The sequence below is a fragment of the Macadamia integrifolia genome, chromosome 10 (genome assembly GCF_013358625.1).
Source record: "Macadamia integrifolia cultivar HAES 741 chromosome 10, SCU_Mint_v3, whole genome shotgun sequence".
Classification (NCBI taxonomy): domain Eukaryota; kingdom Viridiplantae; phylum Streptophyta; class Magnoliopsida; order Proteales; family Proteaceae; genus Macadamia; species Macadamia integrifolia.
In genome coordinates, this window is record NC_056566.1 from 29,121,385 (window position 1) to 29,193,260 (window position 71,876).

A 71,876-nucleotide genomic window follows, 5' to 3' on the forward strand; every position below is an offset into this window, starting at 1 on the left:
GGGTTATGCCGCCCTGCCTTTCGATCGATACACAGTTGAGGAGGCCGATCACAAACCTTGGGATTTTCAATCTCTTCCTTAAAGATTGGGATGAGTCGATATCGGTAGATGGTGTGAAGACACTTCCTGATTCGAATTCCAAAAACCAGTGAGAGGTTTGAGTGTGCATTGTGCACTCTCAACTTAGGACCAGCCCATCTATGTCCATTAATTTTGTAGACCCTTTCCCTGGGAGCTAACTTTGGAGGATGAATTCTACCAAGTCCCTAACAAAAGCCAATTAGTTGTTAAGGAAATAGTGTCTAAGTACTTATAAGTTTTCACATCGATTTACTCACTTTCAATGTAAAATTATTAATTCTACCTTCCACGTGGAACCTCAACAATTAGCTGGTTCGTGAGTCTCTAGTAGGGCAATCCTTGATTCATGAATGTTTATATTCACATGTTTGTACATTACGCACGTATTCTTCTTCCTCTTATTATTGTACAGTGGATTCGGGGTGGGGAAGGGGTTGTTGTATTTATAACCTGAGCATAATTAGGAAATTCTGGCCTGAATTCAGATCACACTGGACAGGGCCTCGGCCTTGGAAAATTCAGTAGTAGACAAAAGCTAGGCCCAGCCCATCTATATCCATTAATTCTGTAGACCCTATACATCATTGACGGGATAATGGTTCTTATAGTCCAGTGTGGATTATACAGTTATTTGTATCACAATTGATGTGACGTGCTTATTTCTCCCCATACTGCTGTTATGGTAAACCCTCTCTCATATGATTATGTGCACTCTTCAAAAAAATTATCCATATTTTCCTTTACTTCCCAAGTAACGTTACTAGACCTGATATCGTTGAAAGAGTTGACCTTGGGGAAGCCATGCAAGAATTCAAGCTTTTTATGGGTGTAAACTATAAGCGTCATATAATGGCACATGAGTAAGAAAATGACTGACGATAATAAGGACAATGACAACCCCAACTGGTCTTCTTGATGGTTTATGGGATGTTGATGACGCTAATGTCATGATAGTGTGAGAAGCATTTACCAGGATGGGCATATCGTCTTTCGACAAAAATGAAAGGGAGTGAGAAGATGAATTCACTTTGTTTTTCATCTATGCTTATTCCAAATCATTCTGTGACTACTAGTTCAAATTAAATTTGTCATTCTTTATTATAAAATGCTACACCTGGTAAGAAATTCTTTATATTGTATTTCTCCATAACTCTATGAATATCATATTTTTTATGATAGTTCAAGTAATTGATAAAATATATGGTGATAAATCTCGATTCCAATTAAAAATGAAGCTAAACTTATTTCTTTTATTTTGAAATTCTAAATAGAACTGATTTTACATCACTCGATGTACCATGATCATCACTTGTGAACAATGATCCAAATAGGTGCTCTAGATCAACCCCCCAAAACAAATTATAACTCTTTATGGAGTAATTGTTTAAAAAAAATAAAAAAATAATTAACTCTTCCAATATGGACTAATTTTAATGAAAAAAAATGAAAAGCAATAAACTCTTCTAACGTCACCACGCAAGGTGTTGGACCAACTTTATAAAAGATGCATAATGCAACTTCAAGAAAAAGACGGAAAAGTGTTAGGAAGTTAAAAACTTTTAAATATATATCAAAAAGTTGATAAATCTAGGGTTTGGGGATTGATGTCTAGTCATGTGGTCACTCTATCAGTGTGAAAATCTATTAGAGGAGGCACACAAGTATCCAACTAGGAAGGTTGGTTGGTTTTTTTGGCACCCGATGTCTGGTAGTAGGGGCATGATAAGGTAGGGAACTTTTTCACAATTGGTAGAAGAGAAGGTTCTCTAAAATGCAACGTGACCCTTGCACCAACACTGAAGGCAATGGGAGCCCACGTGAAAGTATCAATTGGGAAGGAATTTTAATATTTCTTGAGGGGTGGGGTGGTTATTTTGCTCCCTTATGTTTAGGTTTACGGTTCATGTTGTCTTTCAGACTTCTTTTTCATTAATTGTAAAATGAAAAAAAGATTCCCTATGACACTAGTGTGGAAAATAATTTACATCACACAAATTGTTAATATAGATAAAGTTATCATCCATTTCAGATTCATACTAGTTATATGCTTCTTTTTCCCTTGTAAAATTATATCAAATATCCACAACATGAAAGAACAGTGATTGCTGGATTGGAATCAAAATTTACAAAATAAAGATGTTTATGATATAAAATAGACATTATTGTACATACTTCTGGAAATTCAAGTGGGGTTGCAATTTCTTACAACTCAATGGATTGGAATCTTATATATCAATAGAGTTTATTTATTAAATAAATCGATCCTATATAAACAAATTCGATATCTCTTCCAGAAACAAAGAAGATCCTTGTGGTCTAAGGTCGGTTCTTTATATGTTACTTACAAAAAAAAATATTTATATGGTACCATTCCACCGATTTTCAACCGTTGGATGTGAGGTGGGGATAGAAGTGTAATAACACATCCCCTTCCCCTCTCACTCCACATCCAACAGTTGAATTCTCGACACGTACAAGGGAAAAAGAAAATAAAAGAGCCATAAGAAAGAAGAAAGAATATCGCACATATAAAGCAAGGAAACGATCCCAGTCCTCTCCTCCACTCAATTGTGACTTGTGAGTTGTCCCTCGGTCCCTCCACCGCCCCTAAATATCCTAATCCGCTTAAACCTTCCTTAAAACTTCCGGAAAATCTCTATAAACCTTAGCATCGTTTGTTTCTTGAGGGTTTTTATTTTTATTTAATCCCTTATTTTACATCTCCGATCAATATAAATTCAGTTCCAATGCATTAATTACCAATCGATAATCCTCACTGTTCAGCAGTCATGGCTGAAATCGCCAAACTCGTGGAGTTTCTCTTCGAAGAGAAGGCACCGAAGGATTTCTTTCAGAGATTTCGCTCTGATTCAATCAAAGTTGGTTTGGAGAACTTCTATTTGATCCTTAAACAAGGAAATGCGGAGATCGGTGATGAAAGAGTAGGTCTGGAAAGTTGGAATCACTCGCAGATTAAATCAGTGGTGTCGATTGCAAAGTCAATTGTTACAGCGATTCGATCTCTTTCACGTACTGGATTCCTTTCTCTTCTTTTTTATCAGTTTTTTTTTTTTTTTTTTTTTTTTTTTTTTTTTTTCCAAATTACGCTTAATCTGATTGTTTTCTTTGTGGTTTGAGGAGCAGTTGAACATGCGGAGCCGATAATTGTGGCTATCGTTCAGGAGTCTTTGGAGTTCTGTTCTTGTTGTCTGGAGAAGCTGACTTCTAGCAGTAATGATTTATCCCTTCAGGTTCGTTACTTTCTTTGTGAGTTTAAAGTAAAGATGAGCTTTGTTGGTTTTCTTCGTCTTGAGGAAGTTGTTAGACTTCGATCACTTGTTAAGGTTTAATTTGCATTTACACTGTAGTTGTGCTGCATAAATACGTAACTGTATGTACATGCTGAAAGGGATTTAGTGGTTTTTAGACATTATTTTTACCGAATATCCGAACTGCAGTGAATTTTTTCCTATGAAGATCTGGATTTCTTGATGTTTTCTACTTGTTAGCTGCCCTGCTACTGCTTAGGTTCAGGGATTACCCTTCTTATGGCTGGTAATAGTCCCTGATTCAGATGAAGTTGGGAAGGTGTGGGTTACGATGTTTGCCTGAACATGTGTGTGTTTATGGTGGTTTGGAGGTGTTAAAGTAATAATTGTAATTTCAAGCTTTATTACTTGATTAAGGAAAATGGTTGTCATCCAACATTTGATTATTTTAATGTCAAACTAGAACTGTTCTGATTAATTACTGCTTCGACCATTCCATGGATCACTTTGTTACGTTTGGAAATTGGGTTTCTAGTATATATTTTTGAAACAAATGTGGTTTTGTCATCCTTCGGGTTATATTGATTGGAGTGAAAGTGTCCCACATTTATCAGACGCGAATACTAAACAGAAGAAAATGAAGGGAAAAGGAAAAGAACGAGAGGAATGGATAGGCTGCAGCTTAACTAGGTTTATTCTAACATATAACCAACACTAGAACTCAAGGGAATCTGCCACAAAAACACATAGTCGAGCAACAACTCAACTTTAACCCCCCCCCAAAAAAAGAAAAAAAGAAAAAGAAGAAGCCATTTCTAGTGCAAATAACAATTCAGCTGCTTAAGTTTTGCCAGCCCTCTGACCTTAAGAGGTTACAATGCTTTGAAAAATAGAAACCTTTGAATTAGTAACTCCTTCACAATATGTTGAATTGTGGCCCTCAAAACTATATAGTTTGATCCATATTGCAAAATTACCCATAGGAGTTTCCTAATAAAGAAAATAGGAACTCCAAAGTGAAAACTAACCTAAAACTCTCTATTGACCTAAACTTCTAAACATTGGATTCCTGTCACAGAATAAAACCTTCTTAGTAAATTTAGCATATTTTCCCAAAGCACACAGCAATTTCAAGATCTTGTCTCACCTGGAACACCTAGGAATCACATGATCTTGGTCTCCTTGGAAAGCGACTTGAATCAGCTCTCCTTGGGTGGGGGGAGGTGTTTTCATCCAATGGTTTTTCCTGTTCCTGGCTACCCATTTATGTATGAATCGTTTCTATATATGTCGGAAAAAGTTTGGTTGGCTGACGAATGAGAGAAAATACCCAATCCTTGCCTAAGCATCCCCTAGGGAACCAAAGAAGAACGTCTCATAAGTGTTTTAACTGAAATAACTCCGAGGTTATTGAATGATATGAGAAGCCTACTCCTTTTCTTTTCGTTATCCTTTGAATTGTAGGCATAGTTGTCATGGCATCTCGGTGACCCATGGTCTTGGAAGGGGTCTACATGCAAGGTGACACCAACAAGGTGCCTGGCTAGGCATCCAAGGCCTTAGGCACCGCCTTGACAACTTTGATTGGAGGTTACTGCATAGATGCTAGAATTCTAGAAACTTTAGTTATTGACTGACAACTGATCAATATATTGTCCTGAAATTTTCACTTCATATCTACACCCAAGGTTCAAAATATCGGGTTTTGACCCTTGGGGAGACCGAAAATTTGGTCGAAATATGGGAAATTTCGAGGAAACCAGGGAAATTTTCTTGGTTTGGTGGAAACTTTGGTTTCGACCCCCAAAATGTGCTTTTTTGTCTATTTTTTGTGTACTTCCTATTTTAAACATTTTTAACCCATTCACATAATTAGTTTCATGGAAAAAACACCTAAGTCATGCTTGTGGTGTTGGCCGAAGTTTGCTAATGTAAATTTAGTCGTTGATTGAAACTATATTACATAAGTGCATATATAAATTACTAACTAAAAATGTGAAATACATTATTAAAAGTAAAAAAAAAAAAAAAAACGTAAAGGATCCAAAATAAATAATAATATTACATAATTGTGACTCAAGTCACTCAACACTCAACACTCAACTCCAAGTAGAGTGTCTAGGCGGTTCTAGTCCACGAGCTGCATACCATTGCAGATGTCGTCGGTGCTCCTCTAAATGCATCACATATGAGTCCCATGACATGTTTTGGGCCCAATTGTTTGGGTAGTCCATCACTACCCATCTATAAAATGCATCAAATTAGTTAGGTATCCTAGCCTAGGGAATGGCTCAAGTCACAGTGATAGGATGTGTATGTGGCACACAAGGTTGGAATGGATACTCAAAGATACCGTCAACAAAAGATGAGCCACCACCTGAACTATCCTTCTGTCCAAATGAAGTAGAAGATCCACCATACTGTCCATACCTACCATATAACCAAATGAATTGGTGCTTTTGAAGGATGCCACACAAGGTTTGGGGAAGAGGGGCTTTACCTTTTTAGTCCAAGCTCCCTCCCTTGGGTAGATTTTCTGTGAATGTCCAAGATTCAGGCATAAAATGAAGATTTGATGGCACAAGGTTAAAATCTTGAGTGTTTTTTCAAGTATCCCACTTCGTAGAGAGGAAATAGTGGGAGAGGATTGAAATTTTGTAATATGAAGGCTTGGTTTTCCATTTAAAAAGGTTTTATACAGGGTGACACATTGGTCCACTCAAAAGCTCCCACATTTCGGTCGATACCAGTGGAAACCAGTCTTTTAAAACTCACATGGTATTTGGTATCGGAGTTATGGGATATTGTCGAAATGTGGAAAATTTCGATGGTATCGGTGGAAACCTTGAACCATGTCTACACCCTAACTTCTCTATATCATTTTACTGGCATTACATTTGTTTTTTTTTTTTTAAGGTCTTTCCTGATCGAAATCATGCAAAAACTTTTTTTGCCTTTTTCTTTATGCTTGAAATGGGAGTGTTTGGTTAATATGGCACACAATTTGAAAATGATCGAAATTCTTGGTCCTGCAGAAAATGATAGACATCATCAGAGATGGTATGTTTCTGGGTCTTGAGATTATATAAAATCTCGTAGATTTTCTATGGCGTATTTTCCTAGAACTTCACTCCACTACTGCTAACTCCAATGAATTGGATTGGGAAAGATTGAAAAGAAAACAGAGGAGGGAATAACAAAGAAGGGAAGAATAGGATTAAAGGTCTCAATTATAAATTTGAAGGACAAGAAAGGTTTGAAGGTTCCCATCCCTCTGACTATTGTGAAGTCTTATCTACCATGAATACTGTTCATCTTCATTTCTAAAGAATTGTTCCCCCTTCTTCCCCCACCGAAAAAAAAGAGAAAATTTTCTTTGCTTGTTGTGCTGATGCAGATAAGTCACTGAATGAGCTTCTTTTATTGCAAATAAGTCTTGGGTTGGGTTATATATGTGTTGAGCCTTTGATCCCATGAGTTTTCTTTGTAATGAGCCACTTTAATGAGCCTAAAATATGGGTAAAAAGTAGGAAAACGGGATTTAATTCATTAGTCTAGTTAGAGTCCTGTTTTGAGTCTATTTTCTTTGTTATTTCAATTTGAGTAAGTTTAGGTTTCCCTATTAGTGAATGACTAGTTAGTTACTTACTCCATGTTGGAGTTATAGTCCTAGTCCTAGTCCTAGTATGAGTCCAAGTCCTGCTAGGAGCGTCTAGTCCTATTTGAAAACTAGTTCCTACAATTTCAGATTTGAATAAAGATAATTTGCAGTTTATTGCTTAGAGCAGCTGAGATGGTTGTGGGTGAGAAGCCCAGGCTGAGATAGCCACTTTCTCTCCCACATTCCCTTGTTTCTTCTTGTTTTCAGCATTCAATTAATTTCCTTTGTTCACTGTTATTGTCAAGAAGCCTTCAGGAAGAGCCAATTCTGTCCAGCATTACAAGAGCCATAATCGATCAGCAAAGAGTTCCTGTTCTTGAACTCTTCTCAATTTTCACTCTCCTAGGTCTGAAAATCAAGAAGGTAATGATCTCAACATCTGGCCATCAGAAGTCTATACTTTTTTTAGGTTTTTGTACCCTCCCTAGGGACTACCTATGCCCAAGAGTGCAGCTCAATTGCAGCCCTACAAACCTGGCCGCACTTCTCTCTCTCCAGCTCTATAGCAGGTCTTTCTCTCTCCTATCGGGTTGGGTTTTGTGCTGGTTTTGCTCCTGTATGGGTATTGTATCTTTGGGGGTTTATTTGATGATTTTATTTCTTTGTTTCCTGGTCCTATTTCTGGTTATTATCAAGTTAGTTGGTGTGTCCTATTTGTCTTGTTTGGGGTTATAAACTACTGGGGTTGTTTACTTGTAATCTATTCCTGCATTATGCACCCTTATTTCACTTTGGCCGACACCTTGACTACTGTCAGAGAGAGTACGAGGAAGCTCCATACAGTTACTTTGACAAAGGCAAGGCATCCTTGAAAAACTGATAACTTATCTTCCAGGTTCCTATTAGTCACTTAAAATTTCTTCGTACAGGTCCCAGAATTACAATTCTGGTATAATGCGTCATAGCAAGGTGGTAGAAGGCCATGTCTTCTGCATGTGCTGAAAAATGATTGACATTCTCCCCCTCATTATCTTTTTCTCTTGTTGATAGGTTCATCATTCGTTTTTTTTTAGTTTGATTGTGGGTCAGTATTCTCCTTCCCATGTTCAATTTAGGCCCAACAATCTCAGAAGAGTTTACCTTTTGGCTTGAGATAGTTTGTGTTTGTCATCAGTTTCCGACAAGAGACTGGTGTTTCCTGCACTTATATGTGTTGTTAGAGTATTTGGTGTATATGCATTCTGTAGTTGCAGAAATTCCCAACTGCTAAGAACTCCTAAGATATTATAACAGTTCAACAGTAGTAACTTTTAAGGACTGGATGATCTTGATCATGACTCTACAACTCAACTCAACAAAATAAAGCCTTACCCCAACTAGATGGGTTGGCTACAGATCCTGATTGCCCTATCTCAGTCAGGTGGATCAATAGGTTTGGTTGGCTGATCCAAACCTATCTGGTTTGGTAAGGGGAATAGTCTGAGGTGTGCCATTGATCTCTAAATCTTTAGCAGTGAACCTTTCCATCTATGGCCTGCATTTAGAGGGTGGGCCTCGGCGCACCAGTAAGGTTGCTCCATTGCAACTTAGCGGTCGCAGAAACGAATTGGGAAACAGCCTCTTCGCGAAGCGGGGGGTAAGGTTGTGTACATTATGACCCTCCCTAGACCCCATAGTGGCTGGAGCCTCGTGCATTGGGTCCACGAATTGAAAGTCCCTTCTTAATTGTTGGAATGTTATGTAGAACTTAATGTTATGGTTATATGGTTCTTAAGTTGATTTTTTCCCTCATGAATTGTTGTAGGCTTTTAGTTCTATACAGCATGCTGTGTATCAAGGTTAATACTTTTTCTAAGCTTTTTGTCTCTGCACTCATTTGGGCTTCATTCCTGTGCTGAATTTTCATACTACTTGCAGAATAATGTGGTAGAACTGTTGGAGTTGGCACTGGTTGATGAAATGAACAGGGAAACTGAAACGCCAGAGCCTTGTTCTGCAAGTTCGCTTGTAGAACCATTGCCTGTGGTTGTTAAATCTGGTGGTGTGGAGTTGGACTACCACACTAGATGCAGTCTGCAAGGTATCCTAAGCCTAGATGTTGAGTTCTTCATTGCTCTTGTTCCAAAATAATAGTCCACTTTAAAAAACACGCATTTGAAGGAATGGTTATCAATTCTCTGACTTACCATTTTTTATGATTTATATTCCAAGTTTGACCTTCAGCTCTAGCTTGGATTCCAAGTTTACAAATGGGAAAGCAATGGAAACTTATGCATCAAATACTAGAAGTGAACAATTATTTTGGAACACTTAAAAAACCCGAAGTGGACTACTTTTTTCTTCATGAAACCCAAATTGGACTATTATTTTGGAAGAGTAATTAAATTTTTTTGGCATTCCTGTTCTTATTTTTTAATAGCTGCTGACATGAAATTTTTATGGCTTTTGCTGAGAAGGGTTCAATTGCTCAAGGGAAGAGAAGCCAATGGATCGGGTTCTGATGACTTTAGCTTCCGAATTTCTGCAACCTGATGGTCAGGCACCACGATTTACTGAACTTGCTTTCCACCAGGATTCGAATAACATGATTTTCCTATCTCAACATTGGGCAGTTGTTCATGCGAGATGCATACCGCGCCTCATTATGCTTTCTAAAAACCTGCTTGAGCCACCAAACTCATATGATGAACAGCCAGAGTGTGTAAATTTTCTCCCAAAACTGTCCTTCAGTTTAAGAATTTTGAAGTTGCTTGGGAATATTGTGAAGAACATCCCATACATCGAGTATGATGCAGACATTTTGCAAGCAGTTGCTTCCTATGCTGATGCACTGCCTAGGCTTTTCAGACCAAATATTGATTTTGTGAATTACTTCTCTTCTGCTGAAAATACTTATGAGAGCATCATAATTTCACTTTTGGAAGAGTTTCTTCATTTTTCTCAAGTTACTTTCTGTGATGGGAACATCTTTCAGAATATCCGGACATGCGTTGTTGCTTCTATGTTGGCAATTTTGGATTCCAGTGTATGGAGATGCAACAAATCTGCTGCTACCCCAAAACCCCCATTGGTTTATTCTCCTCGAAGTGTTGTCCAGTTTTTGAACCTCATTGGGGAGGTTAAAAAGTATGCTTCTTCGCTATCTTTTGACTTGAAGGAGAAATTTGACACAAGACGCTTAGATTGGAGCACTGGCTCTGCGATAAATGATCCGTCATGCTGTGTTTGTTCAGAGAAGGTCTCTTTGCTCAGAAAGTACAGATGTGAGGAACTATTGCAGCTAATGTTTTCTTCTTCGCGTCAGTGGTTAGATGATTTAATTCATCTTGCTTTTTTCCTCCATTCAGAAGGAGTGAAGGTAAGGGCAAAATTAGACAGATCATATTCCAGTTGTACAAAAACAGGTGGCAGCTCTGAATCCGAGAGTGTAGTTTGCCATGAAGATGAAGCCCTTTTTGGAGACCTTTTCTCTGAAGCTGGGCGTACTGTTGGATCTACGGATGGGCATGATCAACCTTCTGTGGCAGTTAATTTCTCCAGTTATTGCTACTTGCCACTTCAAGCTGCAACAGAACTGTTAAACTTTATAAAAGTGTTCATATTTTCTGCTGAGTGGAGTAATTCTGTTTATGAGGATGCCTGCAAGAAACTCAACAAGAGCCATATAGTTTCATTACTTACCATACTCAACTGCCAAGCCTGTTTGGCAGAGGAAAAGGCTTCTGAGAGTGGCGCAGGATTTCCTTCACAAAGAAAGTTCGGGCATATTAATGAGATCTGCTTCGAGCTCTTGCATGGACTTCTCATTCGCCATGCATTGTCTGGTTCGCTTGAAGAAGACCTTGTTGATCAAATCCTGACCGTGCAGAGTGGTGTCTTTGTATACAATGATCATACTCTTGCACTCTTAGCTCAGACTCTTATTTGTGGGGTTGGCTTGGCTGGTAGCCAGTTGACAACCAAAATTTACAAGGGATATGTAGATTTTATCATTGCGAAGGCAAACAATATTGAGTCAAAATGTCCCAGCCTTAAGGAACTTCTTGGAACTCTTCCTTGTATTTTTCACATTGAGGTTCTCCTTATGGCATTCCACTTAACCCCTGATACTGCAAAGGCACCTCTGGTGAATTTTGTATTTTCTTCACTAGGAGCAATTGATGCTCCTAAAGCTGGATTTAACAGCATGCAATTATCATGTTGGGCTTTGCTAGTTTCAAGGCTGGTTTTGGTGCTGCGTCATATCCTATCTTACCCATCTACTTGCCCGCCATGGTTACTACGGGACTTGAAATCCAAGTTAAGAGTAGCCTCATTTACTGGACCTGCCCTTTCTACTCATGTAAATGATCATCTTTTGTCATGGACATCCATCGTAGTAGAGAATATAATGGGTGAAGTTGTTAAAGAAGACTCTGCCATTAGCGGCTTGCTTGACCAGCTGATTGATGTTGCCTCCTTTCCTGCTTTAGTCTGCAGAGATGATCTGGCCTGTGAACGTTTTTGCTTGAGTTTTCATGATGTATATAACTCCTTTTCATGGATTATGGGCTTTTGGAGAGGTAGAAAAGCTGAAACAGTTGAAGACCTCATACTTGAAAGATACATATTCTTACTTTGTTGGGATACTTCTGCCATGGTCTTGGGCCATGTGCTTCCTCTCAGGGAGAAGTTGCAGATTCCTGATATTTCATACATGGAATACTTCTTTTTCCTCAGTCATTTACTTTTAAGTGACTCTGGTGCCCTTGGCAAAGATGAGAGCCTTGTAGGAGTCGTAGTTAGTTTGCTTAAACAGTTTGATGCTGTTTCTAAAGCAGATGACATTGTTGAAATTGACTGGGATTTCTTGAGGGGTGGAGCATTGTTGTCTCTTGTACTATCCTTGCTTCAAGCTGGTATCTGTTGTTATTCTGTAAAGAACGCTATCCCTGGAGTAGATAATCTCTGGATGGAGCACACATCCAAGGATGCTGAATTTTTCACTCTTGCTGAAAGCCTGGTTGGTACTGTATTTCAGGATAATCAGGTTTCATGGCTACTCAAGGTACTGTCATCTTTGTTAAAGAGATATTTGCAGGTTCTTCAAGAAGCTTTTCTTTCAACCTTTGACTGTAGCAGTTCCCAAGTCTACAGATTTTCACCTCTGCTGCTTCTTAAAAACACGGGATTTGACAAATGCACACAGGATGAGCTTCTTGAGAAAAGTGGGTTGAATCCTTGCCAGGTGGAGTCTGTTTACAATCTCTTGTCTAAGTTGGATGGTGTCATTACAAAAAAAGGACCAGGAAATATGATGAAAATATTTTTGGGATGTCTAATACATGGTTTTCCATCTTATCCTCAAGCTGCCAGTGGAATTCTTCTCTCGAGTATTCTGATTATAAAGGAAATTGTATGCATTTTAGATAGTTTGCTCAGAATCAAAGAAGCAGGGGTGAATATTTCTCTTGAGGCTGAGGTGGTTCAACAACTTCTTGATTCTGTAATGACTGTCAAGTCTGACAAGATCTTTCACTGCCTTCATGCAAAATGTGAAGCTATTCTTCATAGTTTGAGTGCATGTCCAGAATGGTTGGACTATAGTTCTTTGTTTCTATTGAAGCATATGGAAGGGTTAGTAAGGGACATCAACTCCAGAGAAGTTGATGGTGATACCCGTGAATGGATAATTATTAAGACTGTTGATACCATGGAGGATCTCAAGAAGGATCCTTCAAAGGCAGTTGTCTTCAAATTTTATCTGGGTGGAGATGGAGATGTCTCTGAGCAAGCCAAGGAGCTTTATGGTGGGCAACGTGGCAATTTATTGGTTCTCATTGATGCGTTGGATAAATATCACTCTGAAGGAGCTAATGTGAGGGTTTTTAACTTCTTGGTTGATCTTTTATCTGGAGACCTTTGTCCTGGTCTCAAACAGGATGTGCAAAAGAAGTTCATTAGAATGGATTTGCCAAGCTTATCCAATTGGTTGGAAAAGAGGCTCTTAGGATGTACCAGTGAACCTTCGGCTAGCATCACGACTTCACTCAGAGAATCAACCATGAATTTTATTACAAGTCTCACTACTCGGTTTTCGGACGTGCAATCAAGAGAAGAACTTCACAATCATTTTATGGAAGCCATGCTGATGTCGCTTGATATTGCATTTATGTCTTATGATATTCACACTGCCAAAGCCTACTTCTATTTTATTGTTCAACTTTCTAACGGGGAATCTTCGATGAAGCAGCTTCTGAAGAAGACAGTGATATTGATGGATAAATTGGCTGCTGATGAAAGTCATGTTCAAGGGCTGAAGTTTCTCTTTGGCTTTCTTGGCTCTGTTTTGAGTGGTTGTGGGGCTATGAAGAACATACTGGATAAGTTTCCTGGAAAGCATTCATCTAGCAATAGTCTTGGGGTGGGATCTGTGGTTTCAAGACCAGTAGGTCCAAGAAAAAACTCAGAGACTTTAATTCTTTCTGCAAATCAAGAAAGGGGGTCTGCATCCCTTGATTGTGATGCTACATCAGTCGATGAAGATGAGGATGATGGTACATCAGATGGTGATCTGGCTAGCATAGACAAAGACGATGAGGAGGAGAGTAACAGTGAAAGGGCACTGGCCTCTAAAGTCTGCACGTTTACATCTAGTGGTAGCAATTTTATGGAACAGCACTGGTATTTTTGTTACACTTGTGATCTAACTGTTTCAAAAGGCTGTTGCTCTGTTTGTGCCAAGGTTTGTCATCGTGGGCATCGTGTTGTCTATTCCCGTTCAAGTCGCTTTTTTTGTGATTGTGGTGCTGGGGGAGTCAGAGGAAGCAGTTGTCAATGCTTGAAGCCCCGCAAGTACAGTGGAAGCAATAGTGCACCACCTCGTGGGTCTGGTAATTTTCAGTCTTTCTTGCCCTTCTCAGATGATGGAGATCAACTTCCAGACAGTGATTCGGATTTGGACGATGATTTATATGTAGACATGGACAACTCTTTCAAGTTATCTATTCCAGGAGAGGTTCAAGAAGGAATCCCAGCTTTACTTGAAGAGCTTAATGTGGAGGGTCGGGTGCTTGAACTTTGTAATAAACTGTTGCCTTCAATAATTAGTGGTCGAGATTCAAACCTCTCGAAAGATAAGAAAGTACTTCTGGGTGATGATAAGATGCTTTCTTATAGTGTTAATCTTCTGCAATTGAAAAAGGCATATAAAAGTGGATCGCTGGACATGAAGATAAAGGCAGATTATTCAAATGCAAGGGAACTCAAATCACATCTAGCCAGTGGTTCTCTCATGAAGTCTTTGCTTAGTGTCAGTATTCGAGGCAGACTTGCCACTGGAGAGGGCGACAAAGTTTCTATATTTGATGTTGATCAGCTTATAGGGCAGGCTTCTGCACCAGTTACTGCAGATAAGACCAACATTAAGCCTCTTTCTAAGAATGTTCTTCGCTTTGAAGTTGTGCATCTTTTATTTAACCCTGTTGTGGAGAATTATCTTGCTGTGGCAGGCTACGAGGAATGCCAAATTCTCACTGTGAATCATCGTGGTGAGGTGACTGACCGTCTACCCATTGAACTTGCATTGCAAGGTGCTTATATACGACGAATTGATTGGGTTCCAGGTTCTCAGGTCCAACTAATGGTAGTCACCAACATGTTTGTCAAGATATATGATCTATCCCAGGATAACATCAGCCCCGTGCACTACTTCATGTTGTCTGATGATTTGATTGTGGATGCAACACTGGTTGTTGCTCCTCAAAAAAGAGTATTTCTTCTTGTTCTGTCTGAACGTGGATGCTTATTCAGGCTGGAGTTGCAGATTGAAGGTGATGTTGGGGCCAAACCATTGAAAGAAGTAATCCAGGTTGAGGATAAGTACATCCAGTCAAAGGGCCTGTCTTTGTATTTTTCCACAACATATAGAGTACTTTTTGTATCATATCAAGATGGAACAACCTTGATTGGCCGGTTGGATGCTAATGCAACATCTCTGACTGAGGTATCTGCTGTGTACGAGGGTGAACAAGATGGTAAGTTGAAACCAGCGGGACTACACCATTTGAAAGAGTTGCTGGCTGGTAGTGGGTTATTTGTTTGCTTCTCAAATGTGAAATCAAATGCTGCACTCTGCATATCAATGGGTTCTCAAGAGTTGCTTGCACAGAACATGAGGCAGACAGTAGGCGCCACATTGCCTTTGGTTGGGATAACGGCTTACAAGCCCTTATCCAAAAATAAAGCTCACTGCATTCTTTTACATGACGATGGAAGCCTTCATATCTACTCACATGTTCCAGCAGGTGCTGATAGTGGAGCAACTGTGACTTTAGATCAAGCAAAAAAATTGGGATCTGGCATTCTTAGCAGTAAAGCTTGTGCTAGTGTAAATCCAGAGTTTCCTCTTGATTTTTTTGAGAGAACAGTTTGCATCACAGCAGATGTGAAACTCAGTGGTGATGCTATCAGAAACAGTGATTCTGAAGGAACTAAGCAAAGCTTGGCCTCAGACGATGGTTTTCTTGAAAGTCCTAGCCCTGCAGGGTTTAAGGTAATCATTCTCTGTGAAAACCAGCTCCCCCCAAACATCCCTCCCCCCAAAAAAAAGAAAAAAAAAAAATCACTTCTTATGGCTCTTTATCGTGTTTCATGCATACAATACACAGTAATTTGGTTTTCTATATCATACATGCTGTCCTTCTCCCCTTATAGAATTTGTGAATGCTTTTCGTTTCTCTTATCTGGTTATGTGGTGTTTCTGGGGTCTATGTAATGATGGCATTTTGTTCTTTTATATGCTACTATATGCACATTTTCCCCCTCAGCATGCAGGTATCTGCATATCATCATCACGATCCTGTTTTTTATTTGTTAGTTTTTGGTTGGTGGATTCTTAAATGGTAACAAGCTTACATCATGCATTACAAAAAGACATTGTCAAGGACATTAGAATGGGTTAAAGGAAAACTGGCTGGGGAAAGTAACAAAGTGGGTACATATGTCACCTCAAAATACTCTTTGGTACTCCACTCAGATATAATGAATCTTCACTATTATATAGGCTGGCCATGGCTAATATTGGTATGAAATGTTCGTAGTGGAAACCGAGAATAAAATCTATAAATTGAATCCAACATCTTCTATAACCTCTGAACATGGCGTGCATGCTAGTAGTGCAGCTTATTTGGGATCTCTGATTCTTTTAGGGTTTCAAAAAGCAAATATGGTTTCCCTGAGATGACGCCTTAAGTTCGTTTTCCCCTTGTGCTCCTATATTCCCCATGAAGCAAAATCGATACCAAGATTGAAGAAAGGGGTTGGATCCATCTGATCCCCAAAACTTTGGCGTGGCAGAAACCAGAAAGGGTTTTATGTTGAAAAAGAGAGAGGTTTCATTTTCTTCATCACAACTGTTTCTTTCTGCTGCATATGTGTTGGACACATACTCATACCCATGTCTTGTTGTGCTGACAACTTGACATGGGTATTCCCTTGGGGCGGGGCATCAAATGTCCAGGTAAGAGTTTGAAGGGGTTGTCTGTAAAATGCGTCAAGAACACATTAGTTTAGTGTAGGGCCACGGTGCCCAGTGCTGCTCCAAGTTGACTGGCTTGACTCTGGAGTAGTATCAGTTGAATGTTCCCTAGGAGATATATGATATATGATATGTAAAGAGGTCCAGAACTTCAGTGATTTTCAAAACTCAGTTCAAAATTCAATTGATTATATTGTTGATTCACAATCCTAAAATATTTGTGTACTTTTAAGTTAAATTTCAAACTGCTAAGTGATAGAGTTCTTAGTCACCTAGGCATTAGGGTTCAGAACACCAATAAACCAGAGTCAGAGAGAGAAATATAAACCTGCAAAGAGAGATATAATTTAAATAAGATCATACAAGTTTGATGTGGCCAGAAATCTGGTCGAGTAGGCTGTTAGGGCTAAACAACAACAACAACAACCAACAACAGCAATTTCAGCCTTATCCCAACTTAATGGAGTCGGCTACTTGGATCCATTCAAAACAAAATAGGGAAAAAAAGTCCAAACAAAAGAGATGCAAAGATGAGAGAGGAGAGAAGAAAGGGTGAGAGGAGAAAGATGAGAGTAAGAGGAAGGAGAGCCCAATAAGTCAGGAGAATTATAGCTACATGGGGCCATCTACATGGATCCTTACCCTCCAAAAATATAGAGGTCTATAGAACGATCCCTAAAAATATGATTCAAATCTGATGGTCAGATCCCAAGATATCAGGTAGTAACTAACAAATATAGCAAATAGGAACTGAGATTGAAATTAGCAACAGAACAGAAATAAAACATAGGTTCAGAAGCCAGTTATAAAAATTAGAAGCTCATATTAGAAACTTCCAGAAATAGCAACTCGTAAAGAACAGAGAATAGAAACTGGAAACCAGGATCAGGAACAGATCTTCAGAATGATAGTAACAGATTAGTAAGCAATGCGAGCAAAACTGAAATTAAGGAGGTCTGGACTCTGGAGTGAAAACTTGCTAGTCACACGGTAGGGTAGGAAGTTAAGAAAACTGGAAAATAAAAAAGGTGAATACCAATAGGGTTTTCTGAAAATTGATGCAATAACTCTGGTTTTGAAATCAGAAATGGAAGCTCGAGTAAATCAGAAAACAGAGTAGTGTCACTGAAGATTAGACGGAAGTGAAACTAGTTAACAGAATAAGAACTAAACTCAACAGAACAGGTCTAGAATTAGTATGCGCAGGAACAAAGAATGCAGAAAAATTGACCTGATTCACTGAAGATGGAAGAAAAGAGGATATGAACCAAGCTTCGTTCATGGTCCTCAACTGGAATCCCACCTGCCTACCTTGGCATCCCACCAGGGGCTTCATTGCATCTCAAATCAAAGGAGCTCTGAATCTCACAGAACTAACAAACAGAAGCTATGTTTGAATCTCAATCATGGGGAAGTTGTTTAGGCCTTCTCTTAATTTATGGAACTAAGAAATAGCAGAATTAGGAAACCCTGCGTGTGCAGGCTAAGGAAAGTCCCATTACCACTTAACTCTTGAAAAGGAAAAAAAAAATTGTCTAGAAACTAAGAAAATAGAAACAAACACCTACTTTTACATAGGCCTCAACTCCCTCATATTTGGGCTTATAAAATGGCCTTCTACTATAGAAAAACCCAAACACTTTTCTCACGACCAAGGTTGAAAGAATCGGTATCGTGTATCATATCGTATCGTATTGTATTGTATTGGTCTGTTGATTTTGAGAGACGTATTGTATTGTATTAGAAATACGCAAGATACGCTAACAATATGCACATAAATGGTCATGATACACATGGAAATACACTTTTGAAGCAAAATATATATATATATATATATAAATAAGAAATATATAACATGTATCATGCGTAAATACTAAAATGGAGAACACCATATAATGAGTTAAGTGCACACGATTGGAATTTTTATAAAGCATGAGGTTTCTTACATGTAGTAATAGTCTAATACTATGAAGAGTGTCAGGCTGGTTCAAGCTCATGCTGGAAGGGTCTTTAGGAATATGGGCGGCTAGGATGATGTTGTGCACCGACCAAACATTGGCACAATATGGACTTTAATTGAAATAATTATGGTAATGTCTCTCCCACTCATAGTAGGTCTACATCATAGTAGATCTGATGTAGATCACATATAATTTTCCCAAAGCCATAGAACTTGGTTTGTGGAAGATGTTGGGGGGGGGGATTCAAACATGAAGAATTTTTACAAATGCTGAAAGTTTGATGCTGTGGGTGGGTTAGTTTTACCTAAATCCATCAGTTTGTAGCAAAAAAATAGGTATAAAAACAGTGATCTAAACACAAACATCAAGTTCTTGAGAAACCTAACCCCCCCCCCCCTTTTTGTGAAATCTCCTTCAATCTTTGGTTTTTAGGCACCCTTGGAATTGTTTTTCAGTGTATATAGAAAGCCCCAACTCAAATCTAGGCAAACAACCAGGTTAAGGGGGCTTAGGAGCACTCTCGGTTGGGGATTTTGGATTTTTTTTTCCCTGGGTTTTGTAGGTTTTGATTGAGAATGAACGCACATGGGGGTTTTACGAGACGTATCAATGGTATTGCACAATACAGTGGGTTACAGTAACACTTTTAAAAAAAAGAGATGTATCTCACCGTTTCATATCGATACCCACCGATACCGATACGTATCGGCTGATACGATACGGTGGGATACTTTAAACCTTGCTCATGATCCATTAACTCATGGGGGACTTAAAGTTGAGTCCAACTTGAACCAATCCTGAACCGCAGAAAAACTTATCCAGACGCAAAATTGCATGCTTTTTTTTCTTCTCTTGTTGTTGGAGTTCTGCATCTTTAACCTTACTGAGTGTCTGTTGGATTCCTAATTAAGGGTCCTTTTTAAATGTTTTCAATTTATGTTGTGTGAGAGAGATGATAAACTAAAAGATGGATGCATATTTCAATACCTTGAGTGAGCATTGTGCCTTGCAAATTATGGTAGGCATTCTCCAGGCTTTTTATCACCCTAATAAGATTCTTCCACTTGCAAGAAAAGGAATAAATGTTTCTTCCTATTAGATCAAAATCCTTTTTGAGTCAACATGTTCTCTCTGCTTTGGGCAGTTCCTTACTTGTATCATAACCATTGGATTGTGTGTACGATATATTTCTTTTTTACTTTCTTTCGAACTGGTTATGCTGACAAGTAGGAGACACTATATTCATTTTCTAGACCTTTTATCTGCATCTGATTCTGCCTCATTCCTACGCCTAAGGATAAGAAGTTACTCTTCATTTGAATCTGGTAAAAGATTCCATTGCTGCTTCCCCCCCCCCCCCCCCGGCGCAGCAAATTGCAATGCATTCTTGATTCCTTCTATTTAGTTCATGTTCTTCCTTATTTGGCTTTAATGGGCTTATGATTGCATTGCCACCAGTTAGTTGTGTTCAATGCCTTCCATATTTTAGACTCATGGGCTATCTTATTTTGCCTTACCTGTGTGCTGCCAAACTTGGCCATGGATATATGCCTTAAATTTTTAAGGCCTATAATATAATTTTGTTTTGAGATCATTTTAATTTGTTGGTACCTTATCTGATCATATGGATATGAAATTTTTTTTTGTGTGACATTGCCATTTGGTCCTTGAGTCCATGACAGACATTACCATGAAAATCTCATTGTTGTTTACCAGCTGTCCCTTCCTGAACATACTGAACTAGATTCTGTCTTATTTTATTGCATGGAAGTGAACGTTGTTTGTTTGTGGCATTTGCATTTGCTCTCTTTCCATGAAAGATATTATCATGAACTCATGATTGTATATCGCCTTTGCAAGCTAATTGTATTTAACTGGATTCCATAATTTGAACTTCTTGGGTATAATTCTTGTGTTTATTTGTCTCAGATAACTGTGTCCAATCCAAATCCTGATATAGTCATGGTGGGTTTCCGCATTCATGTGGGCAATACATCAGCAAATCATATTCCTTCTGATATTACCATTTTCCAGAGAGTCATCAAACTGGATGAAGGCATGCGTTCATGGTATGATATTCCATTTACTGTTGCTGAGTCACTCCTTGCTGATGAAGAATTTACAATCTCTGTTGGCCCAACCTTCAACGGTTCTGCTTTACCCAGAATTGATTCCTTGGAAGTGTATGGCCGATCTAAGGATGATTTTGGTTGGAAAGAGAAAATGGATGCAGTGTTGGATATGGAAGCACATGTGCTAGGTTCTGGTTCTGGTGTAGTAGAACCTGGGAAGAAGCGTCATTCCATGCATTCTGCTTCAATTCAGGAGCAGGTTGTTGCGGATGGACTTAAGTTGTTATCTAGGTTTTATTCATTGTGCAGATCTAAGGGATCTTTGGGAATTGAGGAAGTAAAACAGGAGATGAGCAAACTCAAATGCAATCAGTTACTGGAGACAATATTTGAAAGTGACAGGGAGCTGTTATTGCAGGCTGCTGCTTGCTGTGTTCTGCAGGCTGTGTTCCCAAAAAGGGACATATACTATCATGTAATCATCTTATGACTTTTAAATGTTTGAATAGTTGGATCTTTCTTAACTAATTTACACTTGAATTACCGATTACCATTTTTTTTTGCTTAGGTTAAGGATGCCATGCGCCTTTCTGGTGTGTTTAAATCCTCCCTTGTCCTCGCTTCAAGGCTGGGAGTAGGTGGTGCCACAGCGGGATGGGTAATTGAAGAGTATACTGCCCAGGTGCGTGCAGTCTCAAAGATTGCATTGCACCGTCGCTCAAACTTGGCCACATTTCTGGAGACCAATGGTACTTTTCATACCCTATCTCATCTTGTTGACTGCCCCTTCAATATGTTTCTGAATTATTGTGGTTCCATGAGATTCATGTTTTCTATCTACACTGATGGAATTTTCTGTGAACCTTAGTTCATATATTTCTAAAACACTTGCACAGTTGCACCTTTAGATGGGACTCGCACACATATGAGATGACTCTTATATTGTAATAGATTTGCTTTTCTTTTTTGTTTTAAGATTTTTAATTAAAATCATTTTTTATTTGTTTTTGGATCTTTTATCTTTAAAAAGATTTGTATTTTTACTTTCATTTACGTTTGTTTGTTATTTTCAAACATTTTCTAACTTTCTTTATTCGACATAGTCCCTGTTGCATATTGGGCAGATGATTCTCTTGGTCTTGAATTGAGTAAGACTGGCCCCCGGGTGAGGCTTGGGGGAACCTGTCCCCCGATCTCTTGCGGAAAACGAGGCGCCTTAAACAGGCAATGGTTGACCCTGGCAGCTCAGAAACCGGCTTCAGCTGGGGCGGCTCATACCGCTCATCTGCTTCCCACTGGGGTGCCAATCAGAGAGATTGTGCATCTTTCTTGTATCTTGTGGAATTTTAATACATAATAATATTTTTGATTATTTTTTAGTACGAGTGAAAGAATGATTTGGTCTATTTGAAGTACGACTGAAAGATAAAACTTGCTAATAATAAGTTTCGAAACAAAATAAAAACCATGTGATAATTTTTTGTTGATTTCATCTCATTTAGGATCTGTGGACCATGTTACTGTAAATTAATCATCCTGTTCTCCTCATTCTTTTGTTTAAGTTGGCGGTTGCTGGATTTTCTGACCTGAAATGAAGCAACTTTTCTTGTGATGTATTTTTCTGCTGCATAAAAGCCAAAATTGACCAAAATTGTTTTGAAAGTTTTTTTTCTTAATAATACTATATGCATGCAAGTATGATGATTTGTGTTGTTGAACTGTCCATCCCCTCTCCCCTTATTATTTTCTTCTTCTGTTATATACATAACACGTTTTTCTCCAACCTGATGTAGGTCCTGGAGTAGTGGATGGATTAATGCAGGTTCTTTGGGGAATTTTGGATATAGAGCAACCTGACACACAAACTATAAACAACATTGTTATTCCCACTGTGGAGCTCATTTATAATTATGCTGAATGCCTGGCTTTACATGGGAATGGTGCAGCTGGACGCTCTGTTGCACCAGCTGTTGTGTTACTCAAGAAACTACTCTTTTCCCCTTATGAGGCTGTTCAGACCTCCAGCAGGTTGTCATTTTCTGCATGATATACTTCAGCACATTTTTGGAGTTTAATTTTTTGTTCATAGGTAATGATTTATTCCTTTTGTGTTGCAGCTTGGCCATATCGTCAAGATTATTGCAAGTTCCATTTCCGAAGCAGACTATGTTAGCATCAGATGATGTGGCAGAGAATTCAGTAGCTGCTCCTGTGAATTCTGAGATCGGTAATGCTACAGGTGGACATACGCAGGTCATGATTGAAGAAGATTCTACTACTTCATCTGTTCAGTTCTGCTGTGATGGTTGCTCTACTGTTCCAATACTTCGACGCCGTTGGCATTGTACAGTGTGCCCAGATTTTGATCTGTGTGAGGCTTGTTATGAAGTACTGGATGCAGATAGGCTTCCTCCACCGCATTCTAGGGATCACCCGATGTCTGCGATTCCCATTGAAGTGGATTCATTAGGTGGAGATGGAAATGAAATTCATTTCTCCATGGATGATCTAAGTGATACAAACTTGTTGCCAGTCACAGCTGACATTAATGTGCAGAATTCTCCATCGATCCATTTGTTGGAATCCAATGAAACTGGAGAGTTCCCTGCATCTGCGATTGATCAAAGAATAGTTTCAATTTCTGCTTCGAAACGAGCTGTCAATTCTCTGCTTCTTCATGAGCTCATTGAACAGCTAAGAGGATGGATGGAGACGACCTCTGGAGTACGGGCAATTCCTGTTATGCAGCTGTTCTATGGCCTATCTTCTGCAGTGGGTGGACCTTTCATGGATGGCTCAAACCCTGAAAACTTGGATTTGGAGAAGTTCATTAAATGGTTTTTGGATGAAATCAATCTGAACAAACCTCTTTTAACCAAAACCCGTTCTTCCTTTGGGGAAGTTGTAATCCTTGTCTTCATGTTCTTCACTTTGATGTTGCGGAACTGGAATCAGCCTGGCAGCGATAGTTCTCTACCAAAAGCAAGTGGCAATTCGGATACACAAGATAAAAGCATGGTGCAGATTCCATCTTCCACTTCAGCTGGTGCTCCATCTTCCGCAGATGATCAAGAGAAAAATGAGTTCGCTTCCCAGCTCCTTCGGGCCTGCAGCGCTCTTAGGCAGCAGGCTTTTGTTAATTACTTGATGGATATTTTGCAGCAGCTGGTGCATGTCTTCAAATCCCCAAATGTTAATTTGGAAACTGGCCAAAGCTTAAATCCTGGTTCAGGATGCGGAGCTCTATTAACAGTTCGGAGAGAGCTACCAGCTGGAAACTTTTCTCCATTTTTTTCTGATTCATATGCAAAAGCTCACCGTACAGATATTTTCATGGACTACCACAGGCTATTGTTGGAGAACACCTTCCGACTTCTGTACAGCCTAGTTCGACCGGAAAAGCAAGACAAGGCTGGGGAAAAAGATAAAGCTTCCAAAGCATCTTCTGGCAAGGACTTGAAGCTTGATGGGTATCAGGATGTTCTCTGCAGTTACATCAACAACTCACACACAACATTTGTACGGAGGTATGCAAGAAGGCTTTTTCTACATCTTTGTGGGAGCAAGACTCATTATTACAATGTCCGAGACTCTTGGCAGTTCTCTAATGAAGTTAAGAAGCTCTACAAACTCATTAATAAATCTGGTGGATTTCAAAATCCTGTCCCATATGAGAGAAGTGTGAAGTTAGTGAAATGCCTGTCTTCTATTTCAGAAGTAGCTGCTGCTAGGCCTCGGAATTGGCAAAAGTACTGCTCAAGGCATGGGGATGTTCTGCCCTTTCTCATGAATGGAATATTCTATTTTGGTGAAGAGTCTGTTATCCAGACTCTTAAGCTTTTCAATTTGGCCTTCTACACAGGGAAAGACATGGGCTCCTTCATGCAAAAAACTGAGGGAGATGCAGGAACAAGTACTAATAAGTTAGGTACACCACCAGTAGATTCAAAGAAGAAGAAGAAAAGTGATGATGGATCTGAGTCTGGTTTGGACAAGTCTTATCTGGATATGGAGTCGGCCGTGCAAATCTTCATTGACAAGGATGGCAGTGTATTGAGGCAATTCATCGATTGCTTTTTACTGGAATGGAACTCAACCTCTGTGCGTGTCGAAGCTAAGTGTGTTCTTTATGGCATCTGGCATCATGGAAAGCAGTCATTCAAGGAGACCATGTTAACTGCTCTTTTGCAAAAAATTAAATCCCTGCCCATGTATGGTCAGAATATTGTTGAGTACACGGAACTTGTCACCTGGCTGCTCGGGAAGGTGCCTGATGGCACTTCAAAGCAACAGGATACAGAAATTTTCAACAGATGCCTGGCACCTGATATCATAAGGTGCATCTTTGAAACACTTCATGTGCAGAATGAGCTGTTGGCTAACCATCCGAATTCGCGCATATATAACACCTTAAGTGGTCTAGTTGACTTTGATGGATACTATCTGGAAAGTGAGCCTTGTGTAGCTTGTAGCTGTCCTGAGGTGCCATATAGCAGGATGAAGCTTGAAAGTCTGAAATCTGAAACAAAGTTCACTGACAACCGTATAATTGTGAAGTGTACTGGGAGCTATACCATCCAGAGTGTGACTATGAATGTACATGATGCCCGAAAGTCAAAATCAGTGAAAGTTTTGAACCTGTACTACAACAATAGGCCAGTGGCTGACTTGTCAGAGTTGAAAAACAATTGGTCCTTGTGGAAGCGTGCTAAGAGTTGTCACCTTGCTTTCAATCAAACGGAGTTAAAAGTGGAGTTCCCTATTCCCATCACTGCATGTAACTTCATGATTGAGCTTGACTCCTTCTATGAGAATCTTCAGGCTTCATCCCTTGAGTCCTTGCAGTGCCCCCGTTGCAGCCGCTCTGTCACTGATAAGCATGGCATTTGTGGTAATTGCCATGAGAATGCATATCAATGCAGACAATGCCGTAATATAAATTATGAGAATCTGGATTCTTTTCTTTGCAATGAATGTGGGTATAGCAAATATGGTCGTTTTGAATTTAATTTCATGGCAAAACCAAGTTTCTCATTTGATAACATGGAGAATGATGAAGACATGAAGAAAGGATTGGTTGCCATAGAATCTGAATCTGAAAATGCTCACAGGAGGTATCAACAACTTTTGGGTTTCAAGAAACCCTTGCTTAAGCTTGTATCTAGCATTGGTGAAAATGAAATTGACTCACAGCAAAAAGACTCTGTCCAGCAAATGATGGTCTCTTTGCCTGGACCTTCCTGTAAAATAAACCGTAAAATTGCTCTTCTTGGTGTACTATATGGTGAGAAGTGCAAGGCAGCTTTTGACTCCGTCAGCAAAAGTGTCCAGACACTTCAAGGGCTTCGTAGGGTCCTAATGAGTTATTTGCATCAGAAGCGTTCGGATGATTCAGTGGCTGCATCAAGATTTTCAGTTCCAAGATCGCCAAATAATTGCTATGGCTGTGCCACTACTTTTGTCACGCAATGTCTGGAGCTCCTACAGGTCTTAGCAAAGTATCCAAATTGTAAGAAGCAGCTTGTTGCAGCTGGAATCCAATCTGAATTGTTTGAAAATAATATTCATCAGGGCCCTAAAACAGCTCGTGTTCAGGCTAGGGCAGTACTTTGTGCTTTCTCTGAAGGTGACACGAATGCAGTGTCTGAGTTGAACAGTTTAATACAGAAGAAAGTCATGTACTGTCTTGAACATCATCGCTCCATGGACATTGCTCTGGCCACTCGTGAAGAGTTGTTATTGCTTGCAGAAACTTGTTCTGTGGCTGATGAGTTCTGGGAATCGAGGTTACGTGTTGCTTTCCAGTTATTATTTTCCTCCATTAAGATGGGTGCTAAACATCCTGCCATATCAGAGCATGTTATTCTCCCCTGTCTAAGGATAATATCTCAGTCATGTACTCCACCAACACCTGACACAGAAGACAAAGAACAGGGAGTGGGAAAGTCTGCCTCCATTCCTCAGGTGAGGGATGGTAATAATGTAAATCTGTCTCCATCTTTAACTGGCTTGGTCAGTGGGAGTAAGCCTGTAACAGATTCATCAGAGAAACTTTGGGATGGATCCCAGAAGTCTCAGGATATACATCTGTTGAGCTATTCTGAGTGGGAGAAGGGGGCTTCATATCTTGATTTCGTAAGGAGGCAGTATAAAGTATCTCAGGCAGTCAAAGGAGCAGGCCAGAGGTCTCGACCCCAGAGGGCTGATTACCTAGCTCTCAAGTATGCGCTTAGATGGAAACGCCATACCTGTAGAAGGACAGCTAAGAGTGACTTGTCAACATTTGAGCTAGGTTCATGGGTCTCAGAGTTGGTACTGAGTGCGTGTTCACAATCCATAAGGTCAGAGATGTGCACCCTTATTAGTGTGCTTTGTGGACAGAGTTCATCAAGGCGGTTTAGATTGTTAAATTTGCTCATGTCATTGCTACCGGCAACTCTTTCTGCTGGTGAAAGTGCAGCAGAGTATTTTGAATTACTGTTCAAGATGACAGAATCTGAAGATGCGCGACTCTTCTTGACTGCTCGGGGATGTCTAACTTCCGTATGTAAATTAATAACTCAAGAGGTTGGCAATGTTGAATCACAGGAGAGGAGCCTCCATATAGACATATCCCAGGGATTTATCCTTCATAAGCTGATTGAACTTCTTAGTAAATTTCTGGAGGTTCCCAACATCCGATCACGGTATAACTACTACTTTACTATATGAATTGTTGTCAAATTCTTTTCTTCTTTCTCTGACTATTTAATTTTGATGTTAGATTCATGCGAGATGAGTTACTGTCTGAAGTTCTTGAAGCTCTACTGGTTATTAGGGGTCTGATAGTTCAGAAGACTAAGTTAATTAGTGATTGCAATCGACTCCTAAAAGATCTTCTGGACAGTCTTCTTCTTGAGAACAGTGAAAACAAACGGCAGTTCATCCGGGCCTGCATATCTCGTTTGCAAATCCATGGAGAGGAACGAAAAGGACGAACTCTGGTATGGGTTGATTAATTAGATATTTAGATATGCTGTTGGCATTCTTCATTATTTTGGCCTCTGACTGGAGTTTTTGATGCTTATCTTCGTATATTTTCTTCTTTGATTTGAAGGAGTTGTCTTTTGGTATATCTGATGACGTTATCCTTGTTTTTGAAGATTAGCTTCATCCATGAGCATTATTATTTGGTCATTGATGCGTTGGACCAAAATGTTATTACTTTCTCTCTTTGTCTGCCAAGGATTTTTTTATTCTTGTAAATTCACAGATGAATGTGTAGATTCTTTACACTTGGTAAGTTATACTTCCTAAGCATTTCTCAGTCACTTGTGCAGTTTATTTTGGAGCAACTCTGCAACATGATCTGTCCTTCAAAGCCCGAGCCTGTGTATCTCTTGGTTCTGAACAAGGCACATACACAAGAGGAGTTTATCAGGGGATCAATGACTAAGAATCCTTATTCCAGTGCTGAAATCGGTCCCTTGATGCGTGATGTTAAAAACAAGATTTGCCATCAGCTGGATCTCTTGGGTCTTCTTGGGGATGACTATGGCATGGAGTTGCTGGTAGCTGGCAATATAATCTCTCTTGACTTGAGCATTGCTCAAGTTTATGAGCAGGTCTGGAAGAAATCACATAGCCAGTCAAGTACCATGTCTAATGCAGCTTTGCTATCATCTAGTGCATTTACATCTGCACGAGATTTTCCACCAATGGCTGTAACGTACCGACTTCAGGTACATTTGCACTAGTCAAGTGTTACATTTCATATAGTGTTCTGACCATTAGAGCTGGAGCACCCAAGGAAGGAGGCCCTATGATTTTTGTGAAGGGTGGTTCCTCACCCGTCCCCACCCCTGGGTGAAGGATTTGATTGATTAGGAGGTTAAATAACTGATTGGGAATCTTTCAGATTGGCCTTATTTGGATTAGTGTGGAGATGCATACCTTCTATGGATATATGTTAGGGCTTATAGTATGAAAAGATGTCTGGAATGTTTATTTCTGACTAGAATAATTGATGTTGTTGGAATCTTTGTTGTTTGTCTGTTTCCTCCAAAGTTTCATATATTAGCTTTCTTGTGTAATTGAATTTGCACTAGAAAGTAAAAACTGGAAGGTTAAAAGAAAGACAGTCCAAGTACGTGCTTTAAGCTGATATGCATGTTATGGTTAGTACATCAGTTACATGAGTATTGATACATGTTAATTAAGTTTTGATAGGAAGCAAGTCTTTGGTGCATATAACACAAGGGGGTGGTAAAATAAAACACATGGGGGCAAAATATTTCCTAACTCATATATTTATATGCATGGGGTGTCCTTGCTAATTAGGAAACCTCCCGAAAAGTCAGCATCCATTAGACCTAGTTGATAGGTTTGGTATTATGTAGGAGCCAGCATGTATCTAAATATTTTGTAACAAGCTGCCACTGTGCATCTTTAGTTTAAACTTGATCTCAGGAAGTTATTCTGGAGTAGCACATTTTCATGTGGACTCATATATTATTGACAGGGATTAGATGGTGAAGCTACCGAGCCCATGATTAAAGGATTGGAAGAGGACAGAGAAGAATCACAGGATCCTGAGGTTGAGTTTGCAATAGCAGGAGCTGTTCGGGAGTACGGGGGGTTGAAAATTATCTTGAGCATGATTGAGGTCTGTGGCTTATATAATTACGTTGGATATTAGTCCCCCCCCCTTTTTTTTTTTTTTTAATTTGTATTAGTGAACTCTCAGATTTTCTTTTGGCTGCTCAATTTCTTTAAATTTAGGAACTTTAATCTCCAAATTGTTTGCCCTCTTCTGCTATTTTACTTGCATAGAGCATATGCATCATGAATTTGAGTGTTTATCCTATTTTTTGTAGTAATAACTAACCTCTTCCTCTCAATGTCTTGTGTTTTAATTTTCCTTAGTAGTTTCTCAGCATCTATTTTATGAGGGCTTGATCATCTATTGGTATTCTGTATATTTGTACTTGTAACAATTTGAATTTGCCAAAGATTTTCTTGAACTATCTTGATGGTGACGAGTTATGAAATTTATCACTCTTATATTCTTGTGATCTTCTTCTTTTGTATCCAGTAATTGTTCCTTTTCTGTTTTATGGAGGTCCATTTGGTTGGTCAAAGAAGCTTAGTCCACTTACTACACATATATAATTGATATTTATGTCTACTTTGCAGCGTTTGCGTGATGATGACTTAAAGTCCAACCAAGAGGAGCTGGTTTCAGTTCTCAATCTTCTCATGTACTGCTGCAAGATAAGAGAAAACCGACAGGCCCTGTTACGCCTAGGAGCTCTGGGTCTGCTTCTTGAAACAGCAAGGCGTGCCTTCTCAGTGGATGCCATGGAGCCAGCTGAGGGAATCCTTTTGATTGTTGAGAGTCTTACAATGGAAGCAAATGAGAGTGATATTAGCATAACTCAGAGTGTTCTCACAGTTACCAGTGATGAAACTGGCACTGGGGAACAGGCCAAAAAGATAGTCCTCATGTTCTTGGAGAGGTTATGCCACCCTTCAGGTCTTAAAAAGTCCAATAAGCAGCAGAGGAACACTGAGATGGTTGCAAGGATCTTGCCTTATCTGACTTATGGAGAACCTGCAGCAATGGAAGCACTCATCCAGCATTTCAATCCATATCTACAAGATTGGGGTGAATTTGACCAGCTGCAAAAACAGCATCAGGACAACCCGAAGGATGAGAGCATAGCTCAGCAAGCGGCCAAACAGTGGTTTGCGTTGGAGAACTTTGTCAGAGTGTCCGAGTCTCTAAAAACAAGTTCCTGTGGGGAGAGACTTAAAGACATTATTTTGGAGAAGGGTATCATTGGTGTTGCTGTTAGATACTTGAAGGAGACATTTGCAGTTACTGTGCAGGCTGGCTTTAAGTCCAGTGCAGAATGGGCTCTTGGTCTAAAACTGCCGTCAGTCCCACTTATATTGTCCATGCTGAGGGGACTTTCAAGGGGCCATTTAACCACTCAAAGATGCATAGATGAGGGTGGGATCTTACCGCTGCTTCATGCTTTGGAGGGTGTATCTGGAGAAAGTGAGATAGGTGCAAGAGCTGAGAACTTGCTAGATACACTAGCTGATAAGGAAGATAAAGGGGATGGATTCCTAGGGGAGAAGGTGCGAAGTTTGCGACATGCTACCCGTGATGAGATGCGGCGTCGGGCTCTGAGGAAGAGAGAAGAGTTGTTGCAGGTACTTCTAGTTTCAAGCTTGTTTATACATACATGGTTATGCCTTCAAAATTGATAAAATAAGTAATTTCAATTTGTCCCTCCTTATAGATATTTTCTACCAAGTAAAATATCCAAATATTAAACACAACCTGGATATATGGCATTATTTTGGGGAGTAAAAGTATGAAATTTGCAATATTTAAAAGGAAAGGAGTTAAAGTAGACATGGATCTATTGCATTATTTTGTTCTTTCACTTGCATATTTCTTTATGTTCAACTCTCCAAACCCTACTTCTAGTGAGGAAAAATGAAATAATTGGAATTCTTATCTGCCTTCTTTGATGTCTTCCTTCTTGTTTTCACTTTCTTATAACTTCCAGATCTGGAAATTCCTTTGGTAAGAACCTTTATATTCATCCAGCTACATTCTTTTTTTTAGCGAACAACCCAACTGAAGTGTGAAATGATTGACATCCTTGAAAAAGAGGGAGGGGGAGGTAGAGGGGTTCAGGGACTGGCTGGAAGTGATTCTCCAGAAGACGTGATCCCTCAGTTTGGGTGTTATAGAATCGAGCCTTGTATGGATGTCAAATGTAACAGAATTGTGATCAGCTTTCTTGTGGAACTGCTGCTTTAGTCTTGTGTTTTCTACTCTTAAGAAGTGTGTTAAATTTGAGTACTGGCTCTCTGGAGTTGTGGCCTTTGTGTGCTTGCGTGCATGCCCACATGTGTGCGTGAGAAAAAGGGGGGGGGGGCCTTATATTTTTACATTTTTGTTGGACTGGTTTTGTATGGTAATTAAGAAGAAAATTGGAGGAGTGATTTTGTTTTGCTGAGTACAACATTACTGGCCATTTGGCTTAAATTGAATTTTGTGTGTTTTCTGCACATGGAACAGGGGCTTGGCATGCGGCAAGAACTTGCATCAGATGGTGGTGAGCGCATCATTGTTGCCCGGCCAGTCATAGAAGGCTTGGAAGATGTGGAGGAAGAGGAGGATGGGCTGGCTTGCATGGTTTGCCGGGAGGGTTACAGTTTGAGACCCGGTGACATATTGGGTGTTTACTCATACAGTAAGCGAGTCAATCTTGGTGTTGGGACTTCAGGGAGCACCCGTGGGGAGTGTGTTTACACAACTGTCAGCCATTTCAACATCATACACCTCCAGTGCCATCAGGAAGCCAAAAGAGCTGATGCTGCTCTGAGGAATCCAAAAAAGGAGTGGGAAGGGGCCACCCTGAGAAACAATGAGACCCTTTGCAATTGCATATTCCCCTTGAGAGGCCCATCCGTTCCCATGGCACAATATGTCCGCTGTGTTGACCAGTACTGGGACAATCTCAATGCCCTTGGACGTACAGATGGGAGCCGTCTTCGGTTGTTGACCTATGACATTGTTCTGGTATGGAAATACCTAATCTTCCCACTGCTTCATTTAATTTATTTGCATTCTTATGTTATTCCTATTTTTAACTTCATATTTCTGGGACAGTTTAGGTCTGTATCTTATGTCGATAATTCTGGAATGAGAGTAATTTTAAAGTATATGTCGATAATTCTGGAATGAGGGTAATTTGAAAGTATATTAGCCCGAATAGTTTACGAGACATGAAGATGGAGGGAGACCCTCTGGTTGGAATTTGCTGAGGCACAATACATGGAACTTGGAGGATAGAACTAGAAGTTCGAGGAGGGCATAGATGGGTGCAACAGATGTGTGGTTTGCCATTTTTGCTTGAGCTTAGCATGTTTTCTAGATGGGGATTTCATGAATATGTGCTGTTAGTGGTCCATCCTAAGCCTTCTATTTTTTCTAGTCTACCTTGGCTTTCTATCTGTATTAATTGGGACCCATATTGACTTTACCTGGGCTATGATGTAGTTTCTGTTGGATCTGCCTGCTGGTGGTGTCTGAAGCACCATAAACTATGTTGACACTCTGACATTAATTTTAGCCTCTTACAGTGGCTTGTAGTTGTTGCTGTTACTTCTAGGATCAGGGTGCAGTGGATGAGACTGTTAGATCATGTCTTAACTGTTGCCAAGTCTAAGCTTTGGTGCCATCGACCTTAGGTGGGATATATCCTTAATGCAGCTAACTTAGTTCTAGTCGATAATGTAAAGAAGGATCAAGTGGCTGCTAGTGGAAAGATCATGTGTCAACTGTCGATTCTTAGCATCAGTTGTTTGGACCATAGGATGTCTGACGGCAGGTGCCTTTTGCCTGCTAACTTGTTATTAGGGACCTGTATCCAAGAGGACCTGGTTTGCGTCAATTACGTATTTTAAATTCAGAACTCATAGTTTGGAAGGTGGAGAGTACAAAATTTTGGCTTCTGATTAGCCAATATACGGGCCATCTCCCATAAAGTATTTTTTAAAGTATTTTAACCTTTTTTTCCCTTCCAATTGTGCTCCTTGAGGGTTTTTGAATGGGAAAGTTTTCCTATAGGTGAATTATGTGTCTGATGCCACAACTGTATTGCTCTGTTTAACAGATGCTCGCACGATTTGCAACTGGTGCTGCATTCAATAGAGACTGCAAAGGAGGGGGAAGAGAAAGCAACTCCCGGTTTCTTCCTTTCATGATTCAGATGGCACATCATCTTCTGGAGCAAGGAAGCTCTACCAATCGTCGGACCATGGCAAAAACTGTCTCAACATACTTAACCTCCTCTACTACGGATTCCAAACCTTCCACTTCTCCTGGGATGAGGCCTTCTGTTGGAACTGAAGAAACTGTCCAATTCATGATGGTGAACTCACTACTTTCCGAATCCTATGAATCCTGGTTGAGACATCGCCGAGCCTTCTTGCAGCGTGGAATATATCATGCATACATGCAGCACACCCACGGCCGGTCCACTCTCCGTCTCTCTTCTGATCCAACAAGCATTGTAAGATCAGAAACCGGAAGCAGCAGTGAAACCGTAGCAACAGGGACTGGAGGGGATCATGACTTGTTCCAGGTCGTTCAGTCAATGCTTGTATACACTGGTCTGATTGAACAATTGCAGCGGTTCTTCAAACTGAACAAGTCAGGGAATGTGGCTCCTGGAAGAGCAGAAGGAACATCTACGGAAACAGAGGGAGATGATGACAATGGAGCCTTGGAAGAGTGGGAGGTTGTGATGAAAGAGAAACTAGTCAATGTGAAGGAGATGGTGGGGTTCTCAAAGGAGCTATTGTCATGGCTTGAGGACATAACAACTGCTGCAGACTTGCAAGAGGCGTTTGATATCATGGGTGTGTTACCTGATGTTCTCACTGGTGGGGTTTCACGCTGTGAAGACTTTGTGCATGCTGCAATCAACGCTGGGAAGAGCTAAAATAGTCTATTTTAAGTGCAAAAGGAGCCTGCTATGTGTTGCTTAGTCTGCTTGGAGGATTTCGTGGTTAGAGCTTGGTGGGTTTGGTTATTTTCTTGTGATTAAAATGAGTTCTTAAGTTATATATTAGGTTCAAGTGGAGGGCGTTTGTATTAGAAATCTTGAACTAGCCTCCAAATTGTGGAAGTTTTTGTTCGAACGCATAACAGTTCCTCATAATGAAAAGAGTTCTCTCAGAATCCTCATGTCTCATCTCCCTCTTACCATGTCTGTCTTACCTATTATTTCTTCACAGCCTGTAAATTTGCCACCTGTCCAATTAGGTGGCCAAGTAGCCAGTCTAACAAGCCCATACCCCATTAATCATTTAAACATGCCAAGTGGCGGTTAGTAACTCATTCTCATCTTCAAAGTTGGTTGGCAGCACCCACCACCTTGGGACTTGATCATTGTCACCTCCACTCTGATAGCCATTTGTTAATTCCTCTTTCAACCCCAGCTGAGGCCATCTCTCACATGCCATCACTCCCTCCACTCTTCTCTTCAACACATGTAACTTGTAGATATAAAATATCCTCCATGATAGGCAGCACCGAGAGAGGGGTTACGCTACTGGAGTTAGCCAAGTATGAGATGAGCTCTTTACTGTCAGACTCAACTAGTAGACACTCCATGCTATCCGTAGATGTAGAAGACCTTAGTTTGGGTGGAAACAAAAGTTGGAGTATATAAGCTTTTAAGAACTGAGTGAGCAATCTGAGCAGATTGAATAACACCAACAATCGTATGGGCCGAGTGATGTTGGAGTTGAATAAGAATTATTCAACTTTCATTTAAAGTAGTGAAGAGCACTAAATAATCTTGTATGAGTGACCTTAATGAGGTAAGAAGATTCAAACTCACAATCACACGTTTCTTGAGATGAAGGTCCCTTGCGATTTGAGCTACCCCATTGGGATTACGAGACTTCCTCTATTGCAAAGTCTGGAAAGGGTAAATGCACGTAGTTTTACCCCCTGCGAAGTTTTCCAAGTTTGGAACCGTTGCTTCTCATTCATAGCTTCAAAATTTGGACCAGATGATAGTGAAAAGAGGCAGGCCCTCATAAAAAATGAACCGAAGTAGGAAAACCAGAACTGAGTCATTTTAAGTCAAAACCTGGTTTGGTAAAATAGTTAGGTCTGAGTACCTAACTTGATTAAGAACTGTGGTCTCAGTTCAAACTTCTTGTTTAGAGAATATTGCCCTTTTCATGTTGGCCTAACAAAGTTCCTTTGATATGGACCAAGTTTAGGCCTGCCCAAAATACCTTTACTAAGAATGGTTTATTTCATCAACCCAAACCCATCAAATCAATTCCTCAACCCTATAAGGGTGGTGATCCGTCATTGGAAACATTGTTAATGCTGATGGGTCCCACACTTCTACTTCTCCAATAGATGATATGACTTAAGAGAGAGAGTGGACCAGATTTTCAGTTTAATGGCACAATCAATCTAGGCCCCCCACTCTCCTCCTCAGACCCTCATCACAATCACAACCCACACCCAAACCGCATGCGCACATGCAATAAGGTTGAGAATCAGCCATTCAGAAACAGAGGAGTTGCTGTCCTAGTGTCCTATGCCCAGAGTTTTACTCACCCTACAGTCCTCAACACTCATGAGAGTGAGAGAGAGCCCTCTTAACACCAATCCTAAGTGTATCATCATCACCAATGACGTTCCTCCCTGTCCCCGTACATGAGTTGAGCCCCCCACCCCCTCTCTCTCTCCTCCCCCTGACCAGTACATGAGTTGAGCCTCTCTCTCTCTCTCTCTCTCTCTCTCTCTCTTCAGCCTTTGGCCTCTTTTGAGTCTTGAGGACCACTCAACATCCACTCACTTCTCACACACACTGTCATCGCATACAACAAAGACTGAAGAAGACAAACCGACACAGCAGTACACTCTCGACCGACGATTTTGATCATCGCCAATGCGCCCAATTCATTAAGGACTGTTCGGTATGGAGGGGGTCCTTCATTACGACATCGGCCACGTGGGCGCCCAAACGCGCCTTCCCTTGATATAGTCGGTGCCTCCGACTGATATGTGGGGACCACAACCACTCCCAATTGGGTCCCACTCTCACCTCCCCAACCCTCTTTCTTTCTCCCCATCAGAGTCATGGATGGCATCATCTCATCGACCACTTCCCCCACTCTTTCCCGCGATATTTATGGCCGTACGGTCTTCCAATGATTACGTCATCTCATCAGTCATCACCATTAACGCACAGACGTGGCGGATAGATGTGCACACACAGCAGAAGTTGCAGACGAAGACGACGAAGATGACGAAGCAGCAAGCTTGAAGTTTAGAACACAGAGATAATAAAAGCTTCTCTATTTTTCTTCTGTAATTATATTGAAGAAAAAAAAGTAATATCTTGTTATAAAATCATCTTCCCTCTCACCATTAAAAAGAAGAAAAGGGAAATTAAAAAAGAAAAAAAGAAACCCAAACCCATGCAAGTTAGTTGCAGTATAGCAACATGATCACCAAGCCACAGCTTCAAGCACATCTACAATCTAAAAAAAGAAAAAAAAAGAGTGGCAAAATAAAGCATTTACACAGATACATAGTTTCTGATCTTTCTCTGTTCCTTTCAGCTGTTTAGAACGGTTAAAAAACTTAAAAATGGTGAGTGGATTTCTGGGTTTTGTTTAGGGAAGGTAGAGAGGGTGATCGTTGTCAGACCATTGATTCTGACCCCAATAACTCTGTTCCATGGAGCTTCCCATGTCATACAGCCCTTGATCTCCACCACCGCTCGCCCACTCGAAACCTGTCAAGCCTCCTCCTCCTCCTCCGTTGCCGTTCCTGCTCTGCATCTCAGCCATGTCTACCGGCACCGTCTGATTTATCAACCCTGTTGTCAATTCTGGCATCTTCAGCTCTTCACCCATGGAACTCGTCATCTTCGGCTCTTCTTCTTCTTGTTGATGTTGTTGTTGTTGCTGCTGCTGCTGATGATGATGCAATCGAAACGGCAATATATCGTTGAAATTGAATCCCAGAAACGGCGGGTTTGAAGCCGTCATCAAGCTTGTAAAACTCCCCGCCTCCGGAAAAATTCCACCGTCCGCCGTCTGCTCCAGGTTATCCAACATCGACGGCGGCTCGAAATCGGTGTTCAGGATAGGGTTGTGAGGTACAAACAAACTCGAATCAGGAAAATTGACCAAACCTGTCGTTACTGCTGCTGTTGTTGCTACAGCAGAGCTCGATGTCGAAGGCACAGAAGCTGCTTCGTTGGTCGTAGCTGTAAGACTTGAACTCTCGCTACTCGAATGCGATGTTGTTGATTTCCTCTCCTTGTGAGTTTCTGTGTTGGATTTGGACTTCGACCGCTTGGTTTTCCGGCAGCCACCACCGACAGGAACGTTGCGAAGTACACCCCCTTTAGTCCAGTACCTCCGACAACTCTTACAGAAATGACGAGGTTGTGAAAGGTTATAGTTGTTATAGTAACAGAACTTGGTGTTGAGCGAGTCGCAGCGTGGACACTTCAAGGCTTGGTTCGGATGTGGGCGCATTCTCCGATCTCCGATGAAGATCCGACCTCCTCCTCCTCCACCACCACTCCCCATCGCCCTAAAATCTTGCATTTCTATTCAAATACACTTCAAAATTCCGGCCAAAAATTTACCGTACAAATTGCCACAATCGAAATCTAGGACTTCTATCAAGATCTTCCAAAGAGAAAACTTCTAATTTTCCTGTAATGGATTCCAAATTCCTAACCTTACAAATCTCTCTGTCTCTGTCTCTCTCTCTCTCTCTCTCTGTTGAAGAATCACCAATAGCTTGAATTGAGAGAGCAGAAGAGGAAGACAGCATAGCAGAGCAGAGCAGGGGTTTTACAACCATAAACGCAGGCAAATATCCTCAATAGTTTTGAAATCTTTTTCAGTTAATGGATACGTAATTACGTAATTAGCCCTACAACTCTAATCTAATGACTCGTAGTCTCGTAGAGCGACACTGCCTGACATCTCAAATTGACAGAGAAAGGAAACGTAATCCACCACATTTCAATGGTAATCCTTTTCTCTTAACCAACCTATAATGCCCCTACTAAAATATTGATGTGTCAGAGCCACGTAGGGGTGTTTTTGGTAACTAAGCCGACTTCGGCAGGACAGACCGGCGGTGCAGAGAAGTGGGTCTGCGGGAGACGATGGTCCGTCGGTGTGATACACGTGTACGGGTGGCGGTGACGATTCTTTGTCGGCCATCTAGTTAGCTTTGCAGTTGAGAATGAATGTTTAAGAGAATAGCCACGTAGTGAGATTCCATTGGTAGGTAAGGCTACCAATACTATTTTTTTTTTTGGGGGTTTTTTTTGATGTGACCAATGATTGTTTGCCAGTGTTGGTTACTGTACGGTGAGACGTGACAATTAAAGTATTGAACTGTTAATAAGACTGTGCGTGTGCGTTGCATGAGAAAGGAAAAGAAGACAGGGAAGGAAGTACGTACGTTAGCAGTTACTACGTATGGGTTGTGTGGTTTAGGAGTTTCACTCTATTTATATATTTATTTGTGAAGAATAGTTGAAGACATGGAGAAGGCTGCATAGATAAGATCGAAGAGAAAAGGAAACTACCAAATCCACAACTAGTCTTGTCTCTGTGTTGTGGGTTGAAGATCGAGGGTATATAACTATATATTATATATATCCTCTGGTCTATGATACAGTACTCAGCTGTACAGAGTTATAATATCTGCGGGGCCCATCCTAACATCAAATAGCTCTGATTTTGGACTTTGTAGTTCACTGTAGGATTTCTCATCACGGTAAAAAACGTTTCATCAATGTTGCCTTGATATCAATCAGACGGTCCTCCTAGTACGAGATTTGCTTTGATACCATGTTGGAACTGTTGGGCCCTGTTAATTTGAAAGATAAAAACAAAAGGATGGGAAACTGGTAACGTTGAATCCTAAGTCGTGGGTTGGATAGATAAGGGAATGAAATATTTACGTTTTTTTAGTGGGGTTGGATTTTATGAGAAAATAGATGAAATTGAAATGAGTTGGAATTCTTTGGGAAATATATGAAATGGAAGGAGGAGAAGATAGACATAAAAAAACATTTTCATGAATTTTGGTAGGGCTTTGGAAGTAGGAAAAAATTTGGCTGCTATCGGGTTGCAGTCAAGTAGTTACAACCCCTTACTGACAACTAAATAAATGAAATAATTCATTTTCCCCCTAAGGTTCACAAATACCCTCCTAGGTTATAGTATTTTCCAAAATACCATTTTAGATTCCATTTCTTTGGCTGCCACATAGGTTGTAGTCAAGTAGCTGCAACTTGGGCAACAGCTAAATTTCGTCCTTGGAAGTAAGTTGGGCACAGTTAAGTGCCACACCAACAGATAATAATTATTGCATCAAATGATATTGTTCGTAAGTTTCTAACCCCACTTATCAAAACACTCATATTTGTGGTAGTTTTTGAAAAATAAGTACAAGTTTCTCATGGATAGGATTCCACTCCATAGAGCCTAGGGACTAGAGAGTGATCCCACAGTTGGGATGACCTCGGGATGCGTGCCTGATCCTCCCAACCCTAGGATTACTCTCTGGTCATTGGGCTCTATGGGAAGGACTCGGATCTATTTCCTACCCCTTTTTATCTTTACGATTTTTCTCCATCAAACAAATAGGGTCTTAGGGAAGGACAACGGTAATTTATACATCAACACATTCATAAGACCTTTTTTTTTCTCTCTATTATTTTATTATTGTGGGCTTGGGCTCCCTTATTGATGATACCATCTTGAGCACTGTTGATTGGTGTGGTACAAAAGATTCCTCTTACATTGATGGCGTGATATTAGATGCACAATCGAGGAGATTTCTTGATGTCCATCCTAAAAAATATAAAAATAATAAAATTATTGTAAATGAGGGTGGAACCTCCACAAGGAAGCACACCTTTTATCCTTTTATTGTTGCCATATTAGATGGGCTGAAATTTTGAGGACAGGTCCACCCATAGTCTCTTATTAACTTACTTAATTTTCCATGGGCTAAAACCCCATGGCCCATGGTCCAGGATCAAAATCCTCTGTTTAAAACAGAGGATTATTTTCCCATGGTCCATGTGGTTTTAATGTCCGTTAGATATCTTCATTGGAGGAAGTCTCCAGAAGATGAATTGCTGGTCCAGGACAAGCCTTTGGAAGGATAAGTTATCCAAAATCAGATCCAAATTAGGCATGGATTGAGGCCTAAACATCTTCGTGAAAATAGTCTAAAGAAAAACAATAATAAGTTCAGTCTTATCCCAACTTAATGGGTCGATTACATAAATTTATGCAAAATAAAGAAAAAAAATGATGTTCTTCGGCTATTATCACCATTCTCACTGATTAACTTGTAAATAGAGTTGTGGCTAGTTCTAGCTTTAAGAATGCTGAAAAACCCCGTGTTTGAGTCTCCAAGGGTAAGTCACTTGAGCCTAGATTTCATGCATCCTCTTAGTAGTCATAGAATTTGAAAGCTTAATTTTGCTACTTGGCCTGCTATGATTAAGCTAAAAAATGACACATAAGTAAAGACCTTTGGGTCTACCTCTCTAAGAAAATTTCAGCCTCCATTGAGTATGCTATGTGGCTCTAATATATAGGAGGGCCATCCATAAAACCTGCTCTCTGGAATAAATAAGGAAAATGTTTTGTACACCCCACTTACGCCGTTGTCTATCAGTAGTTGAAACCTAGTTTATGCCAGCCATTATGCCTATTGGATTTGTATGTTACTAGATGGATTGCTCATAGGGTTTTTTTTCTTTCTTTTTTTTTGGGGGGGGGGGTGGGGGTGTTGGGTGTGGTGTGGGGGGAGGAATGGGTAGATTAAGTTTTCAGTAAATTTTTTTGGTTAATAATTTTTTATTATGCAACATGACAAAAATGTATTTTAATCCAAACTTATCTTCTACTGGAGGCATGATGTGTGACAATATGTTTGTGATGTTACAATGTTAATTAAATTGTAATATAGAAAAGGGTAAAGGTTGGGCATGCTAGTGTTGTGTTGTGTCTGTATCTTCCTGCAGAAAAATAGGTTTAGCGTGTAGACGGTTTCCTCCATCCCTCATGAAGGAAACTTGATCTCATTAAAAATGATCAAATAAGTGACTTCTTACTAATTATAATAGATTTATTGTCTCATATTTTTGTTACAATTCAAATATGATGTATGAATTTACCAAAAATATATAGTGATGCATGAAAGCTCATTAAACTAAATAAAAATCAACAAATCAATCACGTCATATACTCATGGTGGTTATTAAAAAACAAATTATGAATTACTTATATAAATAAACATTGCATATGAACTTATTATCATATTGAATGTGAGGTTACACGCTCAATCTAATGATAATGGGTAAGTATTCTCCTCTGCAAATTATTCATGAATGCTCATAACTTTTGAACAAAATTCTTATTAAATTATATACTTTTAAATATATAAAAAAAAAAGAAGAAGAAGAAGAAGAAGAGAGTGAAAGAACTCTGTCCTGAAACGTTGGTGTATCTATCCCTCTTCTACTTGTGTGAAAAGATATCTCTGTCCTTATTTTTGAGAAGAAAGAGATTGACACATATAAAACATTAGTGTAGGCCGCACTCTTAGAAAAAAAAACAGCTTTTCAAAAAAAATCAAAATATTTGTTTAGTTGTGTCATGCATGAACTTTTGCTGTATTATTTTAAATGAATATATACAAGAATGTGTCCACATCATAATTTTTTAACCTTCTTATTTAATCAGATTTGTCCCACTGTGACCGAATTTTATCAATGACATTTTGTCATTATATCATTCCATGCTACTAGAACAACAAAATGAAACTTGAAAGAGATGTGGAATGTTTTAACTTGTACCTAAATAAAAACAATAAGTCTAGAGAGGAAGGTAGAAAGAGGTGAAAGGTTCATCTGTTAGTGCAACATTTATCTTCAAAGTATCTAACAACGAATCTGAAGATGCTTCCCTCTCTTGGCTCACTCTTTTCGTCTCTCCTCCTTTATTTATCTCTGTACTCCTCTACAGCTAGACACAATTCAGTTGAAGAGGCCAAACATACGGGTAAAATTGAAAATATGAGAAATTAGGTATCCTAAACATCACATTTATGAAAGGTGAAGTACCCAACCATAGTATTTATGAACTGTGAGATATCGAACATAATATTCCAAACATGAGGTAGCTAAATTTTTTCTTGCTATTTTCATGATTTCTATAGGGAAGTGGTACTCTTACTTTATTAAAAAAAAGTGGTGCTCTCTCCAAAGTGCAACCTAAGCTAGCACTCCATGTGTTTATCTCACTCATCTCAAAACAAGGGGTGGAAATATTTTTTGAAGACGAAGAAAATATATAGACATATGAGAATGCTGGTATGACCATACTCTAGAGTACCTTTTCCCTTTCTAATATTAATAATGAACAAAATGTTAAAACTCAAGGTGACCTATTGAAATCGCTCTTTTTTTTTTCTTTTTTTTTTCCAACATGAAAATTGAGTCAAAGATTTTGATTAACATTCCCATGGAGTCATGGAAAAATATCAATTCATCTACTAGTATTCATGGCTGGAAAAGAAAAAAAAATCTACCATAATTGAGACTCTAGATTCTAACTCACCCACAAGGAACTGAAGAATAGAGAAAAAGCAAAAATACACATACTTAAATGTTTATTATATACTATTAGTCCTCTCTAGTTTTCGTTTAATCTTCTCAAACTTTTAACTTTTTTTTTTTTTCCTTCCCATGACACATTAATAGCATTAAGAGCATAAGATTGCTATTTGGTCATGTTTGTAGTTCGTACATTAGTGGGATCACTAAGAGCACACAAAGGCATCGATAAGGATACAGTTTTGTGATTTTATAGAGGAATGGAGTGATAATTTCACTCTTTTGTGATTGAACACAAGATCCACACGATCAAGTAACATCCTTTTCCCCCAATATTAATACTAGAAGTGCAAAACCACTAATATCATATTATTCAGAGCTGAAAGTGCAAAGAGAATTCCAAGATTCCTAACTTTGAATAAAATTAAAAATAAATAAAAAATTTTGATAAACATGGTTGATTTCAGTCCACCAGCTCAACCATATGCCTTAGTTTATATCGATGTCTATGGTTTCATCGCCCATAAAAATATGATATGGTTTAGATCTCCAAGGGCCGGGCCACGGGCCCACACTAGTAGTCCTCATGGGAATCACGCACACTACGTGAGAGGGTAAGAAAAGTCAAAGAAAAGAGAAAAGAATATTCGAATCTTAACCTTTCCTGTTATTCACATGGCTAAGTAGAACTCAACTACTACTTACACGCGACCTACGACACCTACCTTGTCTTCTCTTAATGGAGAACTCTAGATTTGTAAATTATAGCCATAGAAATAGAAACTCTGATCAAAGTATTAGAATATCGGTCAGTCGATTCTAATCCAACCGCTCCAAATGTGAAAAAGGAAACCCGGCCTACCATACTAGATTGGCTCTCGAAACAAACCAATTTTTCCCTTGGAAGAAAGAAAATACGAAAAAAGGTTCACCTTCCAAAACGGTGGTGGTTTGTCTTGTTGGAAGTCAACTTCGTTAAAATGCATTGGAAAACCTATTTTCCCAAACTTTCTTTCGACTGTGGGAAAAGAAAAGTCGTTTACTTAAAACTTCGAATCAGACTGTACGGCCAAACTTCCCTGCTTTTTCTCTCTTCTCTGCTTGAAGACTTGAACTCCTTCTGAGATCTCTGCTTCTGCTCTTCTCTCTGTGAATTCTTCGAATTCTCAAGAGAGTTAGCCAGAGAGAGTGAGAGAGAGAGAGAGAGAGAGGGAGGAATTCTATTTTGATGGAATCAATTTCGTCGCCGATCGGCGTAACATTTGTTGCTTCATCAGTGAAGAAGCCTTCTTGTACTGTTGGATTTTCTGGTTCTGGTGTTCCGAGATTAAGGAATTTTGATAGAATTTGTAAGAATAACCGTGTTTTTACGGAGAAGAAGAATCCAGCAATCGATTTCAGTGATCCTGACTGGAAGACCAAGTTTCAGGAGGATTTCGAAAGGCGATTCGACATTCCTCATCTCACTGACATTTTTGATGATCTCGTTCCCATTCCGTCTACCTTTTGCCTCAGGAGCAGGTCATTTCCTTCTTCTTTCATCCTTTCTTCGGGTGTTGATTGAGTTGTTATCCACTGAGAATTCTATAATGCTGACTGATTCTGAGCACCAGATTTTAGCTTTGTGGATTTTCTTCTGATAAGCAATTTCCGTTTCTTAGTTTAGTTGTTGCAATTGAGGTCGATTTTTCTTGTTGGAACTTAAATTACCTTAAATATTAGCTTGGATCTTTATTGTTGAAAACGTAGAGATGAGGATTCATATTTTCATGTGCAACAAGGTTCCATGGTGAAAGCCTCTCAAAATGTTTGTCTGTATAGTACAGCAGCCTTTGTTATCCGAACTAGCTTTTCCATCTGTGAGAACTGTGCACCTTTGGTCCTTTCTTTGAAACTCTTGTTTTGATGTCTTTCCATCTTTTAGGACTCCTGTGAGTGAGGAATTTGCAGACGGATATCCATCAGATGAGAGATGGCATGGATACATAAACAATAATGATAGAGTGCTTCTTAAGGTACATTCTCCTCCCCCCTCATGTTTGGAACACTAATGTTCATTCTGATCATAAACATTGGTCAAAAGGAAAATACTACATGAAAATGGCAATTTATGTGTGCATTTTTATCATTTTACAAGCCTAGCAGGCCTCATCATTAATTTTTGGCACATTGCAAACTAGATTGGATCTTTTACTTTGGTCATTTTCCACTTCTCTACATCCTTTGGACAACGTGACTTCCATCATGTTGCAGTTTGATCTCCATCATACAGTAGATATGCTGGGGTAATTGGGTCGATGAACCTGGTTGATTGGTCATAAATGTCAACAAACACTCCCTCTATCAAGTGGAAGTGCAGGTGGGGTTGGCTCCCTAGCTGGGGGTCAGGTTCATCTTTAGAAGGATTACCGATTGTTACCTACTAGCATTGCAAGGCATGATCTTGACTAGAGTCCCATTTTGATCTTTATTGCATGTTAAGAACATTTTTATTGTCATCCTATAAAGTGAGTGGAACCAGTTGCTCTCTCCACTTCATTGGCAAACCCCTCTTAGACAGTATGATCTTTTTGATATCCTGTCTTGATCTCTATCATCCATCAATTGCATAAATATTTTTGGTCAATTTCAGGTAAATGGATTCATACCGGGCCCAAAATTGTTCTAGGGCACTATCAATCCTGATTAAAGTGAGCAAAACCCTGAAATTTCCAGTGGATTAGATGATAACTTCCAATAATAGAGCCGATCGTCGTTGGCCAATCATTGAATCAATGGTCCTAGCCAGAACAAGTCGATTGGCACACCATCATAAAATAATATGAATTTATTTATTCATCCAAAAAAAAATACATATATGATCTATAGATCGATCTTGGTCCTTAACATCCACTGGAGCAGTTTGGTCAAATCTATTGTAACTAAAACCAGCTAATTTGTCTGCTTCAATCATATAGTAAAGTTTATAATATCAGTTTCTTTTATGCCAAGATTTATCTTATATATTTTCTATTGGTTTGCATATCTTTATAATATGCTTTATCCTTCTAATCAATTTTGTCAGACCATACACTACTCCTCACCTACATCTGCTGGCGCTGAATGTATTGATCCTAATTGTACCTGGGTGGAGCAGTGGTAAGTGTGTAAACCAACTGAAATGATGTTTTGGTACTTTCAAGCAAAAAACGTGGATAATTCTTGTGTCTTTTTTATTTTTTTGGTGAATAATTTTCTTGTGTCTGACGTCTTTGGGAACTGGATTTTCTCATGTTTAGGTTACAGGAATGTGAATTTTCTCTAGAAAAGGGATAGAATATCCGTCCCAAATTTTCTTTGATCTTAGGAACCTAATCCTGCAAAAAAGAATGTTGACTGTTGTGAGATACATTAGTGTTTGCAGACATGAAACATTGGGTGCTATTTTTGCAGATTGATTTTCTCCTGCAAATCAAATAAAATTTTGAAATCCATTTTCTTTTTCCATACTTATTTGTCATGAACCGGAAAAAAAAACATATAATTCTGTTTTCTATTTTCTGATTAATGACGTGGAAAGATTAGTTAAACTAAGAATGCAGAAGCAATAAAATTCTGCAGCTAGAAGCCCTTCAGTCTCAAAAATTGGACCCAACCATTTTTGGAGCACTTAAAATTTTAAATTCGTTTTTAAAACTCTGGCATTACTAACTGTTTTTCTGTAATGATGACTATATGCTCTATAATTGTTGTGCTGAAGTTAGTTATTGCTACTTTTAATGTTCCAAACTTTTTATGGTAACCTTGATTGAGAGTTTCTGGTATTACGTCAGGATGTCTCTTTGAATTTCAAAAATATAATTATAGAGCTAATGCTTGGATGACACAAAGAGTAAATAGAAGAAGGAAATATCAATTGCGGCGAACTTTTAAGAAATGAGATGCATCTCTACAGTTACTTGTCCTCTCACAGCCATTGAAAGCTGTTAGTCCTCTCTCTATCTTTGCTGCCCTCTGTGGGCTAATAGAGAGAATATCAAGAACTTGTATCCCTAAGGGAATTAGTCTTGTTGTATGTGGATCTGACTTTAATTAGTTTTAGGATATAAGTAGAAATTTCTTATGAACAATGTAGGAGCAACCTCTGCTAGCAGTGAGACTGACATTTTGAATCGCAGTAAGAAAATGACACTTTTATTAAGAGTGAGATTCCAAATATACCTGGTGCGTCAGGTAGGCAGCTGGCACTTTATTATTTGTATTTTAGTTAAATGGTCATTTGAGGATCGATGATTTACAAGGAGATGGAAATGAATAACGAGGTGGCATATCAAATATTTGCAACCATAATAACCCGGGGAAAATATGTGACCATATTGCATCCTCTAAAGCAAATTGGTTGTATCATGAATGTCCAAAACCAGTTCTTAATTATATGACCACCAATATCAGTACTTCTAGCTAGAACAATAATTGCTCCTCAAGAGGTTCATAAGGAACATTTATATCGATGATCACCTTAATCAAGGGCAAAGTCCTTGCAAGCTTCAATCTATCTAATAAGACAATAGAAATATGTAATGTGGATTATTGATTTTGATCTGTTATAACAAACTACAGCTCCATGCACTTAAATATCCGATCAGTTAATTTCAGTCCAATTTGTAAAATTTTCAAGGCAAAATTTCTCTAATTCAGCAAGACTAGAGAGATTCTAAACCGGCTCCATGTTTTGCCACGTGGAAGGATATCTAGAAAATGGTCTCGGTTGGCCAAATGCCAAGTTTCAGACATAGGTTCGACCTTATACCCTCCATGTACTGGCATATTCCTTTGCATTTTCAGCCGTCCTTTTCTTTTTAGAGAAGTTTTATTTTTTCCATGAGATTTTCAAAACCTCGTTTTGCCACTTGGCCCAAACTCTGTTTTGGTTGAAACTTGATATGTGAGCAGGGAAGCTTTGGGTCCAATTGTCCACAAATTTTTAGCTCTATCTAATTTGCCATGTGACAGATATTTGTGCCAGTCTAGAGAACTCTCTAGACCTGGTGGACTGTAAACTTAGTTCAAAGGCTAAGATATGATTACTGAGACAATCTTTTTTTATTCTATTTGGTTACATAATTTATTCATTATAAAAATAATTTGGGGTACATATGTGAATAATAACTCTCTATTGAGTAGCTTCATTTGAGTGCTGACTTAGATTTGACTAATATGATCCTGAATTGTCTTTAGGGTTCACCGTGCGGGGCCGCGGGAGAAAATATACTTCAAACCAGAAGAAGTGAAGGCTGCAATTGTAACCTGTGGCGGGCTTTGTCCTGGTCTCAATGATGTTATCAGACAGGTTGTCATGAGGGATCAATGCTGCTCATCTGCCTTCTATTTTTGTTCACTTGCAGCTTTGTTTTTCTTGTACAATACATATAGCGTGCACACACATACATACATGCTGTACTCTTTCCTTGCTTACTTCGTAATTTAAAAACTTGAAAATATAGTTATTGCGGGAGATCTATTCCTTGCATTATAATTATGGATGATCATTTGTTAGATTGTGCTTTAAGGGAAAGTAAAATAGTAAATTAAGAACTTTACTTTATGCGGTGAGGGGTTGAAATTTGGAATCTTCATCTTCTTCATGTGCATGCAAAGAAGAGCAAACGAGGTGGCATATCAAATATTTGCAACCATAATAACCTGAAGAAATGTTTTTTGATAGACCTCCTGAGAGTAGTTAAGGCATAAATACACCGATAATTACCTGAGGACAAGTATGCCATAGCTAAAAAGAAGAAATGAGAACAACATCATTCTATGCTAAATCTACTTAATTTATACATTCTCCAAAATTTCGCTATCCATCACAAAGCCATTTCAAGAACCATTATATTTTCTACTAAAAAGGTGCCCTCCAGTTCTACCAACTTTAATCAAGCAATCGTTAAAATCATATGCTCGACATGAGCATATAATATTGGTATACTATTTATGGTAGGACAGACCATGTAGTCATGAATGTATATGATACATTTAAATAAAAACATATAAATGATTTGGACATTTCTATATTCTTTTATGAATTGGTTTTTTTATTTTGATTTTACCCATTTATGAAATGGAATTTCCCCCTCGTACTCAATTATACTCTGAATATCTGAAGTTTTTCTTATGATTTCTGCAGATCGTTATTACACTTGAAATCTATGGTGTAAAAAAGATTATTGGGATCCCTTTTGGTTATCGTGGCTTTTTCAATGAAGGAATACAGGAAATGCCGGTATGCTTGTTTGTCCTAGAGAATATCCTATGACACAGTAGTGCAAATTCATTTATACAATTACCAAATAACTGCACACGAAGGAGAAGATATTCAGTATATACTTATCCTCCTACATGTTTTCAATTTGGATTGTTGTAGCTATCTCGTAAGGTTATTCAAAATATTCACCTTGCTGGAGGGAGTTTATTAGGAGTTTCACGTGGTGGTCCAGATGTTAGTGACATTGTCGATAATATGGAGGTACTATGTTTCTCTTTATTTGATGTATACTTTTGTTGGAAAAAATTCAGTGTGTTGCTGATATTAAACTTGCACCCTGATGACATATTTAAATTTTTGCATATGCCTGTCTGCAAATTGTTTTTCAGGAAAGGGGAATAAACATGCTCTTTGTCTTGGGTGGAAACGGTACTCATGCTGGTGCTAATGCAATACACAATGAGGTTGTTGGAGTGGCATTCTTCTCAATTTTGTGGTGCACAACATTGTCGTTTATCAATTTTTTTTTTTTAAGTGCAACATGTCCCATTTTGATTTCCATTTTTAATCAGCATGGGAACTTTTAATATTCTTTCTTAAATCTATATGATTTGAATCTTTCAAACCTTTGCAAACATTTTTCTGTTAAATGATCTGAAGGAAATGCTTTTTGAACACAACTTCTGCTATCAAAACAATCATTCTGCTTTCTTGTTCTATGCCTATTCTTTTTCTATTTATCTTAATTCATTGTCCTTTTTTCAGTTCTTTTTTGGGTAAAGTATTAGTTTATTAGTATCAAAGAGTTGTAAGAGGACCATAATTTGGTGCAAGTTCCACTTGGCAGAGTCCCTTCTTCTCGGGAACAGAGTGTTCTGTGATCAGTTTAATCAAAGGCATTTTCGCATGAAGTGTCCACCCTCAAGAGTCAAACCTGTGGATAGTATAGAAGAGGATGTAGATGAAGATACAGTGCTGGACCGGAGTTCACATTTCCACTATTAATTAGGCAGTGCATAACTGCATACAATGCATGTGGCATTGAAAACATGAGCTTTAGTTTTTCGAGCAAACCTTTTTACCTGCCATTTTAATGTCACATGTGTATGTGTGAGGTTTTGTAGCTTCATATGTCATCTTTGGCATGGGTCTGGCAGGTTCCCTCTGTATATGATCACTTTATCTATTGGACTTCGACATACATTTTATTTATTGTTATGGATTTTAATTTCTTTATTAATTTGGGTTTGGAATTGGTATATAAGTGATCTTATACTGTTCCCTTTTTCAAGTCTCCTCCATGAAGATGCATCTCATTTTTGTTCTAATTTGTAGTGTCATAAGAGACGGATGAGAGTAGCTGTTGTTGGTGTCCCAAAAACTATTGACAATGATATTCTTTGGATGGATAAGACCTTTGGTTTTGATACTGCTGTTGAAGAAGCACAACGAGCAATAAATTCTGCCTACATTGAGGTAAAATAAGTTCAATTCTTAAAACAGCTTTTCTTCAAAGGTTCAAATCATATTGTTTTTATTTGGTCTTGTATTGATTGACCTTCCATGTTTTCCTATTAATTTTCTGTTAACATTTGTATCTTTGCTTCAAATTGGAAGAATGGTACCTTGATTTTATATGTCTGAATCTTATAACAGGCACATAGTGCTTACCATGGTATTGGCATTGTAAAATTGATGGGCCGAAGTAGTGGATTCATAGCCATGCATGCATCCCTCGCTAGTGGACAAGTTGATGTATGCTTGATACCTGAGGTTTGTTCTTTTACATATCTCAACTCAAGAAAGCTTATCTGAACTATTCGAAGGTCAAAGGTGTCTGCACAAGATACTATTATTGGCACTCTTCTGCTTAAATCTTATTATTGATGCACCATGTGTTTTTATCGCAAGGTACCTTTTTATCTACATGGCCCTCATGGTGTTTTAAATCATCTAAAGTGTCTTCTTGAGACAAAGGGATCAGCTGTTGTCTGTGTAGCTGAAGGAGCTGGACAGGTTAGTATATTTTCATCTTTAGAATTGTAGCTTTTCTTTTAAGAACATCAGCTTAAAAAAAATTAGGTGCCATTTTTCTAATTTATCTTTGTTTATCCTGCTCAATCCTGAGAAATTTAATAATAACTTCATTAGAGAGAAAACTAAGGAATCATATTCTTTATATATGATTTTTTTGGTAGACTTTATAATTACAAGTTACTTTGAAGTGTCATTTTGTCATTTTTCAGAAGAATAGAGTTAGCATTTTAAATGTAAAGGTTTTCAAAAGTTCCAACAGAACCTTAAGCTTGTAATTGTTGTAATGAGCACCGTGCATTTGAGCATAGCATTTTTTTCTTAATTCTTTGTTTGTCTGTTATGACAGAACCTTAAGCTTGTAATTGTTGTAATGAGCACTGTTCATTTGAGGATGGCATCATATATTTTTTTTTAATTCTTTGTTTGTTTGGTACAACAAAACCTTAAGCTTGTAATTGTTTTTACTGAGCACTGTTCATTTGTAATGTCACCTTACAAATTGTCTGTTACGACAAAACCTTAGCAATTTTTTTAAATACTTCCTTTATCTGTTTATTCCCTTTCGTCACTTTAAAATATGTCCATTGTGTTATCAAGGGAAGCTTCAGTTTACGTGTCAGCATGCCATCAAATGACCTTTGAAGTTGTTTGTTAGACATTCTATATCCAAAACCAGAAGCATCTTGAGTAATAGGAAATATCTTCCCTCATATACTCCTCAAATTGGCCATCCACACACACCAACCAAAAGGAGATATCAGTGACAAACCCAAGCTCTCCTCTCACACACACCCCCACACCCACTTGTGCACATGCACAAACTGTTGTTGCCCTTATTTAAGAGTTGAGCTTTTGGGATAAATGGTTGTAATTTGGTATCAGAGCAGGGAGGTCAAGTGTTTGATCTCTGAGAAGTGCAACAGGGTTCCACATTTTCCCCTTGGTGACACGTGATGGTGTGAGTGTGTCACGTGTAGAGCTGTGTCTGTACAAGCCTGCACGTGCAGGGGGTGTTGATATACATTGTTGTTGGCCTTACTTACCCAAGATTTTGGGATAAGCAGTTGAACACAAACCTGATAACATGAGGGGCCACTTGACTCTCCCTATGGCCCACTCCCCCTAGCTTGTTGAAATTGTGCAAAATATTGACTTTTTTCTTAATTGCCGGGCATTAGGCCTATTTATGGGTCTGCTGAACCTCCAAAGAGCAATTAATTCTCTCACAAGAAAACCCTATATATCATAGTCATCCTAATAAAAAAATCCTCCAGCTTCATTGAACCCAAGACAAAATTTGATGACCACTAAATTCTTGAAAGAAAAGGTGTGTACGTGGGCAGACAGGCATGTGTGTGGATGCGTGCATGCGTGGATTTAACACTACCATTTTATCAAAATATTTACAAAGTAACGAAGGATTTGTCAAAAATATAACTCTTTAAGCTCAGAAGACAAAACTTAGGGTACAACTCGACCAGAAAACGTCAGTAGAACGATATTGATTCCTTCTTAGAATGATATTCATTCCTTCTTCCGCCTTCCAACATGAAAGTTTCTGAATATGTTATATTGAAATGTCAACTGAGAATTGAGTATGAGAATCCAATCTCAGGACCAATACTTTCCAGTTCAACCTGATCATTAAAGAAATGAGATGCTGATGTTATATTACTGTTGTTATATGATGCAGAATTTAATTGAGAAGACTAATGCTAAAGATCCATCTGGAAATATTATACTTGGTGATATTGGTGTCCATATTCAACAAGAGGTCAGTTCTTCAATCTCTGTGGTATCCCTTGGGGAATATATGCACAATTATAGGATCATCTTTGTCGCTAATTTATTTGCAATTAATACCTGTTGGGAATTGGTCTGATCACTTGTAATATTAAATGCTTGGTTGGGTTTGACATGAACTAAAATTCCACAATTGCACCAATTTTATGGAGACACTTTGACCTTGCCAACTTATATTGCTGCAATGTTTCCACTAGTTCAGAAGCATATGCTTTGCATTACTGCCTCCCCCCCACCCCTTTTCATCTGTTTGAGTTGTTGGAAACTCATTAATGAGCATTAGAGATAGAACACATAAAGCAAATAACTCATTGAACCATAATATATAAAATTTTAATTTCCTTGTGAATTTCTTGCTTTATAACACCTTTGTTTGCGTTCTTCATGTGCTTGCAAAGACGAGCAATATAGAGAGTGTAGAAGTTGAAAAACTTCTATCTGTATTTATGCAGAATGTGATAGTAGCATTTTAGGTAAACTATTTCCCAGAAAGAAAAAGAAAACATATGTGCATTTCTACAGCTTAAAATAGGAAACCACATATGGGATCAATTTGTAGTCCAAATAAGAAATCACACTAAAATCATGTTAGTTTGGAATTCTACCCACACCCGAACATTTGCTTTTATGGATGGACAACATTTGCCTCTTTTTTCTTGTTGAAATTTTGGGTAAAGGGATCAGTCAGGAGGGTGGCATCCTTCTAGGTTCTGATTACTACTCTCAAACGAAATAAGTCCTCAATAATATCTGTGTACCTATAGATATAATTATTATGTTAAGCAAAACCATAACTTGCTGCAAGTACTTTCTTCATCCCTCTTCCCCTTGAGTCATATTTTCGGTGAAGAAATTTCAAATTATCTCCAAGGCAAATGTGGTAACTAGTCATTTTTTGATGGTATTTACTATAATGTATATACGGTGAATTTTAAAGGTGTTGGTTGTTATGGGTGTTTACTTTTGATCACGTTCACTGTATGGTATTGATATTTGAATTTACTTATTTTATGTCAGACAAAGAAGTACTTTAAGGAGATTGGTTTTCCGGCTGATGTGAAGTATATTGACCCCACATACATGATCCGTGCATGTCGAGCAAATGCAGCTGATGGCATTCTCTGTGCTGTTCTAGGACAAAATGCTGTAAGCACTCTTTTGTTCACTATCTTCCTCATTGTACTAACTAAAGTAAGAAATACTAAAATTTTGATGGGGAAAAGAACACTGTCTGGGAGCTTGGCCTATGCCAGCACTCGTATGTGTCTAATCTCTCCCCCCTCCCTCTGTGAAAAGGCATTCCTACCCTTTGTTTGGGGGGAGGAGAGAGATAGACACAGAGAGCACTGGTGTAAGCCGCTCTCCCGGACAGATAACCACTTCCCAAGTTTGATTTAGAAAAGGAGCGGGCAATTCCCTTGGCACACAGGCAGTTGTTAACAAGACCACCATTCAATAATAATAACAAATGAAGTGACTGTCTTCTATTGATATTTCATTGAATAATGGCAACTTTAACTCGGGTTTTTCTTTTGGAGGAGATGTTAGGTCACCAGGATTTTCTGATGATTTTGCTTATTGGCATGTGGATATCTTGGTAGGGCCTTTTTCTGTTTAGTAGGTACACACTGTAAATTGGCTACATTCTAAACCCAGTACATATATGGCCTCTACACCCCATTGATAGCGTAAATCTTCCATTGGCCCTAAATTGAGGCAGAAGTCCTGGTTTGTAGAAATTAGCTGATAAATACGAAAAGAATAGTCATAGTGATTGGCAACCCTTGGCAGGTATCAACTGTTGCAATGTAACTGTATTACTTTAAGATCAAATTACTTTTATGCTTGATACACCAATGATAACTGGGCGTTAGTAAAATTACATTGACTGCTAGAAGCTAAAGAGCTAAAGAAATTACATGATCACATACAGCAATTATTAAAAATGTTTTTACCAGCCTAGATGTCTTTTAGTGGTAGCATTGTTATTAACAGAGAGAATATTCATAGTAAAATATGTTTTATTTGGGTTGAAACCTGTTTCTCCCTTTTAGTTACCAATACATTGTCATCACTAAAAGAATTTGGCCTATATTTAGTTGTTCCAGTTGATTTCAGTCTATTTGGGTTTTACCGGGCCTCTCAAATGAAAAACTTGATTGGCTCAGAATCTGGGTTGGATCAGTTTCAGATTTTAATTGCTTTAAGATTAAACTGGATCACATTAGTCTTAATTGTCTTTTTTTTTTCCTATTTCTTTTTTATTATTTACTTGAATGTTTCACCAAAATATTCAATCAAGATAACCAGGATGCCAAAATATTTCATTTGGAGACCAAACTGAGGTCACTCACATTGGCCATTCCAGAAAGAAACATTTCTGGTGGGAGCTTAACTTTGTGGCTGGCATGGTGTGGGCATGCAGGTTCATGGAGCGTTTGCTGGATATAGTGGCATTACAGTGGGCATATGCAATACTCACTATGTCTACTTTCCAATTCCTGAAGTCATTACTTATCCTAGGCAGGTGGACCCTAACAGTCGAATGTGGCATCGTTGCTTGACTTCAACGGGTCAGCCAGATTTTGTCTGACTATGAGAGATCTCACTTATAAGCCCTTCTACGCATTTATCACTAAGAGAGAGACTCAGAGAGCATCTGGTGGCTTGTATGCTTCCAGATGTGTATGGAGTACAGGAAGAAGCCATCTTTAATCCTTTAGATGGTGGTGGAAATTAAAGTCTTCTAACTGCGTTGTGTACTAGAAATAAATAATACCACAGGGAAATTAAAGTAAGTGGTACATACCATGAAGGGCAGTGACATAGGTAAGGATTCCGCAAGGTGAGTTTCAATTTTTTTTAACATACAATTGTGGGTCCTACCTTCTGTAAGCCTCTCTAGAATTTTAATTTTTAATTTATAAATGTGTACCAATAAAGGAAGGTAAAAGTTTTGTAACTTCTGGCATATTTATCTCCGATTCAAATTTTTTTTCTCTTGTTAGCTAGAGGAAATTGTAGCACATTCAAAGACTTGTAATTAAGCTTAACTTTCATACTACGAGGGGTTAAATTATAAATACTTTGTTTTGTTATTTATGTACATAGTCCTTTTACTATTCAATACTTTTTTTTTTTGGAGTAAACATTTATAATTCAATACAAACGTAGTGGTAGTGAAGGCAAAGTGCACATCCACGTGTTCGGGGAAGGAAGCTTTCTTCAGTGGAGGGAACCTTTTGTTTCACATCCTGATGGTAAATATGCTACAGATGGTAAAGTTAATGACCCAACAAACACAACAATCACTCGTTGTAGTTTATATATATTTATGGGAAAAAGTTGGTTCTGCCGCCGATATCAAGTATGCTAGCATCTATTGTGTCTATTTCTCTCTTCCTTTTTTTCTGAAATGATCCCCATATCCTTCCTGAATGATACTTCATCATGTGTTCCTATTGATGCTATCCGCTAATAGACTTGATATCGGCGGCATACCTATCCCTCTCCCTATATTTATATATGTGTGAAAGTTTACTGTCTAAAAGCATGGCCCCTGCTGTTAGCGTGAGTCAGTGGAAGGGCACACAAAAGCATGAAACATGGGTGGGAATTCAACTTTTCATCGAGGGTGGGGAGGTCATTTTTCTCTATCTTATGTTTGGGCACAGGCATCACACTCCTGAATAGTTTTTTTTTTTGAAAAAATATTCTGTCTAGAGTGGGTCCAAGCTGTTGCCTCTATATGTGTCTATGACTGTCTCTCATCTTATGAAATGCTATCACTGCCCCCTATTGATGGGGGAGAGATACCCAGGGAGGGAGTATTGGGTGGGCAGGAGGCCATGTTCCTGGACTGAAAACATATCTTATATGCATGGTTTCAAGTATCAGTATCGATTGGTATTGGCTGACATCGATCTGGATTGATTATCTGTATCATTTTAGGGGTAAACCAATAAAAATAATTGTATTTTTGATAAAAAGCAAGGGCAAAATCAACCAATACGTGCTGATCCAATCCGGATCGATATTATCATTATCGATAGCAATACCGTCCCTGAATCCTTGCTTATATCTATAGAATTTTTCTGTCACATCTCATTGGTGTGTTATTCTATGTCAACTTGCTCCCAAAACCTTTTTCAATAAAAGATATAAAATTGAGTTATCTTTAATGGATGCTTAAAAACAATGAAGGGTATTTCGGACCACCAGCAAAAAGGGTAACAATGATGATAGATTTTTGTATGAACCATTGACAGTGGATGAACAAAAACTAATCCATGGTCTTTATTTACTTAGCCTGTACTAAAGTAGGAGGAAGGATGGTTTCCACCCCCTCCCCCAATTTGGGTTGGGTCCATTGGTAGAGGTCGACTACTGATCAGAAACAGTCTGGCTCAGCCCACCACTTCAGTCCACAGTCACCATTGCTCTGGTTAAGAGCCAAACTGGTAAGCCCACAGCCTTAAAGGCTGTAACCCTACACCTAAGTGCACCACTGCACCATATGAGAAGATGATTGTGCCTTTTTTATTTCCCATGTGATTCTACTATAGAGGAAGTCCATTTATCATATTGCCTTTATTGCTCAGCATATTGAGAAGTCTAGAATCTTAGTTTAATGTGGTATACCGTAGTACTTGATATGGTTGAAGCTTTAAATTAGGGTTTCACCACATGTTTTATCAGATTATATTTGACTAGGTCAAATTTATGAATTCCCTGCAATGCCACTGCCATTGACACGTATCCCGGGAAGGATATATCATCTGATCTCACCTTCATTTTTAACAAACAAGTGGGGGGGTGAAGGGGGGTGGAATGGGAATCTAAGCAAAGTGGTGGAAGCTGCTGGTGGGGGTGGAATCTTCTGAGACCGGCAATTGTTTGTTTAAATGTGTACATCTTTGATTGTTTAAGACTGATCAATAGCATTGATTATTCTTTTGGGTCTTTAATGATATTAACAAAAATCCCAGAATTTATTAATTTGGCCGAGAAAAGTTGCCCTTTTTTCTCTCCTAATTCCTCAGAGGAATGTGGTAATTAGTGAAATGTGCATCCACTAGACTGAACCTCTTATTACCATGGTTTTGCGTGTAGATCTCTCTCTCTCTCTCTCTCTCTCTCTCTCTCATATCAAATGTAATGCTCTTTATCTCTCTCTTTCTGTGAAAGGATGTGTGTGGACGCCAAGTGATGTCTGGGATGAAATGGGAAAGTAATATTCCATTAACTTCTAAATGCCATAAACCATATAACAACTGCACTTACCATCCAAAGAAATAGACAAATAAAGCAGGTCTGAGCTCCTCACTGATCACTCTCCCTGACCCATCAACCTTTAACCCATATTCTCGCTCCTCTCCCTCCACACATTAAAAAGTAATCTCTTGGGTCTTGTGTAGTCACACAGACATCTTCACACACACACAGACCCAATTTCTCATTTCACTGACTCCAAAGTCTTTGATAAAAAAAAAAAAATTGCAATTTCAAGATAAGAACTCATGCAATATAACTCATTGGTCATTTATGATCAAAGTACGTACACCACAAAATCAGAGATGAGATGGGCTTCCATTAAATTCTCAGTTTCAAGTCTCTTTATTGTAAGCATTCATCTCTCCAATTCTCCTCTTTACCTGCCTTGGTCTTTTGCCAGTTTTTGCTGCCCCCATAGACTTTACTTTGAGATACCATTGGAGAAATATCTCTACCAACCTTAGCTAGTTTTTGCAGCAGAGAGAGAGAGAGAGAGAGAGAGAAAATAATATTAATTTAGGCGTTCAAACTGAGGATTCGGCTTTTGTGATTGTTTGTTTGGTTTAGGCATGCATGGTCATTTTACAGTTTCAAGGCTTCTGTCTGTTTCTTATGTTAATCTGTTCATCCCCACTGATCATGGACGGTTTTGATAAGTTTAAAAATTTACTTTGACCATGCTTAGTTGTTATTAGTTGTAGTTTTTTTATCTGACTGTCAGTAATGGTAACTTTGAACTTTGGCTAAGAAATGGCAGAATTTTCATGATATTAGTAGTAGCTCATGAAAATTGCACTCTACATTTGTGACTCACATATTGATTGTGTCTATCAAGCTAAGACTTTTTTTTTGGGAGAAGTTTTTTGTGATGAGATTCATCACTCCATTCTAGGGTTCACAAACTCCTATAGAATTTTAAAAATTTTTTAAACTACCCTTATACCTTTGGTGTCGGTCGATGAGTGGATTCTCATTTACATTGGCCTTAGAAGAATTCGGTCTGGATAGATTTTTAATTTCTATTATAATATATTTGAGATAAGTTAGATGATTTATGATCAACTTACCCTGACACAAATTTCTTTTTCTATTTTTAATTAATCATTCAAACCTTCTAGCACATGCCATTTTGATAAGTTAACATCAATTGGCTCCAACATCTACTCCGTGGCAAACCAAAGGGAATTCAAATTTTGTAGGCACATAAACCCTAGGTCATATGTTCACATGTTAAATTTCAACTCAAATGGAGTTTGGCAAGAAGCAAAATAGAGTTTTTAAAATCCAAGACTATAAGTGTGTATGGGCATACATAAAACGTATTTGATTAAATTTGAGTAATAACTTTAAAATCTAATTATTATTTTTTTTTAAATGTCAAATTTTAAATACATATATAGATGTCATTTAGGCACTCTTACAATAAAAGTGAGCCAATTTGATAATCTTATCAAAAGGACTGGAAGAATGAGTTTTTCCTATTATTTTCTTCCCCTTTTTATTTTTTATTTTTTATTTTGCTTTCTGATCGCCTAGTCAGGTAAGAAGATATTCAACCGGGCTGTTTAATTTTGGTTGTAGGCTCTGAAAGAGGACACATGAATAAGAATATACAGGGGCATTTGGGTCATTCAGCAATTAAAGAGGGGTAGGTGCCCAAGAAATTATCATCTTTTAATGAAACAATATCTTTATCTTTCCTATTGATGCTTCAGTCCACACACAGCATATTGACCAGAGTGGGAAACAGACTTAGTCTTGCAGACTATATTTATAGTTTGCCAAACCAAGGGAAGGAAATAATTGAAGTTGGGTTGAAGACAATCAATGGAACCAGATATATGACATTATTTTGGAATATGAAGGTTTTTTTTTTTTTTTTTGTTATTATTTTTTTTTTTATTGTGTGTGTGTGGCACAAATGATGATTTTGATCAAGGGGCAGTTTATGTTAGTCATTCTAGTCATTAAACAGATTTAAATGTTAGCTTATTGAATATAATTAATGACTAATCTCAATAATGGTTAAAGTGAGAACGGAAAAAAAAATAAAGAAAATTACCCATCTTGGCTATTATATGTCCATAGCGCACTGTATCGGGTTTACTTAAAAATAAATAAAAATAAAATAAAATCCAATAGTAAAAAATATGATCATACATTTCGACAATGATAGAAAATGAAAAATAGACAAAGGCAATACATAACATAAATTGTGGGACCGAAAAACAATCGGTATGTATTGTAGGATATATATCGATACAAAAGGATTTTAAAAATTTCATGTATCGTATCGATGTGTATCGTATCGGTCGGTTAAATTTAAGATACGTATCGGAGGTATCGTATCGATATCGGAGATACTTAAAACCATGGCCACAATAAAACGATCGATTATTGTCAAAAGTATAAGTTGGTCTTTCTGAATAGTTTTGAACTAAAATATCTAATGAGGTTAAATGTTCAATGACTGAAGTTTTCTGTTTTGAATCTAGTGATTATTGAGTTTATACATCTAAATTTTAATTTAAAAAACATGATATGACCATGACATCTCCAAGAGACAATGAATGATGAGCTTCAGAAAAAAAAATTGAAAAACAAACACTTTTATTTTATCTTGTCTCATTTAATTTATTTATTAATTAATTATTTATTTGGATTGCTTGAGAAAGACTAGTATGGAAATAAGAAGGGAAAATTCGATATGACTCGCCTGGTTTTTTGTGACTCACTCCGACTCATTAGGATTTAAAGAGGACTAGTCGAGTCACAAAACCTGATTTTCCAACAATGGGACCAACTAATGCTTTACTAAATAAATATTAATATTTAGTTTATAGGTCATAAAATTCATAATATTAAAATATCAATTTTTTTACAAAGTGTCATTTTTCAGCCAAAAAAATATGTTTTAAAGGTGTTTAATATGTTTACTATTTTTTGGGGTATATATGGGATTCATTCTTACTTTTTTTTTCCTTTTAGAGTTGGGAGAGGTGGGTTTGGATTTGAGATGTGGGTATCTCTGAATCAAAAAGAAACATGGCACATAAACGGTCACACAATTTGCACCCATAATGGGATACTCAGCCTCTTATAGTAAAGGGTTCTAACTAGGAAAAAAGATTCTCTTCAATTATTTGTATACCCAATTAATGATCTAAGAGCTAGTAGGACCTCGGAACACACATCCATATATTAGGATGCGTGTCTAGGGTCCTTCTAGCGGAATCGTTCTAAATTACCTAATGTAATTAAGAAACAGTGGATTTTGACCTAGACAGTGTACTCAGAGCCTCTCTCTTGTCTTATGTCATGCTGGTCCCTCTTCAGCTGCTGACATTAATTCAGATTACTACAAATCTACAACAATGCCTGTGGTGGACAACTTTGATTGAAGTTATCCATTGTTGTCCTTGACAATCTTTACAATCCAACCCAACCCTAGATTCAAGCTCCCCGAATGGCACAATATCATAGCAAGAGAAGTGAAAAGAATTGGCCCTTGCATCTCTCTCTCTCCCGTTAACTTCGAAGGTTTGTCAATGGAGTTGCAGAAGTCGAACAGGCCATGGCTATTTCAAAATTAAGAACCGGATCAACTCAGCCGATTCAAATCCAAATTGTCAATGACTATTCCGATCGATTCTTGCCTATTCTAATCTGATCCCGGCCAATTGAAACCAGCACCACCCATTTCAATCCCCGATTCTTATTTTCATAACCTTGATCACGCGATTCAGCGATTCATTCAATCCGATATTATAATATCCCGATACCGATTCCCCAATTTGTGCATATAAAGAAGCCACTGCCAATCCGACGCGCGTGTTAAAACACACAAATCCGCACGGTGTTCAGAACCCTGTCATACCTTCGGCACGCGCGCGTGGCGTTAACGTTGATCAGTGAAGAAAGAAACTCCAATAATAAGCTCAAAAGCAAGACTGCAAGAGAAGAGACAAATACAGAATTATTCCTCCATCATTGTTTTTTAAGTTCTCTTTTTTAAGAATTAGATACAGGAAAGAAAGAAAGAAACACACCCAACTGTGGGTCCCCTCCCCTCTCAGTGCTCACTGGCTGGTCTCCATTCCAAATTCCCCACCTAAAACCAAATTTATAAGATCATTCCAATCCTTTTCTCCATTGTTTTATGATTTTATTAATAGTTTCTTGGGAAATTTACTATCACTCCTTCACACTTAATCTATATTTATTAAATCTCTCCTACTTGAAACTTTTTTTTTTTGATACTGCCCTATTTTTAGGATTTTACATCTATTTCTCCCCTATTATTTTTAAATACCTAAATTATCTTTCTTTTTTCACCTACAACCGGTTAATCTTTTTTCCATCATAATCTTTTCCTCTCAGAATAGTGGGACCCACACCATCTTCTTCAATTGGATTCCAATGAACCCTCCACTCAATAACCATTTCCATTAAGGGGCAAAGAAGCCCAGTGGCACACATTAATCATTCATGAGAGGGGGGAAAAACCGAAAGGGGCCGAAGCCAACCATTCCTTCTAAACCCAGAGTTTAAATGATTTTCAAAAAAGGGATCTGTCCGCCTGCTGCAAGGCAATAAATTTCCTAATCTCTACCTGTTTTTTTTTTCCCCTCCTCAAGGTTGTACATGTAAAAAGAGCATTGATCTAGGGAATTTCCCCATTGATATACTACTCTCACATCCAGATTCTAGAGGCAGTAGTTAAGCAACATACCATCATGGAATATCGACATAGAAGAAGAAAAGGTAACTTGATCCGTCCAATGACAAAACCAACAACGATTCAATTTTGTTAGATGCAGGAGGTTGGAGCGGTTGCGATGGAGATGATGGGTGTGCTACTGTACATGATGGAGTGGGTTATGAATTATGGTTGCGATACCGATGCTGTGTGCGACAGAGCGATGATGGAGGAAAAACAGGTGGTTGGCCATAACAAGGCTGGTCAAGCGATGGTTGGCCATAACAAGGCTGGTCAAGCGATGCAGAGCCTAGAGTAGCTATTGGGAAGGGTGGGTCCGGCTATGGTTGCAAAGCGTGTTGGTAGCAATGCGATGGTTGGGACTGTGATTGCAGCGCTGGATTTTAGGGCTAGGTTGTAGTGGAAGGAGATAGCAGGAGTTGGTTTTAGGTGATGATGGCGCGGCAAGACAACAAGCGAAATGGCGGCAAAACAGATTTTATTTTGTCAGGAGTAAAACAACAATAGAGCAGCGAGCTATGCACGATTCAGAGATGACGCTATATAAAATGGTGAAGGGCTGCAGAGATGCGTTGGCGGGGGTCGATGAGATGCAGAGTTCCGCAATGCCAGTGTCAACACAAGGCTAGAAGCCAGTGAAATGGGGATAGGTTCTGTAAGTTGAGAACGTGCGACCTCTGTTCGTGTGTTGTGACACTCAACACACACTACCTCTGTGCCTTTGGTTCAACATCTATCTGGGTAGGAGGAGAATAAAAAGAAGATTGACTGATTACCAAGGGAATAGAGGGGTAATCTAGACATTTAAAAAGAACAGGGTAAAACTAGATGTAAAAGTTCAAAAACAGGAGAGTAATAGAACCTCTGTTCGTGTGTTGTGAGACTACACACTACCTCTGTGCCTTTGGTTCAACATCTATCCAGGTAGGAGGAGAAGAAAAAGAAGACTGACTGATTACTAAGGGTATAGAGGGGTAATCTAGACATTTAAAAAGAACAGGGTAAAAGAAAATGTAAAAGTTTAAAAACAGGAGAGTAATAGAAAAAAAGTTAAAACAGGAGAGTAATAGACAAAAAAGTTAAGTGTGAGGGAGTCATAGTAATTGTCCCTAGTTTCTTCTATGTTTATATTTTCTGGTTGCCAGTTGCCCTGTCACTCCTCTTTGTTTGACTGAGCCTCTGGCTTAGATTCTGGGGTTTGCTGCTCTCACAAAAAGAAAGGATGGTCTGAGTCACAGAGGAGACCTTGGAAATGGAACAATCAATGCGGTAGCATGGATTGTTTATAAGTAAACCTTTTTATATATTTTAACCCAAAAAATAAAATAAATAACAAAAGGAATCCCTTTCTTTTTCTTCTATATCTGTTTTTGCTGATATATATTTTTTTTTCTTCTTTTTTTTTTTTTTTTTTTCTGAATTCACATAAACAAAAAACACAACCAATAAAAAACAAATTCTCCCTCTAAAATTTTGCTCCATCCATTTTTTTCCTCCTCTCCTCTGTTTGCCTTCTTATATTTCTGAGATGGGAACTGCAAGAAGCTGAACCTCTTTCCCTTCTTTTTCTTTTTATTTTGAACACTTCTTCCTTGATAGAACTTTCTTCATTAACAGCTGGTGACTGTTTCCTTCATGCCACAAGCATGAGAATTGGCTAAATATTCCATCCCATTCCCCCTTTTCTCAGATTATAGATTATTCAACCTTCCTTCCCTTTCCCTTCTCTCCCCTTGTGTTTCCCCTTGCTTTTTCTTTATTTGGTTAAGGAGCAACTTCGCACACAAAACTCCCATTCAACCAAACCAAAAAACTAAAACTGATTTGGGTGAGAAATGAGAGCCCCACCACCACCCCTCCTCCTCATGACTCCACTTCAGATGGTCTGTTCAGTTTCCTCCTCTTAGCATCTGGAGTAGTATGAGAAGCATTTGCACATGACCTAACTGTTTCATCTGTTTTATAACTCAAGCATGCAGCAGCATCCAGCACCCCAATTGGGCTCTGGGGAATTGATGGAGCTGAGGCACTTGGAACTGATACATCCTGGAATAGTTCAAGACACTTCAACACTCTCTCCTGCAAAACCAAAAATTAAAGACCCATTTGATGAAATTGTTCACATTGCTTAATAATGGAAAGAAAACTTGAAAAGAACTTGTAAAACGAATAAAACAATCTTTTTGAACATGCAGTGAAGAGGGTCTAGTGTGCTCCACCACCTAACTTTACCTTTTTAACATGTATGAAACAAGATACAGCCTTATCAATGTCCACTGTTCTGTTTTCTGAGAATACAGATATAGCCACTGCTGCTGCAACCTCTGATGGTCTGAAATCTAAGAAGTCAATCCCTGCATTTAATTCCCACCCAAATCTGTGGGTCAGACCTTGCTAAAAATTAACTTCTTTTAATATTCTAGTGAGAAATTTTAACAAATAGAGAGAGGACAAGGGAAGTGGGGAGACAGAAACCTTTAATTGTGCTTAAGATTAATTGAATCGCTCGAGAGATTGACATTTTCGGCGGGAGTTGATCATCGTTGATCTTACGAAGGAAATTGTCTATGTAGGAGAAAGGAGTTACGGCTTGCATTCTCCACCCCAATGTACTCAACACAAGAAGTTCCATTCTCTTGATCGTTCTAGCTTCAAAGACAAATTTGGAATCCCCGATCTGATATTAACAAACCCATATCACCAAAACCATCAATTCCATAAAGAAAAACAATTTTAGTAATCCCAAAGTATATCAGAATGGTTCTCCAAATAATACAATCTAAGATCGATATGGTTCTTCACCTGTAAATCTAGAGACAGAGGCACTACTCTCTCCTCCATTTTGGCTGCCAAAGATAAACATGTCACAGCCAACAACTGCATCATCCAAGATTTCCCTCTCTACAAATAACAAAATAAAGGATAGGCAAATTAGAGACAATCTTAAAGTAGAAATAAAAGAAATCCTCTTCTGGGTCAATTTCCTGAACTTACAGGAAGTTCATAGGATGAAAGGAACCGATCCAAATAATTTATTGATAGATAGGCACTCAGAGGTCCAAATCTGTAATAGGCATGAACCTGTTTAAGACCAAAATAATAACATCAATAATCAATGAAAAGGACAAACCAAACACAGTCCAAAACAGTAAATCCGAAATGTGAAAACAGGAATCCCCGAAATCTAATTGGAAAAAATATACATTTACTACCATATAAGTATTTTTTTCGTACGAAAAATAATCTTTGGTGATTAGGGGAACTAGATCCCAAGCTCAGTTCAACAAAGCGGGCATGAAGATATCAACATCAAACGCAAACAATAACAAAGCAAATGAGCCCATCAGACCGATTTCATATGATGCATGAATACCAGAAGATGGGCAAAGAAACAGAAACCCAATTCAGGAAACACTTAAAATATATTTCGAAATATCAAAATCGAAACCAGAAAGCAAAGATGAATAAGAAAAGGATCGAAACAGAAGAAAAGGCCAAGACGGAAGAAGAACCAAAACCCATTCAAAGAAACAGAAAGCCCCATCCCAGATATCTATCTCTACTACCTAATCCAACAGGAAAAACCAAAACACCCACTTCTCAAAGCCTATCGTAGGCACCCACCATTCGATCAGACAAAGCAAAGATAAAAAGAGAGAAAAATGAAAAATAGAAACAAAAGTCAGCAACTCCATTTCAGAGAAAGAGAAACCTGTAACCCACCTTCCTAATCCAATCGACAGCCTCTCCTCTAAGCCCCATATCCAACTCCCCACTCCGCAACCTCTTCAAATAATCATTTCTGGGCAAATGCTGGCATTCCTTGTCAACCATCAAACTTAAACACTCCTCTGTTTGGGATGGGAATACAATCGAGAACTCCCAACCATGAAAGCTCTGGTTTTGATTTAATGTCCGATGGTTCTGCGTAAGCCAAGCATCACCGACACAAAACCCCCTAAACCCATCACCCCCAAAATCTGCAAACGATATGATACTGTTGTTGTCTTCTGCACAGAGAAGGTCAGAGGTTGAACAATCAAAACTGGGTGCCATTACTGAGACCTTTTTTATGGATAGATAAATTTTAAATCTGAGAAGCCTTCCTTGCCTCCACAAATCTCATCAAAAATTTTGAGAAGAGAAAACAAAGATCTTCTCAAAGGTTAATAGGTTATAGATGAATGGGATGAACAACTACCCCCATCAAAACCCAAAACCCAACAAAAAAAAAGAGATTTGCAGAGACAAAGGAGAGACTCAAGGTGGTTGTTGTTGACGAGACTGATGTAAGAGAGGAGACTGGAGAGCTTATGTAGGAGGGGCTGGTTGGGAGGAGTTGTCATGTTTAGGGTAAAAAGGAGAGAGAGAGAGAGAGCATTGATTGGAACGGAGAAAACGATGGAAAAGATCGAGGTGGAAATGAAAACAAAATTTGGAAATAAAAAATCCGAAGATGGGAAAATGAAACATTTTGATTTTGTTTTCATGAGAGATTGTTTGTGTGATTGAATATATGATTGTATCAGTAGTAATGATGTGATTATCAATTCTGTGAGACTGTGACACTAACGAGATGGAGAGAGATTTCATATTTTAATTTGGAAATTTTAAGATGTTCCCGTATCAGTACGTGATTTAGTGTGAGGATTACGTTCTGGATATACCCTTCTCCGTTCCAGTTAATTACAGCAAATTGCCATTTAAATTAAATTCCCAAAATACCCTCAATCTCAGATCAAAATTATTATAAGAAGACGACAAGACTAGTACGAGGGAAACAGCTCCATGCGACTGAAATGGTAATGGTATTTTGGTAAATTCCAATGGACCGGAACGTCAAGACGCGCGACGATTGGAGGACTTGGAGCTTCTCGAGGAGTAAATTGACTCAAAGTGGAAGGGCAAATTTGACAAATCATGTGCTTGAGACTGACCAATTGACCGTGGTCTTATCTTTTAGTGGGGACGCGTCTCTCGGCAGATGACCTGAACTGACGTTTTCTTTCAGAAATTATAATTAGAAATTTGGCCTTTTTATACCTACTACTTATAGTTTATACTATAAATCATTTCACCACCTGTTTTGGAAGCCCAATGGGCTTCACCAAAGCCCAACATATTGATGTACCCCTTTGAGCTTGAGTTTGTATTTCAGTTCCTCTTGGTCCTTTCCCCTTTATATAACCACCATTATATGAAATTTGTTCGAATTAATAGATATTTCTTTTAGGGTGTATGAAAAATGAAGAACAATCCTAAGAGTTGTGATTTAATAATGAAAACATGAAATCCAAGAATTTCTATTTCCGAAGAGAGAAAATCGCTATTTATTTATTTTTTTCATTAAAAGGAAAGCAATGAAAAAACACTTCCATTCAATCATTTTCATAGAAAAAGTTGCTCAACTATCTATTTAACTACTTCAATCAATGGCACAAAATATAAAAAAGTAGTTATCCAATCCACTACTCCACATTTTCATCTTCTTACTATTTAAAATATGCTAGTATAAACGTATAGGACAATCGTAACTTCCATTCAATGCGAATTAATTAATGGTTATTTGAAGTTTCTTTTAATTTTACGATCAAGTTTTCCTTAAGCCACGGTAAAGAAGAATCCATTGACTGTGCTTTCGGATGGACAAAAGAGGATACCATGCAACATGGGAGGGTATTATTGACTGATGGGCCTTGGCCCATAACACCTACACATCTTATCATTTTGGCAACTTATTAATAATAATAATAATAATAATAATAATAATAATAATTCATATACATTTTTTTTTGGTGGGGGGATAACAACCCATATACACAATGGCATATATGTATAATATCTCATACACCTACCACCATCAAGTGCTTTCCTATGCATCAAAAGGTGTCACTATCACAAAAACAAAAGGTTGTCACTTTTCTCCTGTATGATTTAGTATAAATCATATAAGATCCTTTTTTTTTTTTTTTTGGTGGTATGAATCATATAAATATCTCAATTACCTGATACTATGGATAGTAAACTACAGAGGCTAAACATGGCTTATATCACAACTCCCAATAAGAATTAAAAAAAAAAATCTGTTTTTCTTCTAAGAAATAATTATGGACACTTTAATTTAGTGATACAAACAATAAAAAAATCTGTGAAAATCAAATCATTGTCTGTAGAAATTGAAATTTCCTTTTTTGGGGAGAGGGCAAAACAGAATGAATCACAAAAAGGGTACTTTAGCTTTTTACTCTAATAGGAGCGTGTAACCTTTTTGAGGAGTACTTTTAATTAAGAGTCAATGAAGTACAAAATTTGGAGATTATAAGGCTAAATGATGTTGGATTAGGAGAGTCTAGAAGTAATTAGGTTCTTAAGTACAAAAACAAAACCCACATTGGGCGATGTTTCTTGTAGTATATGAATTATTGAGGGACACTATAAGATAAAACTGCAATTGGATAGGATATGATAATTGGCAAGGTAAAGATGTGAAGTTTCAGAGAGACCAGTCTCACATGAGGTTGGAGGGACAACTGATGAACAAGTGGGTCTCACCACCCATACTAAACTTGAGAGCAGAGTAGTCTCTGATGGAGAATCAATGTCCTAAGACTCCTAAATCAGAAAGCGGATGGTCTTAATCCAGAATCAATGAAAATTAACAACCCCCTAAACCCTAGAATCTTTCTTTTGGGTCAAAACTAAACCTTAGATTCTATATAGAATTTGTCCAATTCAGATTGGCCCAAACCAATCAAGCCGATCTGATTTTCAAACCCTAGTTATAACTAGAAAAAGTGTGATCCGAAGAAATTATATTTTCTTCTTGCAACTATTGGGCACTCAATTAGTTATCAGCACCCATGTCATGAGATATGTGTTCAAAATCCTCTCAACCATAGATTACTAAATGGGCATCCAATTAATTGAAGAGGAGCTGAATCCACATGATCCAAACAATGGATATTGAGCAATTAAGCGGATGGTTCTAAGGACCTAGAAATTGAGGGTGGGGATCTTGTCTTCCTTGACTTTTTTTTGGTGATAGATAGTGAAGAGAATGTAACAATACTTGAAACTTCATAGCAGTGCTTGAACAACTATCTAGATCGGGTCGGTGGATCCCCGAGTTGGTTGGGTTGAGATAACCTAACAAACCAGATTTATATGACAGCTGAATCATATATCATATACAAGACTAAAAGAATAAATGACTAAATTGTGCCTTAGGTAGTTAGATCATTGCTTTGTGTAAGAAGATGAGAATTTAACCACCCCCCTCCCCCCCAAACATCTTTTCATGTTGAAAGTTTTCCTTCCTTTGTAGAGAATGGGAAATCTCTTCAATTTCTTTATAAGTTGTGATATGGCTTTATTGTGATTGGATTCCAATATCATACATTTTATTGGGTGAAAAAAATTCCTCCTTAGTCCAATTAAATGGACTGAGAGCAACGGTGTAGGAATTCCTTCTTGACCATGGGTGAAAGAAAATCGAATAATCTCATGCAATGAGTATGACATGTAGACACATAAAGCAATCACTGTTTCATGAGTTCAACGTGTAGACATACAAGAGGTGATCTATGTTAAAATTTTCCACACCCAAACATAACAAAAATAAACATTTATCGAAAGATGTATGTTTAACACTTTAACTAGAGAAAGTTTTTCCATTTATTACTTTACCCAAAAAAAAAAAAGGATATGCTTATTTGAACAGTCCAAATATCTTCCATGTAGTTGAATAGATGGGCGTACCTAAATTTTATGGACATATAGACTCTAAGATCCCTTAATTACATGTTGAGTTTTAACGATTTAATTAATTAAATTCAATCTCGATCAATCCCAAATCGAGTTGATTGATTCAATCAACTCCAATACATGCTTCAAAACTATGTTACGAGTTTGAGATCACAAGAAGTCCTAAGATGGATTTAACTTAACTTTCTTGACTTGATATACTAAACCCAAACCCAAACCCAACATCCCATTAGCACTCCTATTGCACGTGCCTCTGAATTACTTTATATTATTTTATAAGGAGAGGGTTTGTGCACTGTTGCGCATAGTGCATGACCATGTATACAGCCATCAGATAGGATAAAGGGTACACCATAGACCCTTCAAGTCCGAATACTCTACTATAATTGTAAACGGTGGTGAGCATCCGGCCATCAAATGGACCTCGGTTGCTTGCACCCCAGACATGATCAGGCTCCATTTGATGGTTAGGATCCTCATTGCCCTCTACGACCACCATAGAGGATCTGGTGGGACCCTCATCTCCAATCCAATGTTTGTATAAAACCTTTTGCAAACAAATAACACCAGATGAATCTATATTGAAGCATCACTTGTTTCACTTTATTTATTTATTTTTCTGCTAACAAGGAACCCCTCGGGTTTGTCTGATTTTACTATTCAAACCCAGTGGTGAATCTTGATTATATGCAATCATACTTAATCAATGTAACAGATTACTCGAGGAGAGACTTGAACTGGAGACGTCTTTCATTGTGAATGACAAGCAAAACCCAATAACCCAATAATCTTGATAATCCAAACAAACTGTACGTGGTCCTGAAATTTTCAAACAGAGATTCTGGTTTTGGGGTATTTGAGCTGTGAGCAACAATGGAATCCAGTGAACAATGGACCACATTAAGGCCCATACAGATTCTAATTGCATGCATTGACTTTTCCATTATTTGCTGCAACTTTGATAAATTGTATAGGCACTTCTATTTTTAGATTATTTAAAACTAAGCTGAGTTGGTCTAGGGAACCATCATTCTTGATACATTATGGTGATCTCTATTTCAAAAAATAAAAAATACAAAATTGAGGTATTCCCAGCCATGAAGAACCACAATCTATTTAATTCATGGTCCCCAATAATACGATTTTCCTCACAAATATATTTGGACCACTGTTTTAGCGGCTCAACTGGTCAGACCAGCTGACGACCAGTTCACTCAACCGCTTACGATTTTCTTCACTAATATGTGGACCACTTTTTTATTTTTTATTTCTTTTCAGGTGAAACAATAATTGAAGCATTTTAATATGGGAAAAAC

At 38.4% G+C, this 71,876-nt stretch overlaps 4 protein-coding genes across 5 annotated transcripts; 2 read left to right on the forward strand and 2 right to left on the reverse strand.

Annotated features, from left to right (window-relative positions):
* Positions 1-2,641: 2,641 nt before the first annotated feature.
* On the forward strand, positions 2,642-34,251 carry LOC122092140 (auxin transport protein BIG). Of its 2 annotated transcripts, none has more exons than XM_042662469.1 (14): positions 2,642-3,111; positions 3,226-3,332; positions 8,869-9,031; positions 9,408-15,484; positions 20,359-20,976; positions 21,070-21,250; positions 22,295-22,529; positions 22,619-27,187; positions 27,265-27,484; positions 27,809-28,222; positions 29,002-29,145; positions 29,676-30,701; positions 31,582-32,085; positions 33,182-34,251. In XM_042662469.1, exons 1-14 carry the CDS (start codon positions 2,871-2,873, stop codon positions 34,010-34,012), a joined length of 15,330 nt encoding a protein of 5,109 aa, XP_042518403.1. In that variant the 5' UTR covers positions 2,642-2,870; the 3' UTR covers positions 34,013-34,251. The 2 variants fall into 2 exon arrangements, with proteins under 2 accessions (XP_042518403.1, XP_042518404.1); XM_042662470.1 differs by having other exon boundaries at positions 27,821-28,222.
* A 2,133-nt stretch (positions 34,252-36,384) lies between these two features.
* LOC122090902 (dof zinc finger protein DOF5.4) lies at positions 36,385-38,031 on the reverse strand. Its single transcript, XM_042660657.1, has one exon. It carries the CDS (start codon positions 37,662-37,664, stop codon positions 36,720-36,722), a length of 945 nt encoding a protein of 314 aa, XP_042516591.1. The 5' UTR covers positions 37,665-38,031; the 3' UTR covers positions 36,385-36,719.
* Positions 38,032-43,687: 5,656 nt separating this feature from the next.
* LOC122092114 (ATP-dependent 6-phosphofructokinase 5, chloroplastic-like) lies at positions 43,688-55,904 on the forward strand. The gene is made up of 13 exons (XM_042662430.1): positions 43,688-44,239; positions 44,643-44,733; positions 45,783-45,856; positions 47,936-48,047; positions 48,885-48,980; positions 49,122-49,223; positions 49,352-49,426; positions 50,298-50,438; positions 50,619-50,735; positions 50,874-50,978; positions 52,693-52,773; positions 53,820-53,948; positions 55,228-55,904. The coding sequence occupies exons 1-13, from the start codon at positions 43,947-43,949 to the stop codon at positions 55,393-55,395; spliced, it is 1,584 nt and encodes a 527-aa protein (XP_042518364.1). The 5' UTR covers positions 43,688-43,946; the 3' UTR covers positions 55,396-55,904.
* An 8,259-nt stretch (positions 55,905-64,163) lies between these two features.
* Positions 64,164-67,230, reverse strand: LOC122090870 (cyclin-D3-1-like). Its single transcript, XM_042660605.1, has 6 exons — positions 66,520-67,230; positions 65,791-65,877; positions 65,599-65,697; positions 65,272-65,473; positions 65,029-65,150; positions 64,164-64,875 (listed from the first exon to the last, which is right to left on the reverse strand). Exons 1-6 carry the CDS (start codon positions 66,850-66,852, stop codon positions 64,660-64,662), a joined length of 1,059 nt encoding a protein of 352 aa, XP_042516539.1. The 5' UTR covers positions 66,853-67,230; the 3' UTR covers positions 64,164-64,659.
* Between the last annotated feature and the right edge of the window lie 4,646 nt (positions 67,231-71,876).

Excerpts from the sequence above, each read along its gene's own strand:
- LOC122090870 (XM_042660605.1), bottom strand. The coding sequence starts at position 66,852 with ATGGCACCCAGTTTTGATTGTTCAACCTCTGACCTTCTCTGTGCAGAA. Across the intron at positions 65,878-66,519 it reads CTGTCGATTGGATTAGGAAG|GTTCATGCCTATTACAGATT; the intron begins GTGGGTTACAGG and ends GGTCTTAAACAG. Across the intron at positions 65,698-65,790 it reads TTTCATCCTATGAACTTCCT|AGAGGGAAATCTTGGATGAT; the intron begins GTAAGTTCAGGA and ends TGTTATTTGTAG.
- LOC122090902 (XM_042660657.1), bottom strand. The coding sequence starts at position 37,664 with ATGCAAGATTTTAGGGCGATGGGGAGTGGTGGTGGAGGAGGAGGAGGT.
- LOC122092114 (XM_042662430.1), top strand. The coding sequence starts at position 43,947 with ATGGAATCAATTTCGTCGCCGATCGGCGTAACATTTGTTGCTTCATCA. Across the intron at positions 49,224-49,351 it reads ACATTGTCGATAATATGGAG|GAAAGGGGAATAAACATGCT; the intron begins GTACTATGTTTC and ends ATTGTTTTTCAG. Across the intron at positions 52,774-53,819 it reads GTGTCCATATTCAACAAGAG|ACAAAGAAGTACTTTAAGGA; the intron begins GTCAGTTCTTCA and ends ATTTTATGTCAG.
- LOC122092140 (XM_042662469.1), top strand. The coding sequence starts at position 2,871 with ATGGCTGAAATCGCCAAACTCGTGGAGTTTCTCTTCGAAGAGAAGGCA. Across the intron at positions 9,032-9,407 it reads CACTAGATGCAGTCTGCAAG|GGTTCAATTGCTCAAGGGAA; the intron begins GTATCCTAAGCC and ends TTTGCTGAGAAG. Across the intron at positions 27,188-27,264 it reads GTTCCCAACATCCGATCACG|ATTCATGCGAGATGAGTTAC; the intron begins GTATAACTACTA and ends TTTTGATGTTAG.